The sequence below is a fragment of the Lissotriton vulgaris genome, chromosome 1_1 (assembly GCF_964263255.1).
Source record: "Lissotriton vulgaris chromosome 1_1, aLisVul1.2, whole genome shotgun sequence".
NCBI classification, from domain to species: domain Eukaryota; kingdom Metazoa; phylum Chordata; class Amphibia; order Caudata; family Salamandridae; genus Lissotriton; species Lissotriton vulgaris.
The window spans coordinates 616,759,261-616,831,349 of record NC_141685.1 but is presented as its reverse complement, the minus strand read 5'-3'; the positions used below and the strand labels follow the sequence as shown (position 1 = coordinate 616,831,349).

Genomic DNA, 72,089 nt, shown 5'->3' with positions numbered 1-72,089 from the left:
AGATGCTGATGCAACAACTGGTTCTGACAATTGTTTAAAATTTGTTCTCTCATCATCAAATTGTACAATCCTTTGTAATCAGTAACCTTACTGCCCAGCAACCAGCCCTCAAAAGCCTTAGTGGCACAATCGACAAAATCAGACCAATCTTGAGACTGCGTTTTCTGGGTATCCCTGAACAGCACCCTGTACTGCTCAGTGGTTAGGCCGAACCCTTCAACGAGTGTATTCTTCAAGACTTGGTAATTGTTAGCGTCCTCTACCCTTGTGGTGAGGAGCTTGTCTCTTCCTTTACCTTCAAAGGAGAGCCACAAGATAGCTGCCCACTGACTCTGGGGAACACCTTGCACAGTGCAGGCCCTCTCCAAAGCAGTAATCCATTTGTGGATGTCGTCCCCTTGTTTAAAGGGGGGCACTATCTTCCCAAGGTGTTTCGTATCGAAACTCTTTTCCCTATTACTAGGTACATTGCTGCCACCAGTGGGGACTACCCCACTTAACTGTTGCTCTCTAGCAAAGGCAAGCTTCTCTTTGGCCAGGGCAAGTTCTTCCCTTTCGATCCGCAGATTAGCCGCCCTTTCCTTAGCTTCGTACACTCTCCTCTGAGGGGACGTCATCCCTCTTTGAGAAGAGTTGTGAGAGCCATTGGTTCGAAAGGATCTGTTAGAGCCTCTTGATAGAGACCTAACTCGTCCATTCCCAATGTTAAGCGCACCTGACAGTAGCGCCGGGGGTCCCCCAGTACCACTATCGTGTTTGCTTAAGTTGGACCGTGTTAGTCTGACGACTTCTACCTGTCCCTTATCTGCCTCATCCCCTGAGAGATCCTCATCCTCATCCTCCTCACCATCTTCGTTCTCAGTTGCGAGGTGAATGAGGTCAGGATCGTCCCGGGTTCCCTCGAGGGGAGGCATGTCTCCTTCTGGATTAGAAGGGCTAAGAAGCTTCTCAGCCTTTCTGGCATCATAAGTCTCTAGGAGACCAATCAGAAAGGAGGTGGTGGGGTTAGCCCCTTGCTTAATTTTCCTAGAGGTACATACTTGTCGTAACTCATGGAAGTTAAGCGCAGTATATCTTGACGGGATGACCTGTGGAGGGTCAACTGACACAAGGGGAGACTCAGAGTTTCCTCCTTTGTCCGACATACTGTTTCTAGTGTGGTGTAAGTGATGCACCTACCTACACTATGTGTTTACCTACTTTTTCCCTCGCTAAGAGTTGCAGCCAAGGTGTGCTAAGCCTTGAGGAGCTGCAACAGCTGGTTCAGTAGAACTCAGAGTATTCTAAGCTTTAGTTATATGTACTAACAGTACTTGTGCGATCTTTCAACAAGATATTCTTAGGATACGTGTGGTAAAACAACAGCAAGCTCAAATCCCACCGCTGCCACCAATGTGAGAAGTTGGCCCGATATGCAGCGTTCGCTATTCTAGCGACCGCTATGTATCGTTCCAACGACCCTTATGGTGTTTGGTTGTAAGTCAACCTATAGACCAGCTATCCTAGTAGCGTGGATACGAGCAGTCTAAGGCTAAAGACTCGAGAGGGCGTGTTAAGCCAGCTGTTTACCACACATGTACCCCTTGAACACCCAGTGAAAGGACACCACACAAGCGTTATGAAAATAAACAGTATATTTATTAAGAATCACAACAGCCCTGTACTCCTTATGAGGACAGGGTACTAAGCACAAACCAAATCTCTTTAGCAAATACTTCAAGTGCACAGTTTAAGACAAGTGTCCGAGGACACGGAAAGGTTAAGGCAAGTCGGAAGCGAGGGACTCGGGACCCTAGAGTAAGGAGGCTATGCAGGCACCGAAATGCCGAGTTACCTAGCCACGAGGGCTGCGGCTGCACAAGTCTTACAGGCGTCGGGGTCTTCGCTGACGAGCCAGGAGCCGGAAGAAAAGGAGTTGCTGGCCGGCGACCAGTGCTGAATAGTTCGTAGCGATCCAAGCCTGGATCGGAGATGGAAGAAACCTGAAAGCAGAGGGGACCAAGTTCGTACTACTAGCCAGTAGTCAGAGGGTACCAGGAAGGCACCGGTTGGCCGTCACCTCGATCAGGTGAGTGGGCGACGCTAGGCTCTGCAGTCTCACGGACCAGGAGGCTTTGTCGGCGACCACGGTGGAGGTGCGAGCTGTCCCACGAAGGATGATGCTGTCGGCGTCGCTGGGCCCAGGATGGGGCAACAAGCCTTGGCAGGTCTCAGGACCACGTGGTGGGCCTAAGATGGCGTCTTGAGTGGACCAGGAGGGTCCGGGGTGCTTCTCGCAAAGATGGAAGCAAGGGCCAGTCTGGAGCAACCAGACCAGCAGTGAGGATTCTCGGATGTCGTCAAAGAAGGGCACAAGCCAGCGGCTAGTGACCAGACAACGTGCTGAGCAGCGAGCAGAAGGGCCCCACGCAGATCGTGGAGATGCTGGGAGACTGCACTTCGGTGCTGGAGCGGCTCAGGGTCGGGGCTTCTCGGACCCCAGAGCACTCACCAGAGAGTTATCTCGATGGTCGTGCTGGTTAAGAGCGTGCAGGTTCTGATGATGGCCGGTCCCTCGAGGTCTCGTCGCACCCACAGATCACAGCTGAGCTGATGACGTGGGTAGAGGTCAGAGGTGCCAGGGAAGCCGGTTCTCGTCGAGCTGGGCCGTCGGATTCCTTGAGGAAGGACTTACAGCAAACCGCAGAGTTCTTAGATGGTGCCCGCTGATGCAGGGTGACTACTCCTTAGCCACAAGGGAGAAATCTTGAGAAGAGTCTTGAAGTCCTTTCGTAGAAAGTATTCTTGATTCAAAGATGATCTAATTTGGAAGGGTCCCCGCTCCGGCCTTTATTCTAAAGAAAGGGGTGGGAACATGACTAGGTCCTGCCCTAAGGGTGGGACCAGGAAGGGGGGTAGTTACACCCCTCTCCCCTGCCGGACTTTCCCCAGGCCAGGGCTGTCGCCCCTGGAACTGGTTCTAACCGGCAGATGCGTAGTGAGCACCGGGGTGCCACTCCGCAGTCACCTTCTCGCAAAAGCCCTACCTACCCAGAATACACAAACCCTGTCTGGGACGGTGCGAACACCGCCCTCGACAGGAAACCCTTTGTCCAAGCGCTCCTCGCTGGAAGGACTCCCAGCAGCAGGAGGTCAGACTCGTGTCTGTGGTGGCAGCGTCCATTTTGTGGAGCTGAGGCTTTCGTTAACTTTAACCGGGGTTCACAGTTACGTACATGTCGTGTCCCTCTAGAAGGGCGGAATGCTAACCTCGTCGCCAGGGTTGGTGAGAGGGCAGCATCCCGATTCGTATGACACCTTACTCGACATGTCTTGATAACGCGACACCGAAGTTACCGATGTGGCACGCGTTATCATGGAACAGCCATTGGGTCCTTTGTCCGCAAGCTGCAACCGGGCTCGGCTCGGGCCAGAGCACAGTTCACACGAGCCCACGCACTCTGCCTTCAGGATTGTCAAGGCCTGCCATGGGAGTGACTGATAGGAACTCGGGTGTCCATTGTGGTTAGATATAGGACTACTATATCTAAAGCAAAGGGTGATTACACGACTTCGCCCCAGCTGTCATGCAGCCAGTTGTGTCAAATTTAGGAGGCCAGCCAGGGGTGGCATAATACATGCTGCAGCCCCTGGCGGCCCTGGGTACACCCATGCCCCGAGTTACAGGGTCTGATAAGGTGGCCCAGTACCAATTGGTAAATGCACCTAGGGTACATATCGTAATTTAGAAAGAGAACAGCCAGGCTGTGGGTCTGATTGGCAGGCCCACAGCCAGAGAAAGTCGTAAACCAGTGAAACAAAAGCAAAAAATCTGGGTGATCATAGGATTGCAGACCCTACTCTCCTACAGGAGGGTCAAACTTCCCTATTGCTGGTCTCAAGGGTTTTAAGGTCTTATCTGCCCCTTGACACTGTGGGCATTCCCTGACATGCCTCTCTGCCTTTATGTCCATGCCTGGCCACCAGTAATTTTGCTTTGCCCTTGCCTTGAGTTTTCCTATGCCTAGGTGTCCTTCATGTAGCAGGTCCAACAGTTTCGAGGTGAGGTTCCTGGGGGGGATCACCTTGTCTCCTCTGTAGATGAATACCCCCTTGTCCCCTACCGACAGTTCCTCTCTGACTTCAAAGTACGGTTTGAGGCTGGCCCTCACGTTCCTTTTCTCAGGCCATCCTTGAACAATGATCTCTTTTACTTCTTGCAGGTCCGCATCTTCCTCATAGGACTCAGACCATTCTTGTAAGCTTATCAACCTTTCTTGGTCCTCTATAAGGGCTACCAGCTCTCCATTGCTTGTATGGTCTTCCTCTCCTGGTTCCATGGCAGCAGCCCTACTCAGGAAATCCGCCACTCGGTTCCGGTTCCCAGGAAGGTACTCCACGTCATACCTAAACTCGAGTAACTTTAGTGACATCTTGGCTATTCGGGGAGTGGCACTGGCATGTCCACTTGATGTCAACACCTTCACCAATGGCTTGTGATCTGTTTTAAGCAGAAAATGTGTTCCCCACAGAAATTGCCTAAACCTCGCCATGGCCCACACTACCGCCAGCATCTCCTTCTCAATTACACTGTAATTGCTCTCTGTGTCCGTCAGTGCCCTGGACGCAAAACAGATTGTCTCCATTTCTCCTCTTCCTCTGTCTTGCATGAGCACGGCGCCCAGGCCCTTGTCGCTGGCATCCGTCGTTAATACAGTGGTGCCTCGTGGGTCATAGCCCTGGAGGGGAACAGCTCCTATTACATCCCTTTTGATCGTTTCAAACTCCGCTTGTGCTTCCGGTGTCCATTGGAACACAGTGCTTTCCCTGGTCAGTAACCTCATGTTGTGGGTCTTTGAGGCGAAGTGGACCACAAACTTGCTGTAATACTCCGCCATCCCTAGGGATGACCTGACTTCTTCCTTGCTTTTGGGTGGTGGAGCATCAGCGATGGCCTTTACATTTTCCAGCTTGGGTGTGACGCCCTGTTGACCGATCTCATGTCCTAGGTACGTTACCGACTGTAGTCCCAACCGACACTTCGCCCACTCCGCTGTAAGGCCTTTTGTTTCTAGCGTCTGTAGCACGTGTTCCAGCTTCCGGTCATGGTCCTGCTTGTCTCGGCCCATCACCAGGATGTCGTCCTGAAAATACTGGACATCTTTGCAGTCTCTGAATAGTTGGTGCATCATCTTCTGGAAAACCGCAGCCGCCGAGGCCAGCCCGAACGGCATGCGACAAAACTGGTAACAACCAAACGGGGTGATGAAAGAGGTGAGACTTTTGCTGTCCGGGTTGAGTGCTATTTGGTGATAGGCTGATGTCAAATCAATAGTGGAGTACCACCTCACTCCTCTTGTCTTGGCCAACATTTCTTCGATTCTGGGGAGAGGGAACTTTTCCACCACTATATTTTTATTCAGTTCTCTCAGGTCCACGCAGAGCCGGACCTTTCCATTGGGCTTCATCACGACCACCAGGGGCGCCAACCATTCCGCACATGTTATCGGTTCTATTATCCCCTTCTTTTCCAGCTCCTGAAGTTCCTTCTGGACCGCCTCTCGTACCGCAATCGGCACGTTTCTCACCTTGTGAGCTACTGGTATGGCCCCTTCCTTGAGCACGATCTTGTGTTGGAACTTTTCCATCTGTCCCACTGTGCCTCCAAACACTTTTGGGAAGCTCTCCTTCCACTTGTTAAAGTTCGGCCATTCCTCTTGTTCTGCGAGCAATATTTGTTCTTTCCCACCCGGATCCAGCTTGATCCCCAAGTCACCCTGGTCCAGCCATCCTAGGACGGAGGGTCCTTTCTCCGCTATATATAGCTTGCACCACGCTGATCGGCCTCTGAATTCAAACAACAAGCGCCGGAACCCCATCATTGGGATGCGGTCGCCATTGTACGTGACCGGCCGAATGTCTAGTCTCTCCAGCTCTGGGCCCAACTTGGGTTTGAACATTTCTTCCCACACTGCTCGCTGGATAATGGTGAAAGGGGATCCGGTGTCTGCCACTACCGTGATGGTGATTCCTCCCATCGACATGTCCAGAATGGGTTTCGTGGATTTCTTCCCTTCTACGCTCAGTACTTGGTCGTATATACATAAGACTGTGATCACCTCTTCCTCTGCGATCTCCTCTAGGTCTTCTTCGCCTTGGTCTATGCTTTTCACCGTTCCCTTGGGATTTTTCTTCCTGCACGCCTTCTCATAGTGGCCCAAGATGCCGCAGTGTAGGCACTTAGCTCTGAACGCGGGACATCTTCGATCGCGTGCGTCATGGGACCAACTGCCGCACCTGTAGCACGATTTCTTGCCTTCATTGTCTGCTTGTTTCCCTTGCCATCTGTTGGTTCCTCTGGCCATCGGTTCTTTGCCCCTCTGGTCCTTCCGGTGGTCTCCTTCTTGGATCCTGTTCACCATCGTTGGGGGCGCTATGTCTTTCTTTGTCGCATCGGCACATCTCCGTGCGAGTTCTGCCCTTTTTACAATGACCATAACGTCTTTGAGCGTGGTGTCGCTGTTTGCCCATAACTTGTCCTGGACATTTGTGCTGGTAGTATGCATCACGATCTGGTCCTTTATGAATTCGTCTTCCCACAGTGCGTATTTGCATGGGGCAGCTAGCTTCCTCAAGGCCGCTACATATTCCTCAATGTTCTCTCTCGGCTGTTGTCGTCTCTGCTGGAAGTTAAACCTGTCCACTGATACGCATACGGTGGGGCGATAACGTTCGTCTAAGTCTTCCAATGCGTGTGCATATACATCCTTGTCTTCTTCGTCCCTCTTTTTGGGCACCAGGCTCTTGTAAATCCTGAGACCCTCCGGGCCCAGGTTCAGTAATAGGATCCTTTTCTTCCTTTGGGGGGTGAACAACTCTTCATTTTCATCCTCCAAGACCCCTATGAAATTGTCAATGTATTCTTTCCAGTCTTCCCACTTCATCAGGGGGTCCCCTGGTTTCGGTAGGAATTGCACCGGCGCAATCGCATAGCCTGCTGGTGTGCTCATCCTCACCTCCCTGATCGCTGTTGCTTTGACGTCCTTACTGGTGGGGCTCCCTGGGTGCTGTCTTTTACCTCTGTGGTGATGTCTTCCAGGGGACTCTCCGTGCCAGTCCCCACCTCTTCCTCCTTGGTAGCCAGCGCTGTGCCTCCCGGGCCCGGTGTGGTGGTGAGGGTTTCACCGTGGGCTGTTTCCTGTGGGGCGTGCTGCGGTCTCTCCAGCCACTTCGCCGCCTCTCAGTTGTCTGTGGCGCTGCCACGCTCCTCCACTCGTGTAGTGTCTCAGCTGTGCCTTCCCGTGGGCCCTCAGCGATATGGGCTGTGCGGGGCAGCTCAGCTACCTGCTACAGTAGTGTGGGGTTGCCTTCCCTGCTGCTGTCCACGTGGGGTTCCGTGTTTTTCTTCCTTCCACGTGGGTGGTCAGTTGGAGCATCCCACCCTCGTCGCCACTGTAATGTCGCCGTTTAAATGACAGGCGGACCACTCGTGTGTGTACCAGTGAGTATATTTATTAATATCTTAACTTGCGAGTAAATCGGAGGAGCGCCGGCCGGCGCTGCCGTTCTCTGTGCTTCCCCGGCGCACAATGCCGGTGCGCGCGCAGCGCGCCAACATGGCCGCCGCACGTCACGTCAGACGTGACGTGCATAAGCTAGAATGCAAACTCTACAATGGGGTGTGTATTCTGAGGCACAAAACAAGTGGCAGCAATAAAGCTTTCTCACACCCCTCTGCTTCACTCAAAACACCTGAATCTGGGGCCTGACTTCAGCGACACACAGCCTCCAAGCAGCACGCCCATGCATGTAGCCTTCTCACACCACCTCCTTCCCGCACAACCCCTGAACTTGGGGTCTGGCTACAGCAAAACACAGCCTACAGGCAGCCCCCCAAATAAGGACACTAGTTAAGTGCCCTTCAATTTCTGGTGCTTTGCGCATTTTGAAGGTTTGTTTAGAGTTTCTTCTTGCACAAATGAGTGTCATTTCTGCTATTTATATGTTTCCACCGCCTTCAATGTTTGATTTTACTTGCCAGAAAGTGTCACTCATAGTGGTTGAATGTCACTCATAATTGCACTGAAATTATGAAAATGTCACACATGGGCAATCGGAAACCTTGGCAACTATGAAAGTAAACAATTACAGAAAAGCTATTGTTGTATCCTACTGTTGTATCCTACCCTTGCCACCCCCTGCACCCATGCGCATGGTACCTTCCTGTCCCCTGCGCGTGACCCTCTCCAGCTGCTCCCCTTCCCATTGGTTCCCCCGCATTCCATGGCTTGCGCCAGCTGACTCCGTTGACACCAACTGTCACTATTGATGTTCCGTCACCCACGCATGACCACTGTGTGGGGCTGTATTAATAAACCCATCTTCACCTGACTACTGCCTGCTGACTACTTCTTAACAGTGGCGACGAGGTTAGCGGAGGAACTACAGCCTCGCACGGTGGCACAGCTGATTGATTCTTCTTCTGCTGCATCCGGTATTTCTACGAATCTTTCAGGCAAACCTTCTTACCTGAAGATTCCTGTGCCTTCTCTCCGTGGTTCATGAAGACTCAACTGCACGGCTGCCCTGGGTGAAGTGGCCGCGTGTCTTCTTCCGAGATTTGAGTGTCTCGCAACGACCGGTTGCTGCGCCACACGGAGGTAGGATCGCTGCTGTGCTGTGGGGATTCCTCTTCGTGTGTGCCTTCTTCGCGCGTCGACGCTCTTCCTGGGTTGAGCTGTCTACGACGTGTCCTCATTCCTGTCAACGGCGCTGTCCTTTCCTGGCGTTTTCATTGCGCACATTTCAGTCAGCTGTTTTCGCGCCTCTGACTCTTCGCATCTGCGCATGCCTGGTGACGCGTGACGTCACTGAAACGCAGCGCAGGGTGCCATTTTGAAAAAAAAAAAACTCTCGTTTTCTTCAAGCTGGTGTTCGAGCCTAGCCCAACCTTTGTGTTATCGTGTCTGTTGCACCAAAGTCTCAAGAGTGTGGCAAACAACGGGTCATGCTCGCATCCATGCATTTAAATGAATAAGTGTCACACATTGCAAGCAGCACGTCATTTAACCCTATCTGTTGACTGAAAACTCACCTGTCTCAAGGACTGTGTTCAAAACATTGAAATTCCTGCTGGGTACATCTTTGGCCTTACTCAATCAACCGTCATGTGTGCTCTCAGTTCCTTGAATCTTTCACAACCTCAAGCATTTCTACCTCTTAAAGGTGCACCGTGCATGCCTTGGAAAGAGTGGAAAGAGTATTTTGTCAATTACATAGAGACGGTTGAGGATGAGGATTTCACTGCGGAAAAGAAGAAAAAGGTGCTTTTATACTGTTTGGGTCCTGGGGGCCTTAAGACTTACAATAACATTGAGAAGAAAGTGAGAGCAGGTGATGACGTTTACCAACATGCCCTTGATGACCTCAACGATCACTTCACGCCCATTGTGTGTGTCGCTGTTGATCGATACAAGTTCTCTAGAAGGAAGCAGGGAAAAGATGAGAGTGTGGAGGATTATGTGGCTGCTCTGAATAACCTGGCCCTGACCTGCAGATTCGGGGCGCTGCAAGAGGAGTTTGTGAGAGATCAAATTATAATGCACGCAAGCAACCCTAACATCCAAGATAAACTCTGGGTCAATGGCGAGGCTTCCCTGAAGGAGGTTGTTGCTCTTGTCAAGAAGGCTGAACTGACTGGCAGGTGTGCCAAAGCGGTGATTGATGAACCAGCTGAAATAAAAGCTATCAGATCCTCCAAACACAAACAGAGAGCAAGCAAAAAAGAAACGGTTCATGATCATCACAAGAGGTCTGAGTCTACCAGACCCAGATATAGCAGTGACAGACGCATGAATACTAGAGACAATGATTTTCCTGATCTCAAATGCTATCGCTGTGGGTCTCCAACTCATCTTGCTGACTCAAAAAAATGCCCAGCTCTACATCAGAAGTGCTTGTCTTGCGGCATGACTGGACACATTGCTAAGGTCTGCAACAAGAAAATGTACAGACAACACCGACAAGTACGGCAAATACAGGAAGAGAGCGATTCCACCGAAGAGGACTCGGAGTACTCTGACTCCGACAGTGTCAGCTATGTGTTCTCAATTGAATACGACGTGTTAGATGTCACGCCCACAAAGAGGAAAAAACCCATGTGTGATGTTAGTTTAGGAGGGGTGACAGTCAACTTGATGGCAGACTCTGGATCGCCCTTCACGATCATCAACGAAGACGTTTGGAAGCAATTCACGGATAAAATAGGGTCAAATCTGGAAAAACCTAGAGTTGTTGCTAGAAGCTACACAGGAGACAACATCGAATTCCTAGGAACACGTGACCTAGAATTTGAATTTAAAAATCGAAGAGCACTATGCCGACTGTATGTTGCAAAAAGAGGCCCCTCTGTCCTTGGCTGGAGTGACCAAGCTGATCTGGGCATCATGCTCGACCCCAATAGCGAAGATCCTGTCTTGTCCATTAATGACTCCTGTAAACTGGCCATCCAAAAAGAATTTCCCGAAGTGTTCTCAGGAAAAGTTGGTCTGCTTAACAGTTTCGAACACAAAATTGAATTAAAGGACTCAGCTATTCCTTGCATTCACAAGGTAAGACATCTACCAGTATCGGTGAGAGGTGATGTACAAGCAGAACTCGACAAGCTTGTTAAGAGTGGCATCATAGAAGCAGTGGAATCTGCGGAGTGGGTTTCCCCCTTGGTTGTTGTCAAACGCCCCAACGGGAAAATCAGACTCTGCATTGACCTCAGGGACCTCAATAAGAACATTATTGTTGACCAATATCCCCTGCCACGCATTTGTGAAATGTTCAGTGCTACCAATGATATGAGTGTATTTTCCATAATTGACTTAAAATCTGCATATCACCAAATTCCACTGCATGCAGATAGTAAAAAATTCACCACCTTTATCTCACCCTTTGGTTGCTTTCGTTTTACCAGGGTACCTTTCGGATTAGCCTCTGCCGCTGCACTCTTCCAGAGGGTCATGACATCCATTCTGGAGGGTGTGGATGGCATCAGGTTTTTCCAGGATGATATCCTGGTCATGGGCAGCAACCAATCGGAACACGACACACGCCTTAGGCTAGTGTTTAGCAAACTCAAAATGCATGGTTTGACAGTGGAATTGGACAAATGTAAAATTTCACAGGACAAAGTGGTTTACCTCGGGCACACCATCAGCCGTGATGGGATCAAACCCAAACAGGGTCTAGTGGATGCCATCCTCAATGCTCCATGTCCCTCAAGCAAAGAGGATGTTCGAGCTTTTCTCGGCTTGACGGAGTATTACTCAAAATTTATAAGGAACTTCTCTGAAAAAACCTACAGCATAAGGCAACTATTGAAAAACAAAACCAAATTTGTCTGGTCATCGGACTGTCAGAACACCTTTGTCACCATCAAAAAAGAAATCAGTGAAGCACCTTTTCTTAAAGGTTTTGACCCTAAAGCAGACATCTACCTCACCACAGACGCAAGCAACAAAGGCATTGGAGCTGTGTTAGCACAGAGGGACTCATCTAATCAAGAGTGGGTGGTAGCATTTGCCTCCAGGTCGCTCACCTCTGCGGAGGAAAAGTATTCTGTCATAGAACGCGAAATGTTGGCTTGTTCGTGGGCGCTCAACTACTTCAGAGCTTATGTGTGGGGGTACAAAATCCATCTCCGCACAGACCACAAACCGTTGGTTAAGATTCTGACAGCCTCAGGTCTACAAAATGCTTCACCAAGACTCAGCAAAATGTCGATCAAGCTGCTGGATTACAACTACACTGCAGAATATTGGCCAGGAGTGAAAAACAAAATCGCGGACTTCCTCAGCAGGTTACCCCTGCCTCACACGGAAAGCACAGTCGCTCAAGAAGAGGAGGAGAAGGTTGCTCTACTTTTCAACACGGACCTGGATGGAATATCAGCAGAAGAATGGGATCAACACATGTCGCGCGACTCCACTCTGCAAATGGTATGCCAATTCATCAACTCCGCATGGCCCGACAAGCGCAACCTACAAGACGTTGTCAAAGTGTTTTGGGAAACCAGAAATGAACTCAGTTTGGAAAACGGTGTGTTGTACAGAATGGGGAAAGCCATAGCCCCTGCCACGCTCAGAGACAAAATCCTAAGTTTGTGTCATGTTGGCCACTTAGGCATCACCAAAACTAAGCAGCGTGTCAGAGCAAGTTATTGGTGGCCGGGTATAGACAAGCAAATAGAAGTCCTGGTCAGGAACTGCTTGGAATGCTGTGACTCAGACAAAACACTCAAGACGTCAAAAGTCAGTCTCTCTCCGATTCAACCCCCGCAAATGGCCTGGGAGAAGTTGGGTCTGGACATTGTGGGGCCTGTTGAAGGTCAGGGGGGAGAAATCAGGTACATCTTAGTGGCAATAGATCACTTCTCCAAGTGGCCAGAGATCAAGATAGTAGAAGAAATTGACAGTTCTAAATGCATTGAGTTCTTGGACAAGCTCTTCCTCAGTGAAGGCTTACCAAAATCCGTCCTCACCGACAACGGCCGGCAATTCTGTTCCGAGGCATTCAAATCGTTCCTGGCTAGGAACTGCATCACCCATCACACCACTTCAGTTTATCACCCTGAAGGTAATGGCCTCACTGAACGCTTTAACCGTGTCTTGAAAGGACACATTCAACTATCCAGAAATGCAAACTTGAATTGGGAGGAGGAAATATACAAACTCATCTGGGCATTCAGAATTGCTCCCTGTGCAAGCACTCGCACTGCTCCATTCATTCTCATGAGAAGCAGGCAGCCCATGAGCGTTGATCTAGGATGGATGTCTGAATCTAAGCAAATCGAATGGTCTCCCGAAAACATAAGGAAAAACATCATCAAAGCACAGAAGTACTACAAAGATTGGTATGATTCTAGACACAGTGCAAAAGATCATTCATTCAAAGTTGGCGATCTTGTTAAAGTTCGTTTGGAAAAAAAAGTAAAGAAGGGAGAAAGCAGATATACCGCCCCACTTCACATTGAGGAACTGTTCAACAATGCGGCAAGACTCAGTGATGGGAAAGTCTGGCACATGAGCAGACTGGCGAACTATCATCCCAGTGACAAGGCCCAGTGTCACCAGCAGCATGTTACTGTCAACAATGACTTGTGGGTAGATGTTGATAAATCCAATACTGAAGTGTATAATAGGTCTAGAAACAACAGCACACGTGACCTCCAACCCGACTCGGACTCTGATGACGGCCATTTTACAGATCGGTCTGCAGGTGCCCATCCCAGCACTTCGACTCGTAATCGGAGTTGTCAGGATGACCCTCATTCGGATTCTGAAGTGGTGTCTGATGGTCACAGTCTCAGTGGTAGGTTCGGCAGATCTGACTTTGACTCTCATTCAGACACCGAATGTGCACCACACGCACCTGCGACCTCTGGTAGGTTTGGTAGGACCATTCGCAGACCCAAGCGTCTGGATGATTATGAATGTGACTAATTACCCCACAGTTATGCACCCCCTGTTTACCTGCCACTACTCCTCTAGGCGCTGTTGCCAATTCTCTATAGAGAGGAAGATGTGTTGTATCCTACTGTTGTATCCTACCCTTGCCACCCCCTGCACCCATGCGCATGGTACCTTCCTGTCCCCTGCGCGTGACCCTCTCCAGCTGCTCCCCTTCCCATTGGTTCCCCCGCATTCCATGGCTTGCGCCAGCTGACTCCGTTGACACCAACTGTCACTATTGATGTTCCGTCACCCACGCATGACCACTGTGTGGGGCTGTATTAATAAACCCATCTTCACCTGACTACTGCCTGCTGACTACTTCTTAACAGCTATGTTCAAAATTAATGAAGACGATTTTACGTAAAGATGTATAATCTTAAAAAGTTGATAAGTGGACGGTATTTGACGTTGGGAAAACTGGCAAACATAGCTTGGTGTCACTAAATGAGAGCATTAGTAAACTAGATTACGTTAGTCTTCCAGACCGCAGCAGTTGCTTTATCTGTAGCTAAAAACTAACGTATTTGTGGCTTGGCCATGAAGCGCTGGTGCTAAAATTGCGGATTAAACTATGGCGTATTTCCCTCCAACCAGGAGCGTTCAGAAGTGCGCCACCATTTTAGCTCTTCTCTAGGGATCTAGCTAACTAAGATTTCTATTTTAGTGGAACTGACCTACCGTCCTCTTTCTATTTCAACGTAAGACTTACTTTTCTACCTACTCTTTTACGTCAAAGGCTAATACGGATAGCGATTGGGCAGTACACATCTCGTCCGTTTCTGTGCCGCCTCGCGAGATTGGGTCACGTCGTCTCGTCGGAATGTGTAGGGCGGCTAGCATCCGCCATTTTATTCCTTTCTTCGCAACGCAGTGAGAGAGGAAGGAGCTTAGCTGCTATGTCTGACTATTCCACCGTTCCACCACCCAACGCCAACTCCGCCGGACCTCCAGGCGGAGTTAATGACGCCTTCAAGGACGCGCTGCAGCGGGCTCGCCAGGTGTGTTGGTTAGTCGGGGTGTTAACGCACGGAAATGTGTTCGCGGCCCTGCGAAAGGGCTGTAAATGGGGAGCAGAGGGAATACGCATGTGCGCTGAAACGACTGGTGTAGATCGCGGAGGCTACCGGGCGGCCTGTATCGCAGTGTGGTGAGACGGGGCCCTTCTGCGTGTATCGTTAAGGGAATAAGTCGCAGTACGGCGTCATGCCTCTAATTGGTTTGAAGAAGTGCGTTAGTTCGTCCATGATGTGTACGATGTCCTTATTTTTAGTAGGCCCTTGCTTAATACGCATAGACCTTTTTCCTGGACCCAGCGTTGTCGTTTTGGGCGGGGTCTGGTTTTTGCTTGCTCCGCGTGTCTTCCTCTTTACCTAGTAATTTTGCTTCAAATCCGGACTTTTTTTGGGCGTAGATGGACACATACAAATACTTATCGGCTGATTTTAGGGGTAGATATTCGTTTTGAAATAAGCTGGAGGTGGGTTAACAAGGACTTACTTAAGTGGCCCTTCTCCTGCTCTGCACATATTGCAGCAAGTTGACATCTTTCTAGTAATCTCTGAATGATAAACGACTCGTTGATTTGAGCCTGTACGTGTCTTATTGACCGCAAACATTCGAGTACTGATCGGTGTTACTTTTTGTTTCCTTCATTGATGGTGGAAACCGTTCCCTTGGGATGGCCAACTTAGTAATCGATAGCAAAACGAACGCCTTATGATCCGCGCCCACCCGGTCCATTTATTTTTCCCTCAACTAATTTTTACTTTGGTTGGATGGCGTGAATTCAGTGATAACACGCTTTTCGAAGAGGCAGTGTCGGAACGTTTCCCTCTACACATGTAACTTAATCTAGGTCAGATCTGTACAGGGACCGTTTGCTTATGATCTTACCCATAGTTACTTTACGCTTTTTAATGTCTTTCATTTGGATGCCCTCGCCTCCCCCAATGAGCTATCTGGGCTATATAGTTTTCCTTCCTCCAACTTTGTTCTTGTATCTTACATCTGTACTAAGGGGCATATGGTCAAGACAGGCGATAACATTATCGCCGCTTTAGCGGCAGTAACTGCCGCTAAAGCGTCGATAATGGGCTTGATAATATGCTCTTTGGAATTCCAATTGAAGCCCATGCTAGATGTGAATGACATCTAGCATGGGCTTACATTGGAATTCCATGGAGCATATCAAGCCTATTATCGCCTGTCTTTATAATATGCCTGTAAGTACGGTGTAGTTTAGGAAAAAAAACAGCAAAACGTTCCCTTAGGGAGAGAATATCCTGTCTCCCGTTCAGTCAGCTCAACTTTGTACTCTTTCACTTTCTATTAGATTGCAGCAAAAATTGGTGGTGATACCGGAAGTACTCCCACTGTGAATTCCAACGATTATGGCTACGGAGGACAGAAGCGCCCTCTTGATGATGGAGGTACACGTTACATTAAACACATTTAAGAGGGGGTGGGGTGTAAACTTAACGATCATAATTTCGTTATACATTAAGATAAGGATATGGTCCTTAAAAAGACACTTAACGGTACCTTTTCTTAAACATTGTTGGGTATAATGTTCCCACTTATTGACTTTGTCCCTTTCGTTGCCAACGTAAACTGCATTTATGATGTTTCGAATTGTCAATATATTTTTTAACCCGTCCTTTATAGAATGGTTACTGTACTTCAGGTCATTGGAGTAGTTGGCTCTCAGTGTAAACTTCCTTTTCGTTTCGCAGATCAACCCGAACCCAAGAAAGTTGCACCTCAAAATGATTGTAAGTACTTTTTTGTTGGTATTTAATTACAAAAGTTGTTTACATTGAAATTGGTCGATAGATAATTAGTTTACTGGTAATTACAGTAGTGTGGTATGGCTGTATTGTAACAGCTGTGTATCTCTTTTCGGAATCATTGAGTGGCAGATCAGTTTCTAATCCTGCTCAGTTACTTTTTGGCAAATCTCGTTACCCGTAGTCCAGATTACCCTAAACAAAGTTTAAGAGGTGGATCGAATATAAGCCGTAAGAGAACAATGGGAAGTGGATAAGTAACCACACCCGACCCTCTTTGCTGTTATGAGCACTAGATTTCACCCCCTTCCTGAAAATAACGATGGGGTTCGTTGTACTGACAGCCGTAAGGACTAATGAGGTTTACTGGTCAGCAACCAGCATTCCTACGTTCGGGGTTACCTGTGAGCATTACTATAGCTGGCCGAGTGCTACACAATAGTGAAATTAGTCATGGTTACTCTTCTCTAAACAGTGCACCAACTCCAATTACCCTAAAATGTCAATTTGTTTGACCTATTCTTGTGCTGGGAAGTGGATTATTGATAGTGGCATGGCAAATATGCATTTAAGCCCACTTGGACAAACCCCCTACAAGTCTACTGGTAGTATTCCAGGCTGGGGGTTCTTTGTGATGATCATGTGTTCTGTTAACCTGTGGTTTGTAGAGAGTCCACCCTTTAGTAATTTTGAAGCTGGTTTGTTCTACAGGGCTGTAGTTTCACATGGTGCAAAAGGCATGACAATCGGTGCCGGTCTGCTAAATGCTTATCAAACAAACTTTTTCGGTTATATTGCAAACAATAAAAATACATACAATATAAAATCTTATGTCACAAATGTTATTACATATCCTATAAAGTGCCAAAAGTGAAAATAAAAATTCCTTTCTTCCACAAAGTTTAATCAAGACAGCAAAATGTCAGTCATTACTGGTCCAAACAGTTTCTCAGTCCAACACAATTTTAAAAATTCCTTGACTTGAAGTATACTGTCACTGTACAAAAGTTGCAGATACATTAGCGCCAGTCTGATTTGTCTAAACTTCAGTTTTTTTAAAAGTGATACTAGATAATGCTTCCGTGGGAATTCCTAAAACTTGCATAAAATATAAAATGCAGCATATCCTGTGGCGACTTTCTGTCGCAGCCACAGGGTGCTGCCCATTTGTTAAAAATGTCTGTTTTTGGTCTAAGTTGAGCCTGAACCTTGTAAGGAGATTTTTCGTGGGAGGTTAATGAGCCAGCCAGATGCGGTTCTATAGTTTCACAAGTTTTCAGCATGGCAAATTTCCTCACTGTTTTTTGGAGTAAAGAGAATAGGTGGCTTAACACACCCATAGGATGTCCAATCTCCGTAGTCTCTCCCCTTGCATTTTAAGCCTAGGATCTGCCTATAGTTCAAAGAGGGGAGTTGTAAATGACTGTCTTTAGCTTGCCTTCCCCTGCCCTTGAAAACTATTTAGTGGCCAGTCTTAGAACTACTTGTCTGTTCATTTTAGAATGCATTAATCTTTACCATATTGATAGATTTATAGAATTCAGTCTTTTAATTTTGAGACTTCTTTCTCCCGTTAAATAACATTTTCCAAAGTTAACCTTAGGGCTGGGAATCTGCAGTGGAAAAATAAACAGGACGATTCATCCAATTCCAGTGCCTATAAAACTGGTTTCAAAAGGTCTGCTTATACCTGCAAGACCCCCTCACCCCAGGAACACTATGGAAGACTTTGTTTCACAGTGGCCCTAGCGCAAAAGTTGCTTTTGGGAGGCACTTTACCCCAATGTGGGGCGTGACGTGCAATTTCACTAACCCCAGGGCATATAAAAACCTTTTTTATAAGGATTCTCCTTACAAGTACCTGACCGGTCCACCCCTTCCTTCCCCATGAACACCTAGGGGAGACCCTGGGGGTACCTACAATGCCCAAACATTGTAGTTTATACATTTTTTGTGCTTCAAACACAAGTCTAGTTTAAGCTCAATTTACATTTTTAAGAACAGTCCTGCAGGGCTGTTTTTAAACTAACCTTAGGCTCCAGCAGTGCACACATCCAAGTGCCGAGAAGGATGCTGGCTTCCTAACTGACCTGTCTTATACCATACTAGGGGCACCTTGTAGGGGAATAACAGGGATACCTTAACCCATGGTGTACCCAGGCGTTTTCTCTGTATTTGTGTTCCCTCGGCATAGCCCTGGGCCTGGTTAGGCAGAGCACAGGGTCAGTTAGTTACCACCAGTACCAGTCAGCACAGGTTAGGGGTGCCCAAGATGGCTTTGCAACATGTTTTTAGTTTTATAGATTTTTTCTGAGGGTCACATCTAGATGTTTAGGAACATGCTCTTTTAAACCAGTCTCAGGTTTGGTTAACAATTTGAGTTTAAATCGCACTGGGAGCACAGACCACCGTTTTCTTCTACCTTTCCAAAGGTAGCTTGGGGGTAGGGGGCACATGTGGGTGGGGTTATTTATCCACTTCTGTATTTCTCTCATTGATGTGAGGCCACCTGAATATGAATGACTATAGCACCCTATTAAGTAGATACCTGAATGGGAGATTTAACGCCAGGGGACAGCAGAAAATAGTGGGGTAAAATGTAGGCAGCGATAAGGCTCCTGGGTCACCCACCCTCCCATCACCACAGGTCATACATATTTTTTTTAGCCCAGGCATGATCCCAAACGATATTGGAGCTTTTTATTGACCCATTTTATGTTGTAGTTACAACATAAACGGGTCAATAAAAAGTAAAGCAATGAGTGGTATAAGGCGTCGTGCTCATACTTCAACACCTTGGCTGCTAATGGTTTTCCCCTCCTGTGCTGATCCTAACCGAACCCCATTGTTCATGATGAGCTCAGCTCGTCATAAGCACAGCTCCACTGTGCCTCATGACGAGCTGAGCTCGTCATGAGCATGGAAGGGGTTAAAAGGGAGATGGAATGTGTACTTTGGATCTGCAGAATACCTAGTTTAATGGACCGATCTGCAGCATACAATGGAGTTTCTTGATTTCATACCATTGTCATTTACTTTTTTGTTCTTTCTTCATAGCTTTTGGTGGTGGGCAGATGCAGTCAGCACACCAACAACAGAGGTACAGATTGTTTATTAGAAGTAAATTAAAATTGTGTGACCTTCAGACAACAATGATGTCATACCCAATTTATAATTGATATATAACCCCATACTTTCTTTACACTCAGGACTGTTGTGACTGAAGAGTACAAAGTTCCAGATGGAATGGTTGGATTCAGTAAGTGTATGCCAAAAATACAGCTAACCCTGTGGTTTTATGTGTAACCGCCTGCTTTCATGGTACAGCTGTTCTTACCAGTTTCATTTTCTCATTAGTTATTGGCAGGGGAGGTGAACAAATATCAAGGATACAGCAAGAGTCGGGTTGCAAAATTCAGATTGCGCCAGGTGAGATTGCTATCTTCTATTGAACTGTTGCCCTTGTAAAAAGTTTCATCAGATTGTGCAGCTTTGTGTTAACACAATTTAAGTTAAACACGTTTATAAGACAGTTGACCATAAACAGTGTAAGGTTAGCAAATTGCTTCCATGTACTGGTAAAAATGAAGACCCCATATATCTATTGTTGGGCTTGGGTGATAACTTTTTGGAACAAAAAACAAATTGTATTGTCTTGAGGCTGTGACTCCTTCTTGATACTGCTCATGGACATCACCGTACTCGGATTGTGTTTTTGTCTCCCGCCCATGGGTTTGTTTGTAATCTTTTGCGCTCAGTTGGAGACTCCTTCGACCTCCTGGTTATCTTGTATATCTCCACAACTATATTGTCGCTGATCCGCTTCTGGCCGACGCGTTACTCTTAGTATCTGTAGGAAGTTGGCTCTGTCTATACCACAGTTCTTCAAACTGTGGGGCGCGCCCCCCCTTGGGGGGCGGGGGGGGGTATGAGTTCCGGGGGGGGGGGGGGTATGAGTTCCAGGGGGGGGGGGGCGCAAAGGCCTCTCCAAGCACATGTAAATGAAGACGCCTGGAAGAGCAGCAATGTTTATTTGCTGAATTTCCAGGCTGTCTTCATTTACTCTGAAGGCATCAGAGTGCCCCGGGGCCAGAAATCAGTGGGTGTGCTGCTGGGGGCTTGGCTGGGCAGTGTCTGGAGTCTTAAGACTCCAGCACAGCCGAGTTTTTCACAGGTCTTTTAAAGACCATTTCCATACATTTGGAAACTGGTTACCTAAGCTTAGATTTTTTTTTCTTTTTCCAGTACCCCCTGGGCCCGACTCTGCCTATTCCTTACATTTGCATTTTAAACTTACTGCTGTAGTGTGAAAATGCATTTCATAAAAAGTAATACCAAAAAGGGTTGCCAATAGAAAAAATGCCAGCCATTTATGTCTAAAGAGCTTGCAAAGATTGTGCTTTGACACTAAATAGGGTCTTAAATAAATGTGTTCATTTGTAATGTGACTTTCTGTCCCTTTTATTTTCAGTCATGAATCATTCAGGCAGCCCTAGAACACATTTAAAAGTACTTTATATTTGCTTTTCGAAGAACGCACAGATAAGTGCTGAAAATAGGGCTTTGGGTGACTGTTTATTTGACTGTTTATTTTTGTGCCGTCTGCAACATCAAAATAATGAGCTGGTAACCCTAATCATAAGACTGGAAGTTTGTTGCAGGATCAGCACATTATTTATTTCCTTCACCCTTGATTCCCTGATTAGTGCCATTATAACAATAGTTTAACTTGTATCTGAAACCCTGCGGCCCGCCCATAACATGCTGATTAACTTCAAGTGTCTGGGAATTCACCCTGCATTCAAACAACTCAGTCCTCATTCTCACCCTTCACTTTCACGCTCACCCTGAACTTACAGCGCATAGTTATGGTTTTTCCGCATTTGCCACATAATCCATTGTCTGCTGCATAATTTGCAGATTAAAAAAATGCAGCAAAACATGTTACCTGACAGTGGAAGCCCTTTCTTAAGGTTGACTGGTTACCTTTCTGTTTATTGCTATATGCGGGTGTTAATGTGGTACTTATGAGGGGTAATAAAGGCGAGCACAATGTAAACAAGTGTAAAAATAGCATTACTGCACTATCAGAAAATATGCAGCATAATTCGCCTTTGCTTGCTGCAGAATTTAGTCAGCCATGCTTTAACCAGATTAGTAACGGAACTGTCAGACTTCTTGATGACAAACAAGTTGTCATTAAACATTTCAAAAACTAAAACCATGTTGATTACTAATCGCCGTGGATTGCATCATGATATATGGTTAAAAGGAAAACCTCGAGTCTCGGTTTACAAATATCTGGGATTCTATATAGATGACAAACTTAACCTAAAAGAACAGAAGAACTATCTGACACAAAGAGCAGGTGCTCTGATATTTGGACTAAGTACTTTGGCAAAAAAATTGGAAGGGCCATCACTCAAACCCCTTCTAACCGTAATGGCAAACAAAATCCTCCCAACCCTGACCTATGCAAGTGTGGCAATGCACGGAAAGGATGCCGACCTACTAAACATCCTGACAACTAAAATATACAAAAGTATTACGTCTCCCACGCACGACATCACCAGCGCAATTGCGACTTGAATTTGGACTAAAAAACGAAATACCGGGGAGACAATACTCGTATATTAAGGTCTGGTACCAGATCAAGCAAAAAGCAAGTAATAATCTGAATACCTACCTATGGCAAGAGTTTAAATCCCAAAAGAATTCCAAAGCAAATCAATTTCTCATGCAAGCTTTGGAGACAACTTCCTCAAAAACCCTATGGGATAATAATCTGTCATTTGTTGTCCTAAAACAGACCCTAAATAAAGTGGCCAAACTTCATTCGTTAATCTTGGACAAAAATGTTCTCCCATCGTTCGCATTCATGGGCTGTGATAAATGGCTATAAGACATTGACAGCTGCAAAATACCTGGAAACAACTTATTCTATTTTTATTAAGAAAAAGCTGATGGCGTTGAGACTTGGGGACTTTCCCACACGAGCAAATGAACCTGCCTGGAAACTGCTTGACGACGTTTCTTGTCGACTGTGTGGTAGCCCTAAAGAGGATCTAATACACATAATTTGTTACTGTAAGATGCTATCCAAGGAACGGTCACTCCTAAAGGAGTTATCGGTCCATGAAACTACGAACATGTAGATCAGCCATTATTGGAAGCCTGGATACTACTGCTCCAAGAATACACTGCAAGCTGGTGAAGTTCTTGCAGGCATTTGAGAAACTTATAAAAACAATATGAACAATTAATGCTTTGAAATTTTTTTAACATTGGTACATATTTTTTTTTTAGCGACAAATTTATAAATTTTATAACTGTGACATTCATCAAATTGTTATGGTTTTAATTAACTAAACAAAGTTTTTTTTTTTTTTTTTTATTTATAATTTTTTTATTTTCCTTCATTACAACATATTGTTATGAGCATTATATGTATCACAATTTTATACATTACTGTAATGTTAATTTATAATATAGTAATTTAAACACCAGCATTAATTAATAACATACCACTTATATACTACCTCTACCTAAAGAAAGCTTACGCATACTAATATTCAGCTATAATCATCGATCAAACTCAAAGTAACACAAAAAATAAAGAAGATGAGAGCCACAGACAATGATGGTAACGATATCTTCAACATTCTCCTTCCCCCTCCCCTAGTTACTCCTTCTTTGCCTCTCTTTCCAGTTACATATTGGCTCCCAAATTCTACTCCCCAATCGTCTTCCATTTCTCCCCTTTCGAGCATACATTTTTTCCTCTATATTATATGCTTACAGAGTATTTGCTAGCCAGCATTGCAAGCTCGGAGGGCTTTTATCTAGCCAGACCCTAGCTATTGTGAGCCTATAAACCGCCATTATTAGAAACATAAATTCAGCATATTGAACCTGCTCTTCATTATTCACACCTAACATAATCCACGTCGGTGTAAGGGATATCTCCATACCCAGTGAAGTTGCCAGAAACCCCTCGATCCCACTAATCAATGATCGCAACTTGGGGCATGTTGCAAAAATATGTACACTATCTGCTTCCAGCTCATTACATCTAGGGCAGTTGATACCTTGATTCCCCCCCCATTTTGCAATCTTTGCAGGCGTAAAGTACAAAAAATACAGTGTTTTATAATGCTGAGATTGCAACGGGGCAGCGCAGATTATCGTACAGCCCAGGTTTAGAGAATCATAAAACAAACTACCATCAATTCCCAATTTATCCTCCCATTTCTTACTAAATTTATCTAAATCATCTTGCTTCTTTTCCACTAATGCTGCATAAAAAGTTTTAATAGAGCAATCCCCCATCAGTTTTATTTTCTCCATAATCCCTATTTTATTAAAGCCTGCTGGACCTCCGGCTTTGTTGTTAAGAAAGCTTCTGACCTGTAGATATTTAAAAAATCCCCTATTATCTAGGCCGTATGTGTCTCTCAGCTCTGAGAATTGCTTAAAACCATCCTGTGAGAGTAAATCACCAATTTGCGTGACCCCCCTTGTAGCCCAGTCTGCCATAACATGATCAGCAAAAATTTCCTTAGGCAGTGAACTGTTATTAAATAATTGGACATACCTATTATACCTTCCCATCTTTACTTTCTTTAAGAATGCATTCCAAACCGTCACTGCCGCTCTTACGGTTTTAAACTTAGTCCGTTTAAAATAACTATAGTCAATACATTTTAAAAAGCAATTCTCAGCGTTTACCCCTAGCGCGACAGCATAAACCTCTGTCGACATCTGCTGCAAACTTACATCATCAGAATTTCCGCCAATAAGGCCTTGAATATATTGGAGCACCGTAGCCATGTAATATAAACGAAAATCTGGTGCCCCACCCTCCTTTTTCTCTAGGAAGCGTCATGTACCTATAGGCCCTCCTGGTCTTACCTTGGGCCCATATAAATCTATTACATATTGCCTCTATACTGTTAAACCATCTGGCTTCGATCAACAAGGGTACAGCCCTGAACACATACAAAAATTTAGGTAAAATCATCATTTTGATTATATTTGTACATCCAACCAGCGAAAGGTGTAAGTTATTCATTCTTTCCAGATCTTTTTTCGTTTGAGCAATCAAAGGATCCATATTTTTTTCCACAATTCTACTTACTTCCGCTGTCATTTGCACCCCTAAGTAGGTTGCTATGTTCGTTACTCTATCATCGTTGCAAATAGCCCATTGATTTTTAAGTATCTGTGTTTTTGTAGTGTTCAAGCTGTAGCCTGAGAACTGACCAAACCTCTCAGCTTCTTCTTCAATTACCCTAATGGCAGCTGAGGGTTCTGGAGTTAAGATAGCGACGTCATCCGCATAGGCTAACGATTTAATCCTACGACCATTTAGTACTAATGGTGATATCTCTTGATAAAATTCCAATTTCCTTACATAGGGGTCAAGATATAAAGCAAAGAGCAGAGGAGAAGAGGGGCAGCCCTGCCTTGTACCTCTTTGAATGCTAACTGCAGCCGAATAACCTCTGTTGACTCTTATCCTGGCTGTCGGATCAATGTATAGTGTCTGTAAAGCCTTTATAAATCCTGGACCTATACCGTGCCACCTCAAAACCTCCCATAGATATCTCCATGAGACCCTGTCAAAGGCTTTTTCAGCATCGAGAAATACCGCTGCCATTGGATCTTCTAAAGTATCTGCAACATCAAATGCCGTAATTGCTAACCTCGTATGGTGGGTTGTTCCCTTACCTGGGATAAACCCATGCTGAGAGGGAATGACTAGCGATTCAATTTTTCTGGACAATCTTTTTGCTAGCATCTTGGAGAACACCTTGACGTCGGCGTTCATTAACGTAATAGGTCTGTAAGAGCCCGGAGCATCCGCCGGCTTACCTTTCTTCGGGATAACAATGATGTCTGCGCCTCCCCAAGAGTGCGGGACAGACTCACCTACTTGTGCTAACAGCATCATGTTAAACATATCTGGTAACGGAGAGGATTGAAAGATTTTATAAAATTCAACTGGGATCTGGTCCGGACCAGCGGCCTTCCCAGATGGCAGCTCTCTCAGGGCCTCAGTCAGTTCCTCCACTTTGAATTTCTCTTCCAACTCTTTCCTATCTGCCTCATCCAGTTTTGTCGACTCTATCTCCCTCAAGTAAGCCCTTATGTCCTCTTCTCCTCCATCTCCTTCTAATTGGTATAATGCCATATAAAACTGCCTAAAAACCTCTCTAATCTGTTCTGGACCCTTAACTTTAACTCCTTCATTTTTAATCTCTTTAATGTCTGCAACCCCACCTCTTTGTCTAGCTCTTACCGCAAGTATATGACCAACTCTCTCACTGAGTTCATACGCCTTCTCTTTATTAGCCATGTACTTCTCCACTGTTTTTTTTGCCATCCCGTCCATAACTTCCGCTCTAAGAGCAACTAGTCTCAGTAAAATCTGTTCAAGTGGTAAATGCATATTTATAGCCATCATAAGCTCCTCTTCTACCTTTCTAATTAGTTCGTTGTCTCTCACCACTTTTTCCCTCTCCCTTTTCTGTGCAGAAATACCATAACTCAAGGTCATTCCTCTTATTCCGGCTTTGCAAGCATCCCACTCCATCCCTGGTGTTGAGGTACCTCTGTTAATTTCCCAATATTCCTTAATCCATTCAGACATTTTTTCCCTATATGTTTGGTCCTGAAGCAGCATTCTGTCAAATGTCCATTGTGACGGCTCCTTATTTCTCTTTTGCCCCAGATTTACACTTAGCACTAGTGGGCTGTGGTCAGAAATGATCCTAGGTTCTCTTTCTATCTTTACCCCATCTATTACGTCTCGTGTAATCAAAAAATAATCCAGCCTAACTAAGGTCTGATGGGGAGCTGAAAAAAAAGTACTCCCATCCAGATTCGGATGACACTTTATCCATGGATCCTCTAAGGAATTATTTCTTACCATATCAGCTAGAGCCCTGTAAGTTCTCTTTTTCCTCCCTGTGTATTTCCTATTGGAATCTAGAAAACTACTATCTGCATCATGCAGATTCAAATCTCCACATAGAATAATAGGCTCTGGCCACTGTGCAAGTTCTGCATCCAGAAATTGAAAGATATCCGGATCATCACCAGTGGACCCATACACTGAGACAAGGGTAAAAGTTTCTCCCATAAATGTTAATTCTGCTATCACCCATCTTCCCCATTGATCCTCCAATTTTCTCTTGACTAGTGTATCCTGCCTTTTGCCCAGGATTACCACCCCTCGTGTCTTAGTATTCAGATTGGTTTTTGCTAAAACATTAAAACCCAATTGATCTAGTAAGTAAGCCTTAGTGCCCTCGATGTGTGTTTCCTGAAGACACACTAGGTCTGGTTTTAATGACTTTAACAAAGCAGCGGCTTTTAATCTCTTATTCAACTCGTTAAGACCACATATATTTAATGAAACTATTCTACAGGTCATTATGTTTCAAAGATTTTCCTAATCCAAATTTCCATTTGCACCAACAAGCTTTGAAGAATATCCTTAACATTTCCCCCACATTTTCCTCCTTGGGTTTGTTTATATATTTTAGCCCATGCATCTTTTGGTGTATTTTGCGTACCTTCCTACTACTTACTCCCTCACCGTGTTTGTGCTCAAAACCAACCTGTTTGTCTCCCCCCCTTACCACCCACCCCTTAGGAGCCCCCCCCCCCTTGCTACAGGCAAATAGGCCAATCCTGGCCTATGTGTAGCCTCCTGTAGTCTGTAGTCGCTACTCTCTCCCATCCTGATTCCTTATTGTTAAATCTTACCTACTGCTGCTTACGGGGACTTTGCTGGAGTTCTCGTGGGAGACCTTGGTGGGGTTCTTGATCTGGTTCTACTCTCCATACCACTACCAGCTTCCGAAATTTCTGTTAGGTATTCTGCTGCTTTTACTTCTGAAGTAAACATTCTGGTGTAGCCTTTCCTAATCACTTTCAGCCTAGACGGGAACAATAGATATGCTTCTGCCCCTTGCTTTTGGAAAGGCCCTATCAGCTGCCTTAGCCTCCACCTCCTTTCCACAGTGACGTGGCAGAAATCCGGCCTGGAGAAAAAAGTGTTCCCGTCGGCTATCTTCCTTGAATCAGGCCTAGCTTTATCTATTATTTCCTGCCTCGCTAGAAAGTTGCCTAAAAAAACCAACATTGCTCTTGGGAACCCCTTCTCATCCCCTCCCCTATTCTTCTTGAAGAGTGGATACCTATGTGCTCTCTGCACTTCCACATCCCAATGCCATTTTGACTCGGGGAAGGCCTCTTCCAAAATCTTGATCACATACCCCCTGGGGTCTTGCCCCTCCTTTCCCTCCTCAAGGCCCAACAGTCTCACATTGTTTCTCCTTTGGCGGTTCTCAAAGCTTTCTAGCTTCCATTGGAGATCTTCAACCACCTTCACTTGCTCTTTTTGGAAAGATTGCCAGTCTGTCACTTCATCTTCAACCCTGCTTGTCCTTTCCTCGACTTGCGAGACTCTTCCTTCAACCTCCTCCTGTTTTCTGCTTACTTTCCTTAACGACGCTTGAAGCTTTTTGGTGTCTCTTTTTGCCCTTCTGCTCTCAGTCCTTGCCTCTTTCTGCATCTGTTTTAATGTCCCAAACAGCATTTCAAGTGTTACATTCTGCGTATTCTGCCTCCCCTCTTCTTTCGCTCCTTCCTGCTCGCCTTCATTGTAAGTCTCTGAAGTAGCGGCATAATCCCGCGACAGTTTCTTCGTCATACTGCTCCTTGATCCTCTACCGCTTCTTCTTTTGCCACTGCCAAGTCCTTTCTTCTTTTTCGTTGCAAGATCATTAGGACCCTTACTAGTATCTGAGTCAAAGGTGTGTTCAGTGCTTTCCTCATTCTCAGATTCCACTGACTCCTGCTCACTGGCACTAGCACTAGCACTTGCACTTGATGTATCTGTCTCCTCATAAACCGAAAAAAAACTCAGGCGAGCCTCCTCTTGAACTTCTGTCTATATTTTTCGTATTCCTGCCAGTGACTTGATTCATTAACAGCCCTTTCTGCTCCGTTAAGCTCTGGGTGCTGCCCCAGCTTGGTCCTGCATCCTGTATAGAGCTACTGCGTGATTCTAGCTCTACAGCCAACAGAGCATCAAGCATCAGTTTATTATTATGAGCCTCTATCGGGTTTGACACAGTATCGGCAGGGCTGCTGTTCTTACCAGACTCCTTGCTCGCCTTTTTGCATACTGCCGCTTCTGTGGCTTCTGTGTTCACCTCCGCGTTCATCCCTGCTCGCAATCTGCCGACTTCTGCAGCACTCGTTGGTTGCCCAGCAACCAAGCCGACTCTGACGCTTGCGTCCTCGCGGTCTGCCGAACCTGCTCCTACTGCTACTTCCGCATTCTCCTCCAATGCATCTCCATGGACGCCGTCAAATGATACCGGCAGCACCACCTCGACCAGCGGTTTCTCCTGACAAGGATCAGCTTCTTGGATCTCAATCCGTGGTACCGCTAAAGAAATTCTCGGCGTAAAGGACTCAGGTAGAGTTGCTTGCCGCTTCTGGTCTTTCATGAATGCTGATTGTACTGTTTGCGCACGCTGCGCTTTCCCTTCCAGTGTAATCTCCCTCGCCGATTTTGTTATTCCCGAGCGGGTCTCCGGGCCAGCCTCGGATTTCTTTTCTAGTTTTTCATTTTTCTTTGCTGCTGTGTTTTTTGAGGAACGGCTAGGGATTTCCGCTGCTTTCTTCAATGAGGTAACCTTCGGGACCGCTCCCTCTCTCGCTGCTGCTGCGGCGGCTGAGGCTTTAATCGGTCCTGTATTTGGCTTCTCTCTATCTGCCTTAACTCTATGAGACATGTTGGCAGCGATCTTCACAGAGCTTAGCGTCCCTCTCCACCAAGTCAGCCACTTCAATACCTTCTTTGACACTTTTTTTGGTGCGAAGCTCCACCACCACTCTGAGTTGAGTGCGTCTAGCGGAGTATGTTGAAACTGGTTAACCAGACCCCACATCCCTGGTTCAGCAGTACTACAGCATCTTTCGGATGGGAGAGAGTGAGAGTGCGACTACTCTCTACAGAGCTGCAGCGGCCATCTTGCCTCGTCCAACTAAACAAAAAAATTTAAACTAAACAAAGTTTAAATTTCAAATTTAAAAATTTCAAATTTAGTCAGCAATGCTGCATAATTTGGCCTTCTCCTGCCGCATAATTCCAAGGGCCCTGTTTAGTGCTTAGAAGTCCCAGCCTGTGGCAGAAAGCAGTGTGAATATGTAAGTCATTATTTTTTTATTTTTTTTATTTTTTTTTTATTGATTTTCTGGCAGAGGTAGTACATACAAAGGTATAACGAAGTGAGGAATTCAACATAATTCTTTACAAAAAAAAACAACCATTGTACAATTAAATCCAATTATCAATTGGTGCCCATAGCTTCCGACCAAAGGTCTTCTTTTTGAGTCCTTTCAATTTGTAAACTGCTTTATCCAATCTATAAACATTTAACAACTTTCCCAACCATAACTCAAAAGTTGGTGGATCCACATCCAACCATCTAGAAGTAATGCAGGCTCGATAAATAGACATTCCCATAAACATAAAATGTTCTTGATCTATAGTTAGATTCCAAGAGGGAAAATAAACACCAAAAATAATAATAGTAGGATGAAGCATAATCCGCACATGTAACACATTAGTCAAAAACTTTTCAATCTTTTCTATATAAACGGCCAGTTTAGAGCAACTATAGAACATGTGAATTGAGTCGGCTGCTAAGGTTCCACAACGGCTACAATTAGTACCTTTTAGAGCTTTCCATTTTGCCAGTTTTGCAGGTGTGTAGTACAGATCTAAGGTGGACATAAAATGTTGGCTTTTAAGAGAACTATTAATAAGTGTCTTATTACTCATCTCGAACACTTTTACCAAATCAATTCCTTCGATACAAAGCTTTTTCTGCCATTTCAAAGTATGATGATCAAGATCGTTCTGCACCCTATTGTTCATTAGCTGGTAAATAATACCAATACGGCTATTCTTCCTAGAACTTTCTAAGATATCGATAGTTCCCATAGTATCGGTAAGTAACACATTTTTTTTTTTCCAGGAAGCTACGAATCTGTAGGTATTTAAAAAAATCATTCTTAGATAAACCAAATGTCTCTTGTAATTTAGAAAAGGACAAAAGGGACCCATTTTGATACAATTGACCCAGTAGATAAATCTGTTTTGCATGCCATCGATAGATTACCACATCTTGGAAGATTACGGATAATAACTTATTCTCAGACAAAGGTGTATAATAATTCAATTTTGGGATTATACGTAGGGTTTTGTTCATTTGCCTCCAAGTTAGAAATGCAGCAAGGACCACCTTAAACTTTGTTTTTTTATAGTAACTGGGTTCAATGACTTTCAGCAGGCATTGCCGCGCATGGGTACCTAGAAGCGTTTCAAAAATAGAGGGTGCAGTGGCTGGTTCTGATACATAATCATGAAAAAGCAATACCCGAAAGGTTTTCAAAGCAATAGCCCAATGATACATTCTGAAGTTCGGGAGCCCAAGACCACCACAATCTAATGGAAGAGTACACCATTTTAAAGATCTTCTAGCGCGGTGGTACCCCCACAGGAACCTAGACACCATTCTGTCTATTCTATTAAAAAGAGACATGGGAAAAAATAAAGGAATGGTGCGAAAAAAATACAAAAATTTTGGAAAAATCATCATCTTAATAACGTTAGTTCGTCCAAATAATGACAAATGTAAATTATTAAATCTTTCTAACGTTCTGTTAACAGATATAAGTAAGGGGTCTAAATTTAATGCAACAATATCCTCAACCTTAGGAGATAGAGTAAGGAGATAGAGTAACACCAAGAGTAAGTCATTATTTTAAAACAGTATTTACATACTCTAAGCTAGACTGCTGCAAAATGATGCAGTGATTGAGATAAAACAAATTCTTACAAAATATACTTTTTAGTAGTAAGTAATCAAACTGTATCTAATGCAGACATTTTTTAAGAGTCTCCACTATTCCAGATCCCAGCTGGTAACTGTTACATTACATCTTAAAAATAATAGATCTTTGCCACCATAAAGCTTTAAGCAGATCCACTGGAATTATTCAGCAGAAGAAAACACAATTATGCGGCAGGTTTGACTAAATTATCCAGCAAGAAAAGGTAAATTATGCGGCACAATGCGCCACATTTTGTAGTTAGCATTACTTCAATATTTTGTCATTTTAACTCGCGGTAACGCTGTCAAGGGAAATATTTCACCTCATTAGTACCAATTTAACACCCAAATACAGCAGTAAGCAACTACAAGATTATCAGTCTTTGCAAAGGGCCTTCCACTGCTCCAGAACACTTTGTCACGCTTTAAGTAACTTTTGTTCCGTTTGAGCTAGAATCAAGTTTTTTGTCATTGAAATAGGTAGATTATGTAGAAAATGCTGTAAACTGATAATTATGTGGAAAGCGCTGCTGCTGCAGAAACTCATAATTCCAGTGGCCCTGGCTTTAAGTGACTCAATCAATTAATGGCTGGTAAGTAGACCGGTTTCTTAACTTTCTGCACTACCACCACTCAGACTTCAATTTCAGGCATGTCAAAGTCAGTATTAACCATTCAGGGGAAGTTTTTTGTGTGAAAGCTGAGTCCATGAGGTGGCAGGTAGAAGGCCAGTAGGGTTGCATTCAGATGCAACGGCCTAATCCTCTAGATCCTTGGCGCCTCACAGAAATGGTCTAGGAGACAGAGGAAAGGATTTGGGGAGCCCACTGTATTACAATGACTGTCTACCTTAAAAAAAAAAGGGGGGCATCAGAGTGTGTTGTCCTTTCAAGCATAGGACAGAGGTGGTGATCCATCATGGTGGGGAAGAGGTAAGAGGCAGAGGAGGTAGCCTGCTACTCAGGACTGCAGTTATCATTAGTGCAGCAAGTATAGTTGCATTGGGGTCAGAGTTTGAGGGGCTCCCAACACCCCAAATATGGGGAGCAGTTTGTTTGGGATATCTGTTTTTGTTTGATGCATTTGCTGTTTTAGAAGTCTCATATTTGGCGTGGTTCATAAGCTATAGAATAAGTATTCCTGAAATCATCTCATAGGCCCCGCTCTCTGCGCGCAGCCATGTCAACTAGTTTGCCATCAACCTACAGAAGTCCCATACAACTAGCTACCAGTCACCCATAGGAGCATTGCTCAACACACATTTAGCTTTGGCATACCCAAATGCAGGCAAGATACATAGCCTAGTAACATAATTTCAAGTCCGATCCCAGCCCAAGAATTTTTGTGACCAGTTGGCATCTTGTATTTCAACATTTCACATCCCTGACTACACATGGGACCTCTCCAAGAATGTCTGATCAATGGACAGTTACTGGGTCAACTCCACAAGGTGGAATAGACCAAATTTATCCAAGGGTCAATTGTTTCAAGGCCCAGTACCGCAAATTGTCACAGCAGATGCTTCCCTCACAATTCAGGGGGTATGGATTACAAACACCGGAATCTCCATATCAATTACCTAGAGTTGCAAGCTGTTCACGTAGCAGTGAAACCCTTCCTTCCTCACCTACAACACAAAGCTGTTCTAATTTGAACAGATTTGGACCACTGTATATACAAAAACTGGCGGGGGAGAACATGTCCTAGGGACAAGCAATCAAATTGCTGAATTTCTAAGCCAGATGCAGTAACTAGTCCACAAATGGGACCCATGTTCCTACTATACTTGTGGAGGGTGTCCCCACTGGGTCTGATCGCATCTAAACCAAATGCCTCAAATTGATTACCTACCCTGGAAGCATTTGTGCTTGGCATGTAATTCTGTAGATTCACATGTGCCAACCCAACTCCTCAAAAACCCTGTGTAGGTTGCAGTTCATAAGCTTTGTATACTTGCAACATACTACTGCATGGACATCACATTGCTGATGCATAGTATCCATACATTCTCACCTACCTACTGCAAAACAATCTGAAGATGGAGTTGGCCATGTTCAGTATTACCTGTGGAGTCGCAGCACAGCCTTTTGATTCAAACTTCTTTGCTCAAAAACAACTTGCAATTATGTGAGCCCAACTCCAGATGTGAACTTAATGCAAATCTTGTGATTCTACAGTACATACCAAGATGAGAAACTTACAGGCTAGGTAACAATCCTTCCATACCTGGTTAAATGTCTTTGATATGAGGTTGTTAGTATGCTTTGTGTCCACCCTTCCAAGCCTGCCCATTTACTGTTCAAAAGTCTACTTGGAACTAGTTAATAAGTGCTTTTTTTTCTTCATTTAGATAGTGGCGGCCTTCCTGAAAGGTCATGCATGTTGACTGGATCTTCCGATTCCGTTCAGTAAGTAAAGGCGTTTTAAATCATCAGTCTGTATAAATTTTTTTTCTGTAATGGGTGGCATATCTGTGCCCTGCTTTGTGTGCAAACTAGCTATCTAATTGAAAATTAATTGTATATATTTAGAATACCTGAAATGGCTATACTGAACTGGTGTATACCTAGATACTAAAAATGTATCTTCATAGTTGATGGTCATAAGCAATTTGTATGCGAGCATCAGTGTGATCTTTTTACGTGCAATATTTAACAAATCACACTTCATGCATTTGAAACTGATAGCTGTATTTTTTTGCCTCGCTGATACATTATTCGATACTTCGATGTCTGATTTTGCTGACCTGTTAACCGTGATCTGTAAAGGCAACTTAGAGTATCCAAATTCAGTAATTTGAATGTTAACAATTCAGTAAATCTGAACACGTCGCTTTACAGGGCTGCAAAAAGGCTTCTTGATCAGATAGTTGAGAAGGGAAGACCCACACCTGGATTTCATCATGGCGATGGCCCTGGAAATGCTGTCCATGAAATGTTAATTCCGTCTAGTAAAGCTGGGCTTGTTATCGGCAAAGGCGGGGAGACTATCAAACAACTTCAGGTAGAGTAACGCTTAATATTCCCTATTAAAATTCGAGTCGGCTAGTAGTTTAGCTGCTTATGGTACATATTCTTATGTCCTCAAAAAGGAGAGAGCTGGTGTCAAGATGGTGATGATTCAGGAAGGACCACAGAACACCGGTGCAGACAAGCCTCTACGGATCACAGGAGACCCATATAAAGTTCAAGTAATTAGTTTGCTATGTTTTTAGAGCTAATTTTCTGTACAATTGCAAAGCTTTAATCTAACCGTAAACCTTTATTTTAGCAAGCTAAAGATATGGTGATGGAGTTAATAAGAGACCAACAGGGGTTTCGGGAACCACGCAGTGAATATGGCTCAAGAATTGGCGGAAATGAAGGAATTGATGTGAGTGGACCACTAAATCTGCTAGCCAGTTTGTTTTTCATGGTTCATTTTAGCCCCAACAGTAATATTCCTTTCTAAGCCAGTATCCCGTCTTTGTGATGGAAACAGACACTCTTGTCAATGATCTTCCTCCCTTCTAGTGCAACCCTGTTTTAAGTTCATACTCCACCTGAGACGGTGAGACTAGTTTCTTTTTTTAATAACTTAATTCAGTTACCATAAAGCCTGCTGTGTGTTAGCAATCTGTTACCTCTTAGACGCTAATGAAGTGTCATGTCGTCACGTGGAGAGTTGAATGGGGTTTCCCCGACAAGACTTGACTCTATTGATTAATTTAACTCCAGTTTATTTGCAATCGTACAACTTCATTCGAACTCCCAAGCACTAGTTTGACCTGCAAGTTCCCTATTCTGCAGACCTCGACTTGCGTATTTAGCAGCCAGTGTAGGACTGAAACATAAACTAGCCATGTTGGTGATGTAAAAGTGGATTTCGCTGTCATTCTTTTTGCTTTAGGTCCCAATACCACGTTTTGCTGTCGGGATTGTGATTGGGAGAAGTGGCGAAATGATAAAAAAAATACAGAATGACGCTGGTGTGCGGATTCAGTTTAAACCAGGTAACTGTTTTATACCTTTAGTTGCTGTAGACGTGTTCTCTTGGGTAATTAAAAAGCAGAATGAGTATCGGTTGTGGTCTGTCACCATTACTTATGCTCCAAGTACCGCCTTGATTGGACTTCCGAAAAATACTCCGGTCTGATTTTTTTACGTAGTGACGGGTGAAAGGCTGTTATAATCTTACTATTGTAATCTATAGTTAAACTGCCTTTTCACATATTTCCTTGCCTATAAACTACATGTATTAGTAGCAGCAGTCTTCAAATACTAGGACCCACCCATGTATGGGTAAATGTCTCTCTAACATTTAGGGTAAAATTGACGCCTCTGGACATTTATGCAGTTTTTGGAATGCTATAGGATTTCTGGCCAGTTCTACGTAGTCTTTTTAGGGGTAATTAAGCCAGGAAATGTTTCTGCACCTTTGAGTGTACATCACCAATTTTGTAGAATATCTCCAGCGGAAGGAGCAAGACATAGCGGTTTTGGCACAGCCTTAATTCGTGCTACTCGTTAGTTTCTCGGTCATACTGATGGATAGGTGCACATACAATGTATGCGTGTACTCTGCTCCATTTTTACCTATGTTCTTGGGGAGACAACTGTCCCTAATGTTTCTATGTAGTGTTGCACGTTTCACTTTGTGTTTCCACTTTATAACAATCCATCTCTGTTCAGATGATGGGACCACTCCAGAAAGAATAGCACAAATAACAGGACCCCAAGATCGATGCCAGCATGCTGCAGAGATCATCAGCGACCTCCTTCGAAGTGTTCAGGTATGGTCCCTGTTGGACTGCTCTAAATACTTTGCTTTTGTAAGATAGTGACTAAGTCATAGTTCAGTTAAGTGATTTGTTAAACACCAAGTGGTGCTGTCTGTTGCAATTTGAAGTTTGTTAACATTCTACCAAGATTTTGCTGCTCCAGTTGGTTTGGCCTTCGTACTCTTAATAAATACCCCATAAATGTCGGGGGAAAATCGGTATTTAATTTGCTGTTTTGCAAGTGTGACTTGCAGCTCTTATTATAGAGCATGAAGGAGAGCTAATTAACATTGAAATGCTTTCTCCTTGGGCGTATTTTAGAAGTGGAGATCTTTGCTTATTGATTTCGCTTATTGGCGCTGAAAAAACAAGGTTTATCTGGTTACGTTTTTATTTAACGCACAATCCTGCCCGATATGGTGGAGCACACGATTAAAAATTTTAACTTTTCTTCTTTCTTATAGCAAGGTAACTCTGGATCTGGGCCTGGTGGTCGAGGAAGAGGTCGAGGTCAGGGTAACTGGAACATGGGACCTCCTGGTGGACTACAAGAGTTTAATTTTATTGTTCCTACTATAAAAACTGGACTTATTATTGGGAAAGGTAATGTAGTTTATTTAAGAAATCTCCCAATGAATCCAACTTGTTTCTTGTGAGTGTTCTCCTGTTCCACCCAAGTGTAGAGTTAATCCTATTGCATTGTACTTAATTGCCTTTCACACTTGCGGATCATAGTTGCATGTTTTCAGTTTAACAGCACCGTACAGTCGTACAGCACTTTAAACCAAAGTTGGTTATAAGCACGAAAACATGCACTTTAAAAGGATATGCAAAACTGGATAGTTGCTTCCTGCCTAGCTCTCCCTGATGTACATGCATCTTAGACCCGTTGAAGAGCGCAATGCTCGTGTGTAGTTTTAAAACAATGTACGGTGACTATTTTCTGTTTTACTTATTGAATTATAAATAAGACATGTTTTTTTAAATGTAATGTGTGCAAAGGTTTTAGTTAATCGTGCATGATCAAGAAAAATTCTAATTTACCATCCTGTTACGAAATTGAGATTCAGATGTAAACTACAGTTTTTAATTTGAATGTCAATGGACCATCTTAGTAGTGTACTCTTGTACAGCTGTTCTCACAAGAAATGTAGCACCATAGGTAAAAATAGGAATTTTTTTTTTTTTTAAGCTTTGTTTTTTAGTCTTCATGCTTTACTCTATGATTTCTGAATTGGGCTTGGTACTTCAGCGTCTAGTGCCTTTGTAAATCAGTTTTAACCGATTTTGGGCAGGCACCCTAGCTTCCATCATCCCAACAGTCTTATTTTTGCAGAATAACCTTGTGTCTAACAAGTAATTCAGTTGCTCTTTTTGCTTCTGAAAGCAGGAGTGCCTAGAGAAATGTTACCCACTTGTGTGCCTTGAGATCTGAGCATCACAGCCACTATTGCATTAAATAGGCATAGCAGCGTCTTACTCTGTAGCCACCACCCAACCATGCTCTTTTGAGTGGATATTTGAGGAGCGTGATAGGGGGGACGTGCCAGTGCAGGTATGTGCTGCTGATGCTTGAGTGTCTGTGGCCTCTGGAGTAGATGACTAAAGCCCAGGCTGTATGCACTTTTTTGTAGTATATAGTTCTTGAAATGAATTTTAATTCTTATATTAATGTACTGCTTTTATGGATTTGCTGAAATCCGAATAAAGACTTTGAATCGAATCGAAAGCCCAGGCACTGCTGTGCCTGTTACTTCCTGACCTGAATGAATCGCAGAAAGAAAAGACCAGGGGGTGAAGACTTAGTTCATTTGGGGTGCAAAATGTGATGTGCAGAATTATTTCCAAACTACTCTTAAGGGTCCTTGAACAGAAATGTTGTATTGGAAATTTGGTTAGCAAAGGAATTTTATTTCAAGGTGTTTAATATTTTAGGTGGTGAAACGATAAAAAGCATTAGTCAGCAATCTGGTGCCAGAATTGAATTGCAAAGAAATCCTCCACCGAATGCAGATCCCAACATGAAGCTGTTTACCATTCGAGGGTCTCCACAGCAGATAGACTATGCCAGACAGATGATCGAGGAGAAAATTGGAGTCAGTACGGTAAGCTAAAGCATAACAGACTAATCTGATAAATTAATCAGAGATCATGTTAGTTTTGTATCATTTTGGGGTGTCTTCAAGAGAAAATTAGCAATTCTGTTTTATTTAGACTTCATGTATTCTATTTGCCTTGCTGGGTATATTACTACTGTGTATATTACACCTCTGTAACGTTATGCACTGATGCTCTCAAAAACAAGTTGAGCTTAAATGTTTTTAGATTTTCTCATTCTTGCCTTATATGGTTTGCCTCCTTCTTTCCACCCCCCTCTCAGGGTCCAGTAAATCCTTTAGGTCCGCCTGTTCCACATGGCCCCCATGGTGTTCCGGGCCCACATGGACCTCCTGGACCCCCTGGCCCTGGTAACCCAATGGGACCCTACAACCAATCGCCTTACAATCCTGGTCCTCCTGGCCCATCCCCACAGTAAGTACTTCGTTTAACTTCGGTGTTGTGGTCGTATGCTTTGACTGAACATGCGTATTAAATTCACTTATCTCAACCATATTTTTCAGCGGTCCACCGGCCCCGTATGCGCCCCAGGGCTGGGGAAATGCGTACCCACAATGGCAACCCCAGAATCACCCAGATCCAGGTACTGCCTTAAGCTCGTTTAAGTAACCGTAACTGCCAGGGGTATCTATGTCAATAGTGATGCAACTAGTTCGCGTTTTTTTTTTGTTTTTTGCAGTCTTGTAAAATGTGCCTGTGGAATGAACGCTCAAACTCCTCAGTCCCATTATGCGGTGTTTAAATCTTACATCATTTGGCGTATTAAGCGAACCGTCCATAAACCCAATGACGACCATGTGGCACTACTTTGAAATCCGAGACTAGCGTGGTCTTGGGCTAAAATAAGTCTGAGTGTCCTCTAAATGCTGCGTAAGCCTAAAGAAGTAACAGTAATACTTAAAGTGGAAATATCTACTTAGCCAAAGGATAGAAATGTGTATTTCAGTTAATCGCAAGGGATATGATGGGTGATGTGCTGAATCATTGAATTCATGCAAATAAGTTTAATATACCGAAATATTTAAAGTGATATGCCAAGCAGGCAAACAAACGCTTCAAATATTTAAGATTCCTAAACTTGTAGCACATCTGCCATTGAGGAAGGAGTTGTGTACAGATTGCATCTAGTGAATGTCATCAGCATGTAAAACATGTATTCCAAGGTTTATAACTTGGTAACACCAAATTAAGCTGACTGTGGCTGCTTTAGGCACACTATAGAGGTAATAAGAAATGCTCAACCAGATGTTGTATAACTACTCGATGTCATTATGAAGATGCTTCATTTTGCCATTGTTTTACTTCAAATGGCTGGTAGACTTGTGTATCCTCCCCAAATGTCAATACAATAAAGCGTGTACATTTTTTTAAAAAAGGCTTCCCCCATCTGTTGGATGGAGAAAATTACTATCTTTTTCGTTGTTGGATTAAATGTGAAGACTTCTTTGATGTCCCCAAACTCCCTTGATGAAAACTTGCGAAGTCTCAGTGCTGCTGCACGATGTCATTTCAAGTCATCTGTAAGGAGTCCAAGAAGACAATAGTGGGGAAACGAAAATTCCCAAGAACCTGCCGAGCAACCTATGGGTGATTCAGTTGTATGTCAAATTTGGCTATTTGCTTGTCTGCAGATATTGTGACAACACAGAACTGGTTATTTTATAATACATTTTGTATTCAAAAAACCGTAAGCATTGGACCATATTGATGGCAAACTATTGGAGCCTCTTTGCAGCCTTAAATTTTAGGTTAGCATTTGAGTTGTCCTTTTAAGGTCCATACTTATGTAATTATTGCCTTTCTCCTAACGGCAGTACTTGATACCCTTTTCAAAGTGGCTTGTGTTGGTCCTGCCCTTATACTTGGCCATTCGATGTGATGAATGTTTCACTCGTTCAAGGTAAACCGAGAGTACCTACTCTTAATTGTCCAATCTAGATTTCGTTACCTTGTGGAGAAATATCTAGTGGGGTCAGGAGGGGAAGGGGCTGGCTACAGGGGCTAGACCACTTAACCATCACTGTTCTGAGCCCATAGGAGTTGTTTAATCCACAAAGGGTCAATATCCAGCTCTTATGAGCCTGGCCATATTACGTCGGTGCCATAAAAAGGCAGCCACCAGATCTACTGTGTTAAGTCACTTCACCGTTCTCGGAGTGCATATTTGTTGTGAATGCACATCTGACTTCGATGGATTTCCCAACAGTTGCTTTAATTACCATGCTCTTTGTGGAACAGGTATTTGCTTCTGTTGGTCAAATGGGCTCTGAATGTACATGCATTTTCATGTGGGAACCATGTTTCAGTTCATAGATGGGGACTGGCCTATTTCGGCACGTAAAGACTTTCCATTTGTGTTTCCCCCATAACACTTTACAAGCTTGCCGTCTTACAGAAGGCCTCTTCATTTGTAGGGAAGGTGTAGTTGTTAGTGCATGTATATCTAGTCTGTAGGTCCGTTTTTATGCCACCTAGTTCTTTATAGGACGAAACCGACTTTTTAAAACTCAGTCAATCGGAATAAAGTCCTTATTCAAATCCGGTTGTAAATTAACAGCAATTTTAGAAGTGGAACATATGCTTTTATTTGAGGGGTGGAATGTGACTGCATAATGCGCTAAAAAATATATAAATGCATTCCTTACAAACCTCTTGAATGGCGGAATGTGACTGCATAATGCGCTAAAAAATATATATTCATTCCTTACAAACCTCTTAAATGGCGGACATCAAACTGCGTTCGAAAGTGATTATTCTCTGAGGTTTTTTTCCCAATACCCATGCCCCAATTTCTTTGGAGCAGCTACCAGGGCGGCACAATTTGACTAAAAATATGTACTTGGATCAAGTTTGTGTCGTCTGTAGGATTAACCTGTCAAACGGGTATGTAAACCATGGGCTGTCTATGCTCTTAGCTCAAGAATTAAACTTCTTTTTAAAAAATGGGGTGTTTAGTGTTATAATTCAAACTTGTCAGGGCAGCAGAAGGGGTACGATTTTAAGAGATTAGTAGTGTTCTTTAACGCATCCTTGATAAAAAGGTGTGCGTGGGAAGTAGTACTCCGACTGAGTCTTATTGTCGTCTTTGCAATTGGGTAACTGTTGTATGTAACCGCAGACGCTTTCTTTATAGTCAAGGTGATTTATTCTGAAAGTAATGACGGACAACCCAAACGCCTGCTGGCCAAGCTCTAACTGACTCTCGTAGAATTCCAAGTAGAGTCAGAGCCATCAGTATTCTGGAATGAGTGTAAAGGGCATAGAGTAGAAAAGGTCCTAGTTATACAATGCAAATAGTTTACAACAGTAACCTTTACTGTGAGGTGCCACACGTCAATCAAGCAAGAGGAGCATTTTCTAAAATGCTTTATTTGGATTACTGAATGTACTGTAGTCAATAGCTTGATAGGGTTGGAGAAGTATTGTGGTGGAGTGAGTGGGTTGTCGGATTTGTTTCCCCTCCTTTCATCTTAGTTGGATACATTTGCCATTGTTAGCATTACTTTGTTTAATGTTATAAACTATCACTAAACCTATTGTCAGTGTTTATAGACACATGTACAGAATTTTGCTTTTTAGGAAAATGTTCTGAACAATACCTTACACTATAAGAGTGTGATGTTTAATTTCTTAGGTAAACCAGCAACAGACCCTAATTCGGCAGCATGGGCCGCTTATTATGCTCAGTATTATCAGCAGCAAGCGCAGCAGCCACCTGCAGCTTCATCTGGTGGACCAAGTACAGCCCAAACTAATGGACAAGGTAGCAAAATCCTTTTATTAAAAGGAAAACCTCGTTCCCTTCACTGGATGAGAGTAGTGGGCTATGTCATACCTTTAACCCTTTGATGCCATGTGTGCAGAACATTTGGGTGTGTTGATACTTTTACCATTTAATATGGACACACTTCCATTTATGGCGCCAAACTGTTAATAGTTTTAACGTAAACTGAACATTGTTTCAGACTAAAGGTTCCATTGACTCTAGTAAGAGGCTTGCTTTTCCGTTGGTGGGTGATTCCAACAGATGGGGGAAACGCCTTAAACAGAAACATTGTCTTGTAGAGAAGTTAAATTGCTCCAAGAATGGGTTTGTGCATGTTTGTCGTGATGTAATGTGAAAATCTAGTAAGAAGTATAATCACATGTGGGTGGTGCTTACCTAATTCATACAATTATTCATTTCCTCATCTGATGTATTTCTTCAGGAGATCAACAAAATATGCACCAACCTGGTCCGGTTGATTACACAAAAGCGTGGGAAGAATACTACAAAAAAATGGGTATGTTAAACAATTTAGCAGGTTTTTTTTTTAATGAAATTCTTTTCTACCCTTCTATTTGGGTCTTGCCATGAGCTTGTTTTCACTGGTGCTGCACCACCATTTTAATCTGATTCTTCACTAAATCCCTATGTGGCTGCATCCTCCTTAAAATTTATTAAGCTGAAAGCATAATCGCTTTTTGGCGAAATTCGGCTTGTAGTCCATCCAGTATCTGCTTCTCTTGAGTTAACGGGCGGCACAACATTGTGCTATTGTAAACAAATGCACTAATTTGACTAGTATGTGGACCAATGTGTATACGTATGTTAAAATATTTTGCTGCATATGCTAGAATACTGGCATACCTATTGTAAGCCTGTAGACTAGTACAGTTGTCATTGCTCTCGAGTCATTGATCACTTACTGCTACATCTTCCATCGCTGACATGGTTCACGGTCAGGTTGAAGTCGAAGTTTTCAGTTCTGCCAACGATTTACAAATCTAGTTTATTCTAGCCACATCGTTATACGATGGAGCAGACTGGTCATATAGTTCCAAGAGGAACGGTCCTTGGATCAACATCCTAGTTGAGATCAGTGTTACATTGCTCAATAGAAAACCAGATTTGCTTGATGCGTATGTATTGTTTACCTGCACATGTATATATTTTAATACGCTGCTATAGGATCATATTGATATTAACGTATTGAAAATTGGAAGGGTTTGATAATGCATCTTCATAGACTTTGGAAACTTTAGGCAGGTTTCTAAATTTGGTGGTCTCAATTGTTCTGAACAGAAGGTGCTCCGGAAGATTGTTTGTTTGGCGGCCTCTTAACCTGCATTGCAGATTATCCAGTAATAAAGAATAAATTACCTTGAAGTGTTTTACGGACAGTTAACTTTGTAGATTGTCATCCAAATTAACCTTCCTTCATAAACCTGCAAGAATACGGATGTGGTCACTCTGCTCCAAATTAAGGTTCAAGGTCTAATGCACACAGAAAACTAGAATCGGAGGGCTTGGGCAAAGTGAAGTTTCATTCAAATCTTTTTCTTCACAATTGTCTGGTTATTTGCAACCACTGTAATGTGAACAAGGTGAATGCACTCTATAAGCGGCTATACCTGCTTAAATGTAGGAGTAGCTCCAGTATGAGTTAACACGTCGCATTAGATACTTTAGAAACCCAATTTGTCAGCAGGCATTGTGACCACAGATGTCCGAGGCTCACAGGGGAAATCATAACATAAATTTGAAGTAGCTTAGTTTTTTTGTGTGTTTTATGACCCAAACATAACCGGTATTAAAGCACTTCACATGAACACCTGTTCCGTTACAGACGGACACATTCATTTCTGCTTGGCACAGGGAGAGAATTTGCCCAGATCTCAGGATTTTAAGCGTCCATCCCGAGATTTGAACCCAGTTCCCCCAGACTAAGTCAACCGCTCTAGCCGTAAGAAGAAAGTACAGAGCAGTGTCTCTTCCAAATGAGTTATTTGATCGGCATGAATTGTTGAAGCTATGTTATAGGCCTGAACCATACTTCCCAAATCTCTTCTCTGAAAAGTAGAATGCACTACAATGTGACCATTTAAAGGACTTTGTCTACTAAAGTGGAACTGTGCCTGTCCCCCTACAGGCTCCTTGCCTAAATCGCATAGTTTTGGCTGGAAAATGTAATTTGTTACTACTCTAGAAAACATGCATGCTTTGGTTTATTTGGCACACATCTGAGACAGATATTTAAGTAACTATAAAACAGTTTGTATAGTTACAGTGCATAGTATACCACCACTTGACTTAGAAATACTGCAGCATTTTACAGTGAGCCTACCAGACAGTGCATGCAAGACTCGTTTTCCACTTACCAAGATCTGGCAGAAGATTTGAAGCCTGCCCACTGCTTGCCATTGGTTAGCGTTATTGTAACTCGTTTGCTACTTGCTTATCTTTGTGCTTAAATCTTTTATAACGTTTATAAACTAACAGAAAATATTAACAAATACTATGCATCTTTTTGTGGCTGCCCTGGAGCAAACCCTCTTTACTACATCCACTACTTATTATTAGACCACTTTTTTTCTCATTTGCTGAAGTATTCTACGAGGGAGCATGTGATTCCAGCTGTCTCCCTCATGTGATTCTCCCACTCTGTTCTTGGCTGTTGCATTCTTCTGAATGGAGAGCTCACATCGGACGATCATCTTGATTGGGATAACGTTACCTATCCTGCTGCCCCCACGTTCAAGTTCTGGCATTTATAGAGCACACCACTCACCCAGAGGGTCTCAAGGCGCTAGGGGAAGGGTTCATTATTTGTCAAAGCCAGGTTTTAAGTTCTTTTCTGAAAAAGATGTAATTCTGAGTAAGGCGGAGGTGGGTGGGTAGCGAGTTCCAGGACTTGGCAGCCAGGAAGGAGAAGGATCTGCCACCCATGGTGGATTTTCGGTTGGCGGGACTGCGGCGAGGGCAAGATTGGACGATCTAAGTTGGCTAGTGGGTTTGTAGAAGGACAGTTGAGTGTTGAGGCATTCGGGTCCTAGATTGTAGAGGGCTTTGTGTGCGTGGGTGAGAAGGCGGGAAGTAATTCTTTTGTTAACGGGAAGCCAGTGGAGGTCTCTTAGATGTCCGGTGATGTGATCTTGCCGCGGTATGTCTAATATGAGTCTTGCTGACGCGTTTTGGATGCGCTCGAGTTTTTTCAGTAATTTTGCTGTGATTTCAGCATAAAGTGTTACTATAATCCAGTCGACTCGTGACCAGTGCGTGGGTGACAGTCTTTCTTGTCTCGAGGGGGATCCAGCGGAAGATCTTTTTGAGAATGCGAAGTACGTTGAAGCAGGAGGATGAGACGGCGTTGACTTGTCTGGACATCGAGAGGGAGGAGTCTAGGATGAAGCCAAGGTTACGTGCATGGTCTGTGGGTGTGGGTGCTGCGCCCAGCGCTGAAGGCCACCAGGAGTCTTCCCAAGCTGAGGGGAAGATCCTAGGATGAGTACTTCAGTTTTGTCTGAGTTGAGTTTTAGGCGGCTATGTTTCATCCAATCAGCTACTTCTTTCATGCCTTCATGAAGATTGGTTTTGGCAGTGTTGGGGTCTTTGGTGAGGGAGAGGATCAGCTGGGTGTCGTCGGCGTAAGAGATGATGTTGAGGTTGTGATGGCGCGCGATGGAGGCGAGGGGACTCCTGTAGACGTTGAAGAGGATGGGACTGAGTGAGGATCCTTGAGGTACGCCGCAGATGACTTCGGTGGCCTCTGAGTAGAATGGGGGAAGTCGGACTCTTTGAGTTCTTCCAGCGAGGAATGAGATGATCCAGTCCAAGGCTTTTCCTTGTATGCCGAAGTTGCTGAGGCGATGTATAAGGGTCCTGTGGCAGACTGTCAAAAGCGGCGGAAAGGTCGCGTAGGATGAGGGCCACTGTTTCTCCGTTGTCCAGGAGTGATCGGATGTCGTCGGTCGCTGCGATGAGGGCGGTTTTGGTGCTGTGTTTAGCTCGAAACCCAGATTGAGGTGGATCAAGGGAGTTGTTGGGTTCGAGGAAGGTGGCGAGCTGGCTGTTGACTGCTTTCTCGATGACTTTAGCCGGGAATGGGAGGAGGGATATGGGATGGTAGTTTTTAAGTTCAGAGGGGTCTGCTGTGGGTTTCTTCAGAAAAGCGCTGAGTTCAGCGTGTTTCCAGCTTTCAGGAAAGGTGGCAGAGTTGAACGAGCAGTTGATGACATCCCGGAGGTGGGGTGCGATAATGGAGTCAGCTTTGTTGAAGATGTGGTGTGGGCAAGGGTCGGTGGGCGAGCCAGAGTGGATTGAGTTCATGAGGCGAATGGTGTCTTCAGTGGTAATTGGGTTCCAGGCGTTGAGAATGTTAGTTGTCGGAGTAGGAACTGAGGGGGGTGGGGAGGGTTGATCGCTGGGGGAATTTTCGAAGCTGTTGTGGATGTCGGCAATTTTGTTGTAGAAGGAGGATAGCGCGTCGCAAAGGTCTTGGGAGGGAGTGATGTCGTTGGATGCTGCGGTGGGGTTGGTGAATTCTTTGATAAAGAGTTCCTTGCTGTTATGATGATTGTTGTTGTCGAGACGGTCCTTGAATGCTGATTTCTTAGCGGATCGGATCAGTTGGTGGTGTTTGCGGGTGGCTGACTTGAGGGAGGCCATGTTGTCTGGGTTGGGGATTTTCTCCATATCTCCTCCAGATTGCGGCATAGCTTCTTGGATTTTTTAAGGTCGTATTGAACCAGGGGGCCTTTTTGCTGGTTGAATTGATCTGGTGCTTTTTCAGGGGTGCTAATTCGTCAGCGCTGTGGGTGATCCATAGCTTGTTTGGTGGCCGCCTGGTTTGGGTCCAGTGAGGGGGTGGGGGGGGTTTAGGTTGAGTGAAGTGAAGAGTTGGTCGGAGGTGATTTTGTTCCAGTTTCTCCTAGGAATTGGTTGAGGGCGATTGTGGGTTAGGGAGGTTTTGTAGCTGAAGTGAACACAGCTGTGGTCCGCCCAGTGGAGAGCTATGGTGCGATCGAAGGAGATGTGCTTGCTGGATGTGAAGATAGGGTCGAGCGTGTGTCCGGCTACATGGGTGGGGGTGTCCACAAGTTGTTTGAGTCCGAGATTGTCCAGAAGGGTGGTGGTGTTGCTGTCGTGTTTTGTTTTCAAGGTGGTAGTTGAGGTCTCCTAGAAGAATGTAGTTCTCGGAGGCTAGGGCGTGTGGGCTGACTAAGTCTGTGATGTCATTGCTGAATTGGGTGCGGGTACCTGGAGGTCTGTAGATGAGGGTGCCTCTCAGTGTGGCCCTGGGGTCAGTGTGGATCTGGAAGTGGAGGTGTTCGGCGGTTGCATGGTTATCGTCGGAGCTGGTTGTGATTTTGATGTTCTTGTGGATGATGGCGATGCCTCCTCCTGTTTGATTGGTGCGGTCTTTGCGGATACGGATAATCTTGTAAGTGTCCGGTATGGCAATGGCGATGTCGGGAGCTGATGTGTTCATCCAAGTTTCAGTAAGGAAGGCGACGTCAGGTGACGTAGAGTCTATTAGGTCCTAGAGTTCTGTTGCGTGTCTGTGGATCGAGTGGGTGTTGAGCAGGAAGCAATTTAGGCGGTTTGAGTCGGAGTTGTGTTTGGAGGACGTGGAGTTGGTGAAGGTCCTGAAGCAGTTGAACTTGCAGGCGAATGGGCCGGGAGTACGTCCTGGGGTAGCTTTGCAGCATTGTGGAGAGCGTCTGGGGTTGAGGGCGAGGAGAGTAGCGGCGTCATGTGATTTTTGTGGGTTGGGAGCGGCGGGGGACAGGGGGTTTGGCGCTGGGCGCGGTCCAGTCGCGGACGGGCGTAGACGGGCTTACCTTTTTGCGCGACCGTCATTCTGACATAAGTGGAGGGGGGCGGAGCGTGGGAGGGGGAGCTGGGAGGCGGTAGCGTAGGGGGAGGGACGGGCTGCAGGCACAACAAAATGGTGGAAGCAACAACAAGGACAACAGGACGCCATGGGCGCAAACCATCGGGCAGCAATTGTGCTTAGGGGCCAATGCGACTAGTGTGATCTAGCGGTGGAGCACACACTGATAATCACTGAGCAAAGTAATACTTCAGACCGCTGTCCCCTGAGCATACCTGTAGTTGTCCCTGTGTCTTACATAGCAGCTCTTCTAGCTCTGTGCTTAAATATTTAAAAGGGCAAAGAAGACTTATCTGGATAGAATGGTTGTGCAGCTAGAGGAAGGTTTGTTAATTTTAACTAGTCTTAACTTTCCTACAGCCACTAGGAACATAATTTGTATTTGTTTCATGTAGTAAGTTTAACTGTAGCTTAAGTAAGCTTGTTTGTGGTAGTGCTGTGGTCCCTGTCCTAATTTGGCGCTTAGCAGCCCCCTAGTTATGATTGAAAAACCTTTTAAATGTAAACTGACTAACCCCATTTACACGATACTAGTGCTTGTTTTAAATTTTTATATATAATTTTTTTAATCATTTGCCCTGCATCGGCCTCAGCACTTAATATACTGTTGTGGCAGATTGAATATGTAAAGCTCACTTCCACCCACTTTTTTAATATATATTTTTTCATTATTTAACCTCATGCGCGCTAGCGGAATTCCGCTCGCACGCTGAGATTTTGTAAATTGCATGTTACGTGATGAGCTGGGCTCGTCGTCAGCGTGCGAGGAGGCTACGCCATGACGAGCCCAGCTCGTCATAATCGTGGAAGGGGTTAATCCTGTATGTGCTGCCTAATGTAATTGTTTCTATTCTGGCCAAATTTGTGGAAATGTTAAAACATATGCAGCCTGTTGTAAAGTCATCCTGTGCCCTGGGCACCCCCCAACTTTTTGCTGACGAGCTGGTGGTAACTGACTCGGACTGTTTAACCAGGCCCAGTGGCAAGCTAAAAGGAACACATTAGAATGCAGTTAAGACACCCAACATACACTAGAGTACACTATGGTATGGTGGGGTACCCCTGTAATTGGCATGACCTGCCCCTAGTATGTATTAGGACAGGGGATTGAAACTTCCTAGAAGTCTCCAGTATTCTGGGGCATGGCAGTTTAGAGGCCAGCAGATTTTCTGCACCAGCATGTATGCAGTGTTGAAGCCTGAGGTCATTTTAAAAGCAGCACTGGTTGCCAGGACCGTTTTTAAATCTTAAATTGTATCCACTCTACTTTGGGGGTAGAGGCCCTTAAATAAAAACCCTTCCATGTTTTTGCATATTTGGGATCCCCAGGGTCACCCCATGGTATCCCAGGGGGGGGGGTCAGTTATCTATAAGGTACGCCTTTATAAAATGAGTTTTTATATGCCTGGGTAAATTTTACATTTCACTCCCCACATTGTATTAAAGAGCTGCTCAAATTTGACTTTGATAGACTAACTGGGTATAGAAGATCTGCAATATTTCTGCCGGTTCAGAACCCAATCTCCACTGAGGACACCATCCGCCTGATGTACTCCATCCACTCAGGATCCCCCACAGACCCATGTCCTCACCACATCTTCAACAAAGCAGACTCCGTCATAGCACCGCACCTCCGAGATGTCATCAACTGCTCCTTCAACTCCGCCACCTTCCCGGAAAGCTGGAAACACGCTGAACTCACCGCCCTTCTGAAAAAACCCACAGCGGACCCCACCGAACTCAAAAATTACCGCCCCATCTCGCTCCTTCCATTCCCGGCCAAAGTAATCGAGAGCCGTCAACAACCAGCTCGCTGCTTTCCTCGAAGCCAACAAATCCCTCGACTCCTCACAATCTGGCTTCCGAGCTAAACACAGCACTGAGACCGCCCTCATCGCAGCAACAGACGACATTCGAACTCTACTGGACAATGGAGACAGTCGCCCTCATCCTCCTCGACCTCTCTGCAGCCTTCGACACAGTCTGCCACAACACCCTTTTACGCCTCAAACATCGGAATACAAGGAAAAGCACTGGAATGGATCACCTCGTTCCTCTCCGGAAGAACCCAGAAAGTCCGCCTCCCACCATTCAAGTCAGAGGCCACTGAAGTCATCTGCGGCGTACCACAAGGATCTTCACTCAGCCCCACCCTTTTCAACGTATACATGAGCCCCCTCGCGGCCATCGCCCGCCATCACAACCTCACATCATCTTACGCGGATGACACTCAACTGATCCTTTCTCTCACCAATGACCCCAGCACCGCCAAAACTAACCTACACGAAGGAATGAAAGAAGTTGCTGAATGGATGAAACACAGCCGTCTGAAACTAAACTCAGATAAAACAGAAGTCCTCATCCTAGGTACATGCCCCTCTGCATGGGACGACTCTTGGTGGCCGGAAGCCCTTGGAAAAGCACCCATCCCGACAGACCACGCACGGAACCTAGGCGTTATCCTGGACTCTTCACTCTCAATTAACAGACAAGTCAGCGCCGTATCCTCATCCTGCTTCAACATTCTCCGCATGCTCAAAAAAACATTTCGCTGGATCCCCACCGAAACCAGAAAAACAGTCACCCATGCTCTGGTCACGAGCCGACTGGACTACGGAAACACCCTCTACGCAGGTACTACCGCTAAACTCCAGAAGAAACTTCAACGAATCCAAAACGCCTCAGCCAGGATCATATTAGACATCCCGCGCAACAAACACATCTCTGGACACCTGAAAGACCTCCACTGGCTACCTGTCAGTAAGAGGATCACTTTCCGACTGCTAACCCACGCACACATCTCTCTACGACATCGGACCAGAATGCCTCAACTCACGACTGTCCTTCTACACCCCCTCCCGCCAACTACGCTCTTCCAGCCAGGCCCTCGCCACTGTACCTCGCATCATCAAGACCACCATGGGAGGCAGATCCTTCTCATACCTGGCTGCTAAAACATGGAACTCACTCCCCACTTACCTTCGCCTTACCCAGAACCACCTAGCATTCAGAAAGCAACTTAAAACGTGGATATTTGACAAGTAATCCTCCTCCCCAAGCGCCTTGAGACCCTCTGGGTATGTAGTGCGCTATATAAATTCTCTGACTTGACTTGACAGGGGGTTGGGGTCCTGTACCTGTAGAAATAGGGGAAATACTTAAATGTTTTTTGAAGGCCTGGTGCTAAAAAAGTGGCCCAAGTCATTTTCCCCATTGCAAACCCCATGGCCCATAGGTTAACCTGGTAGGAAGTTATTGATTAATAAATATTTATAGGAGGACTAGCCTTACCATTCAAACACTTCCCAGAATATTAGTAGTAGTAAATCCAACAATATTATGGTTTAATTTCTCCTAAAGTTTTCATGCAAACCAGAAAGTCTCCTAACTTCTTGCACGTCCAAATTCGGCCTTTCAGTGGTCTGCCCCGATTGGTCAGAGTTAAGTGGATTAGCCAGGCTGCTGGGAGGGCAGTGTGCTGTCTGTAGGTATGCCAGGTGGTGGCTTCGTAAACTATGCTCTTCAAAGGCAGAGGGGAGGCCTGGGTTTCAGCTTCACTCTTGACCCAGTCAGGGGAGGCCTGGGTTTCAGCTTCACTCTTGACCCAGAGTCCGGGCTAGGCTAAAGGAAGGTATGTGCAGATGGTAGGGGAGAGTCCATGGAAATACACCATCCAAGGGGGTGTGTTTAGCCAGCTCTTACCTCCTTGCTGGAAAATCAGCAATTATGGATTTATTTGGAAGAATGATAAACTCTGGGCAAACTAATGCCACACTCTACAGGATGTGGTCATTACTATGAGGAGTTGCCCTGCTCTCATTGGTCAGCAGTGACCTGGTGCTTGACTCAGAGAATTTTGATTAAGTATCTGAGAGGGGCAAAGGCCTCCAGATCTGCTGCTTGAAACTGAATGAAGCAAGAAGTGCCCTGCTGAAAAGATTTTGTTGTGCAAGGAACTCTAAAGCCTGACCTCTGAAAGCTGCACCAAGGAAACAGGTTAACAGAGCTCACATGGACAGCCCCACAGAATTCAAAGCCTGGAGTACCAGTGGATTTGTAAGGTTTTTGTTCAAGTGGATTGTGGAATTTAAGTTTCACAATTTCAAGGGCCCTCTTAGAGATTCCGGAACCTTGGATTGTGTGTTGGACACTTTGGGACCCGCAAGCGGACCCCGCTTGCTGAAGAAGGCGCCCCACCACAGTGGTGAGAAAATTATTCAGAACAATTTATAAAGTTGTTCCTGACAGAAAACGAAATGACTAAAAGGGGCACTGTTGGTTTCGAAGCACTAGAAAGTGACTAATCTTTAAAATTCATATCTCTGGTTCCCTACAGTGATTTTTTTTTTTATTTTTTTTTTTTTTTGGTGTCACAAGATAAATATATTACCTATTTTTATGAATTGGTGTTTGGTTTTTATTTTGTGTTGTCTTAATTATTTACTGAAATGGTGTTTTTAAATGCTTTACATACCTGTCTTTGAAGTGAAGCCTGTCTGCTCGCAGCCATGTTACCATGGGTTGAGCATAGGAATACATTTGTACGACCTATGCTGAGTCCGATTATGTGTTAGTGGCCTTATTGCCAGTGGCAGACCTACAATAACCCACTTTCCAACACGGACCATTAATTCACAACAATTTTGACTGTTAATATTCACTTGTGCTTTATTTTAGTATCCGTATTGAGGGTCCTTTACATATGTTTTTAGATTAAAAAAAATACTATGACACTTGCACTTTATACTGGGTTATCTATTTAGCATATATTAATCAAGCAATGTGTCTGCTTTGCACACCCTTTTAAAATATTTGGCTTGCAGTTTAATGGATGTGATTAAAAGTTTTTCGAACTGTTGCTCTTTTTGGTTTAGCAGTCATGTTTCCTTCTGCTTGCATATTTCTCAGCCCTGATCTGAAATTGGTGTACTTTTTCTCTCCTACCACCAACACAGCTTTCTCGCTGCTTTTCTCTGCCACCCTGCACTCCTGTTGCTTTCGCCTGTTTTTCCGTGGGGTCATCTACCGCATGTGCTCTCGCCCTACCTGCTCCCCCGTTACACTTCTAATTTTTTAGTTGGTCCATTTTTTGGACTAAAATATTTTGCTTGCCAAAATGAATCCATAAATAGAAAATTAAAGCAACTCGCACCTGTCCTTTTGCAGGTATGCATATTTAATCAGGCGTGTGCAGTCAGTTGACAGGCATCGCACTTTTATTATTTGCCTATGCTGACAAGCAATTGTCAAAGCAAATGGGTCTCAAAGGCAAGACCCGTTGACTTTGCCAGTGCTTGTTCTTCGCCTGTGAAATCTTAGTAGATTCCTTGCGAAGGATAGTTGATTTGAACGCGGAGCAAAGATCTGTCTCCTGCTGTTGCAAACGTCTTGCTTCTGATCGAATAACGAGTGCTGATGGTGTCAGATGTGATTTTCTTTATGATCCCTGATCAGAATGCTGATGTAATCAATGTGAAGCACTGCTAAAATGTTTAGAAAAACTCAGTACACATAAAATGTGCAGGGTCCTGAATAAAACCAACTCTTGCCACGGCAGTACTCTACCCTCTTTTTCTGTCTCCCTCAGCTCTTCACCCCACGTTGTTCCACCTCGTTTTAAACATTTTCCCCACTTGCACAGATTAGCGCGAACATAATAGTTTGATAATACCCTTGTCACGTTAATACGTTTTGTATCTCTGGCAGCTGCTTTAAAGACGGAATACCACCATATTGGTCCTTCACGTGCTCGTTCGTGCTACATAAAGAGTTAACATTGGCCACGTGAAAGGATCCCTCGGGAATGTGGGGAGGTTTGAAAGTTAGTTACTATGTATTTCCGGAGTCCAAATTGAAACTAAGCTCATTTAAGTTAGTCTCGAAATAAAAGATTTTTGAAACGGACAGTGTGCTGTAGCGCAGCTAACAACTAAAATCAGACTTCACCCCTGGCCCTAGAGCTAGAATATGTGCCACACTTGCACAAAAACGCTCCTGAAGTGGTATAAAAATCTTGTTTTGGGGCTAAAACTGGTTGCTTCTTTGACTGGTACTGCCACATGTGAAATTATTCCAAGCGTTTTTGTCGCACGGGTGGTATTTTCTGCCCCGGAGTCAGATTGGAGGGGCTGAAGTTTGTGCCAACAAAAGTTACAATTCTGTGACTTTGAAGCGCTTTTTTTAAGCATATGACCTATTTTTCTTGCTAGGACAACAAGGTCAGCAGCCACAACAAGATTATTCAAAAGCGTGGGAAGAATATTACAAAAAACAAGGTAATTCCCTTTTTTCAATTTGGTGTTTTGACTTTTCTTCAATCCGTACTTAAGCAGTTCTTGGGTATGGTATTTATACTAGTGGTAATTTGGCAAGCATTTTGCCAGTATATACTTTTTTTTTTGCAGTGCTAGTAATAGTTCAAAACTGCAAAAATTGTTTCATGCAAAAATCCGGTCTGGATGGTTAAAAGTAGACCTGCCATCCCCTGGTTAAATAAGGCATAGACCGTTCATACTTCCTGCCTGATTACCGGCTGTATTGGTCTTGGATGGGAAAAAAGGAGTTCCCAAAGGCCATTTTTACAGTAACCTCAACTGTAGAAATCCACTTGCTTTTTAAATCAATTTTGGTGATGGTTCTTAGTCCTGAATGATTTTATTGGGTACATTCTCTCGTAGCATTAGGGAGAATTTCACTGAAGTCTTGTGTTTTATAAAAAATAAGTTTTATCCTCGGTAAGGACTCCAAAGAAATGCGTTACTGCCGCATAGGCAGTTGCTCAAGCTCCGTGTGCTTGTTAAAGCTATTAAATATAGTTCGTTCAGGATGGCTAATCATGCAAATAAAATATTTTTTTCCCCTGCTGGTTTTTGAGTGCATAGTTTTCAGTTTGCTATCCCAGATCATTGCTATCGCTAATCTTCAAGCTCCTCATAACCTATAGATACACATTTAGCTTGTGTTACTGTTCTTTACTCTAGAAACGTATGCATATATTTGAATCTGGGCACCAATGAGTCAAGATTGTGAAAAGGCCTGGCCTGCCCAAATTTGGACTGCGTTGCTGCATCTGCTGGTGCCTTGGTTCATTCGATAACCAAACTTAATTGATAATGATAAAAGGTTGGCCTGGATGAATGCAATTCAAAATTCTGATCCTTTGTTTGTCAAAACAAAAACAATCATATGAGCGGAGTCAAATCCCGTTTTTGTTAGACCAAAAATGAATCCTTTATATGATGTGCAAGTGTTTGAATTGGGCCGTAATACAATTTTATTTTGGGGCATCGCCACAGGAGCAGCTAAAGAATCATTGTACGAAGTAGTAAGTTGGATGATCCAGATTTGTGCAGTAGTACTACTTTACATACACAATGCAATTTTAAATGACCTGTGATTGGTGTCCAAGCAGGTTTGGTTTTAGTTTGACCACGTTACTGCTTGGTAGATTTTCATAAAATGTTCTCACGCAAAATTTTGTATTGGAAACCGGCAATCCCTATGGCAAAGTCTGTTAGTAAGAAACATTAGTTAGGCTCACTGATGCTCAACTGACATAAATTACTGTATTAAAGCTTCTTATAGAACTTTTAGCCTAAAATTACTTTTTTTTCTTAGTAACGAGTTGAAAGTGCACTAATCTACTTCAATTTATGCTTTAGGCCAAGTTGTTCCTGTCCCTGTTCCTGCTCCAGCGCCTGCTCCAGCTCCCGCCCCTGCCCCTCCAGGTGCCCAACCAGACTACAGTGCTGCGTGGGCGGAGTACTACAGGCAACAAGCAGCATATTATGCACAGACGAGTCCACAAGGCATGCCACAGCACCCTCCGGCCCAGCAGGTATAAATATTTGTAAGTTGAGCAACTTTTTTACCTACTTTATTATTTTATTTTAAAACTAACTTGCTATTAGTAATTTTTTTAATTGGAGGTGCAGTTAAATAATTTCCCTTCCTACACGAAGTTTGAAGCTCTTCACATTACATAAATTACATTCCATACTCTTATATCCCACACTCCCTCCTCCGCTATCTTCCTCATAGGGCTTACGGTTTAACAGGCTTTGCTGCATTTCTGTTAACCTCAAGTATTTTTCTTTTAGGATTCTCTCCTGAGTTAGCTTGCGTGTGGAGGTTGTTAATGTTTAACTTTTTGTGTATCTCTTATGTATTTCTTCTGCACAGGGCCAAATGTAAGAAGTGGACAATACAGTATTTGCTACATTGTGTGGGGAAATACCTTTGTTAATGTATGGATGCAGACGCCTTGATGAAGATCTTAATTTTGTTTTGGTTTCAAAGTGTTTTGAAAATGTACAAATATCTATCACTACTGATAGGAGGTGATATTTCTGTGTAGAAATGCAAAAATGGTTTGTTTTTAGTATTAGTGTAGATGTACACATTCCAGCAAATGTATTTGCAACTATTATGTGGTCAATGCTTTGTGATACAATGTACTTTTTCAATGTATACTTTATCACTTTTAAAAAAAATGCCTGTTTGTGCTTTACAATAAATAATATGAAACCTCCTGTGTCGGTAAGTTGGATATGTGAGTATTTAAAGAAGTTGGTGGCTTCCAGTCAACTTCATTGGAAAAGTTCGAAATTTTCCCGCCAGCGTTGCTTATATTTAAATTTGTTCTGCGGAATACATTGTAGATAGACAGTACACTTTATTTTTATATATTTAGCATCTAGTGCCGGTAACTGTAATCTTTACGTTAACTTGTTTGTTCTCATGAATGACATTTTTGCATAATCTACCAGACCTCATTGTATAACAGTAAAACCATTTTATACACCCCTGTATCAGTCAAGTAAAACTGTTTTTTCTAAATCTTGTGTTTTTTTAATTTATTACTGTAAAATACTTTTTTTTTTATTGCGCTGCTTTTTTAAAATGTTTTTGCTTTTCCTTAAGCTACTATTCCTCCATTATATATTCAATGTAGAATAGTTTATTTACCTTAATTTAGCCCATTGTCGTTATTTTGGCTGGATGAAATGGGATTTTTTAGTTGGAAATTTTAGATTAAACGGATTTAAGATTTTTATATATGCTTATTAGTTTGCATTAGGCTTTTGCCACCGTACATATTTGAATTCCCATGACCAATATGTTTATGCTTTTTGCATATTTACTGGCACTTTGCATACGTTAGCTCACATGCAACTTCAGTCTGTCTTGCCATTGTCTGTTGAAGTGCAGGTTTGATCCAGCCAGTATAGGACTAGCTCAGTAGGTGAGGAGGCCTGTGCTGTGTTACAACCTTGGTTGTGTTCCTTCAAGGAGCATTGCACTGTAAGTACATCAGATTGACAAACTGTACTTTTTGTCGGTGTTCAATTGCCGTGCTTTGTGTGAATTATGTTGGAATACAGTGCTTCTTAGGCAACTTACTATGCAATAAACTAGCTTTCATATCGATCTGTAGGTAAGTATTTGAATGCTTAGAAATAAGTGTAGCAAACAAGTGAAAGTTAGGATTCAAGTGAGTTTAGGAGTTCCTGTAAATGCATATTTTCTGAAATTCCAGATTAGGTAGATTCTGAAGTGGATTTTGTTTCTCTTGTAGAGAAATTAATTTTGCATCACTTAATCCTTTAGACATGCCCGTATGTATTGGTAGTGCTTTTGTTTTGAAATTCTTTTAAACAGAAACAGTGGATATTTGGGCTTGAATAATTGCATTAGTTCAATGCAGATTTGGGCTAGTTACACGTGGTCCCTCTTTAAGAACATTTTCATATTTGTTAAATCTATTGCAGACACATTACAAAACTAGCATGGGGGCTTTTACCATTTCTCTAACGCACTGCTAATAAAGTGTATTTGGATATTTTGCATGTCACTGTTTTAGTAGAGTAGTGTATAAACTATTCAACCGACAGCACAATTTCGGGTTATTGGAGGCTGAAAACGTAAACCAGTAACTTAATTACGGACCTTGCAAATATTTATGCTTCAAGGTGCATTTCCAGACATTCCACTTTTTTTTGGTTCTGATACAAAAAGCAACAGGTAAGCACAACCCAGGGAAGCATATAAGTACATATTTCAGTACATTAATGTTGTACCTTTGAGATTTGTGGTTGTGTTCACCAAGAAATCTGTTGCTTAACCATATGTATTGTCATTTTCGGTCTTATCAACAAAAGTGCCAGTTGCCAAACCTACATAAAACTCTTGCAACTATGACAAGTTTTTTTGTACTTGATTTGCATTTTTTTTCTAAAACTTGTGCAGTATTTATCTGAACTGACACTGTTCTTATGCTTCTAGTTTACTGTGCAGCAAAATTGTGTCCATAATATAGCAAGTTACTGATAATGTACTAAGCTACATAAAATAAATGGTGGTAAAGTTTAACTTTAAAACCATATTGCATGCTTGTTTCTCACTGAGACGGCTGAATTATGATTGATATATAAAACGTTTTCAGTCTGGAAAAATTGCAGGAATAACAGACTGTATTTTGCGTTTGAAATGTTAAAGCAGTTGATTGGTAATTTTTTTTGTTTGAGCACTGCAAGTTAAAAGTTTCAAATGTGATTTGTAGCCTAAAATCCATAAATTTGCTTTTCAATTAAAGAACCAAGTGGCGCTGGTTCTGTTAATGCCTAATTTCTAACTTGCATATTTTTGAGATTCCTGTTTATATTCTTGTTAATTTAAAGAAATCAAAACTCCTGCCTTAATTTTCACACACAGTGCTGAAGATGCTGCAAGCACCAAATCATAGCTCATAGAATTCAGGTCCTGAGATAGTTACTGCCCATAAGGAGGAATCCTTTCAGTGTATGCCATTGGTGAGCCGATGCGCATGGACCATAGAAGGGCTCCATGTAGAAGGTAAAATTGGCAAAAGCATAACTGACTTATGAATTGTCTTTGATATACTTACTGTAGGGTGTCATTTTCTTGTCTTGCTCACGAAGTGCTGTTCTTTTGACCATAATTTCATGACCTGTTATTTGAAGTCAAAATTGATGACTTTGTTTTTCCTTGTCTACTGAAGTAGTTTTGATATTTTTTTGGTGGAACAATGTTCCGAATGCTTTAATTTGTAGCTTAGTTGTAGGCAATGTTTGAGTGTAGCACTTTATTTTTGTGCAGTTTTTTAGGTTTGTTAATTGTAAATCATTTCTTAACTCTTCCATTACTGAATTTATTGTAATTGCAACAGAGGGCATACATGAAGACTGTTGCTAAGCTACAATAGTAGTCTTAAAGTAATATTAAAAGCTTGCACTGAGAACCTTTCACTGACGTTACATGAAATTCAATGCAGTATGGAGATGACCTGGCACTACCAGGCCAGCATTAAGTGATTTACTTTTTACAATTCTTTACAGACCGTCAATTTTCAACATTTTTGAAAGAGTGCGATTTTGTATGCCTTATGATCACTTGAAAAAACATTTAAAAAGTCACACTTGATCATAGCTTTCAAAAATTGAAGTAGTATTTTCAGTTATATTGCAAGCACCCAAGCACATAATGATTATCCATAAATGGTGTAAAATGTTTATTGTAGTGTAAGTCTTCAGGACTTGTAAGTTTATTTAGATGTACATAAATTAACCTTTGGCATGTTATGCTTAATTGGTGATGCAAAGATTTGACATTTGTAATCCATAGTCGTATTGAAAAAAGCTGAATTCAATTTCAGACAGTTGCAGGTACTTCTTTCTAGAGTATGTACTCTTTTGAAAATGTTGAAGGACGTCTTGCTGTCTGATTTTTGACTGTTGAAGTTAAGTACAAATTGCATTTAAACGTGTGCCTCTGTGAAGGAAAAATTGAGTGAAGCAAAACGTGTAGTTTAATATTTATCTTCCATTTTTGATCTCCTTAAGTACCATTGAAGGTGAAGTATAGTGATCGTCAGCTTAATCATACCATGTTAATCCTTATCGCTAACTAAAGTTTTTATTTTTAATGCTCCATTTTACCTTTACTGTGTTGTCTCTAAAATGGGGTTCAGCCTATTTGGCAAAGCTAGCAATGTAAGAAAAATTTGTTTGTATTGGTAATTTTGATATGCACAACTCGGAACATGGTTACATTTTCTTTTCTTGTGCTATATTCTACATTTTAAGTGTAGTTGTGCATTTGTCTTATTTGCACACAACCTTTTTTCTTATGCTCTTTAAACACATGTCCGTATTGGGATGTTTTCTACTTCCTTATTACACCTTAGTGCGGCCGCAGAAAGATTACTGGCACACTGATTATCTGCAATGACCTCTTGAATTATTTTCTGCTTCTTTTCGAACAGTTGCTCCTGTTTGCTTGCCCAAGTTAGTTTTGATTTTAGTTGTCAATATAGGTTTTGTTCCCTGACCTTAGTTATTGCTCTGCCATTACTCCTGTTGTATTAATCATTGCGTCCTTTAAAGTTCTTAGGTTTCTCATTCGAAATCTGCTAAAACCTGATCAATAGAAATTATTTTGTGTATCAGCGGTGAGGAAAGTAATTTTTCTTAACCATATTTCATCAAATCAAGCTGAAAGAATTGAATGATCTCGCTTCCAACATGAGCATGGTAATTGCGCAGAGCCTGCGGTGGTTAGTTGCCTAGGTAGAAGTTTGAGATGGCAGTTTCCATGCTGATTATAACTCAGTGATGTGAACTTGTCTCTAACCATTCAATTCTTTCAGCTTTTTCAAAAGTATTCTTGTTTCCTGTTTTGTTTTAATAACAATGAGCACCATTATGATTCCTTATTAATTTAGTTTATTGTACACAATGCATATTTAACCGTACTGTTGGCTGAACCAGTATACAACAAACACCCCAAAAATATCTTCTGTACATGTCATAAAATCTCACCTGCTTCGCTTAATTTGGATAGTCTGCTGTTTAGCTCCTTGGGTATGTTGGAAGTTTTTGGTGTGGTGCACTACATGTAAATATTTTCAAGTCAGTCTCGCGTTATCTTTTCTCAGCCCTGTGTAAGTGCTAAAATATTCATTCTTTATTGCACTTACAAGTGTCAAACTATCTTTTTTTTTTTTTTATTAATCCGAGACCTTCTCTTTGTTAGGTTTGTTGTATTGGTGCCCCAAAGTTATACAAATAAAACGTGACCGGGGTTTATATAGGTAATAGTTGGATTTTAGATTAAACCAACGTTAAGCAAATTTTATGTAGTAGTTTTGCTATTTGGTGTAAGAGTACCATAATATTTAACAAAGTTTGAAATGTTTTTTAATTTGTGATCGAAGTTTGGGGTATCAAGGAAGGTTCATTGGCACAGACCCCTTTTTAATTTTTTTTTATTTTGTTAATTCAGGTTTGTGTGACATGACGTGCCCTTTTCAACAATCCTTTCTACAGTCATCCTTTAAAGCCTGCCAGACTTGCCTAATCTGTATTTTACATGACTAAGTGATAACACATTCTTAAATCTGCCTTTTCATAGCCCTCAACAACTTCCTATCGCCAAATCCCAGTAGTGGGATTATCTGAGTGATTTTGGGATTTTTTTTTTAATAGGGCATTCTGGTAGGGGCGGTTAAAAAATGACTTTGACCATGTTTTAAACCATGTTCCTGACTGCCATCATATCTCGGTTTTTACCTTTCTTTCACTTTATTTTTTTTCATATTTCAAGCCCACATTGCTTGCGGTTGGTTAATTGTCCATACTAACCTTCACCATATGTAATTCTCATTACTCCGGCTTAATGGCTCATAATATTGTATTAAAAGCTTTGCATCAAAGCTAGGCATCTGTTTTAAGTAGTAAATTGTGCCCCTTCATTGTGTACACTTTATAAAGGAGTATACTAAAAAGCAACATTTGTAAGCAGTAGGACAGATTTATCGAATGTCCAGATATTGGTAATGAAAATTTAGACAGCATAGTGCCATTTTCCTGTATAGACATGAGATGCATTTTTGGATGCAAAGTGTTCTTTGCAGAAATTACCCGTGTAACAAAAGAAGATTGGCTTTAAGAGGCTACTGTGATGGGACAGCACAGTGACATAGAGATGGAGCTTGGATTTGAGGTAACCATTAAATCCTTTCAAGTGTGGATTTGAAAGTGCAGTAGCTTGAAAAATTGTACGTAATATGGGAGTTAATCTGTGTTTTGTATCTTGATGCTATATATATATCTATCTCAATAAATGTAAACCAATAAATGGCATAATAGCTTCTGGTTGTGTTTTTTGTCCAAATTTGTGAAATTATTTGCCATTGATTGGTACATAGGCTGAGTTGCATAACCATATGAACATGCATGTAATGCAGCAATTCAGTTAAGTAAATTTCACACTAGCCATAATAAAAATGTTTCACTTGATTTGCCTTTTTGCAAGATAACACATTATGTAATGCTGCCTCCATTTCTTGCAACGTTTGACATAGGCTGTTAATATCTGAAACATGTTTGTGTAATTCATTTATAAACAATTTTAGAGCTGAAAAAGATTAGAGAAGACTTCAGTTAGCGTATTTATTTGATAGACTGGTATTAAAAAAAACATTATTTTGTATAATTAGTTAACATTAAATTGAAAATTTCCTGCCCTGCTTACTATTTAAGCAAGATTGCTGCAGTTGAAATACATGCAGGTGAAATCTGACTTGGGTGATTGCATGCGCATTTGTGTAAATACATCTCTAGTTTACACAACATTGCTTTGTGTGCATCAGTACTTGCATTTAAATTGCACAGTGTCAGTTCAGTCTGGCCTAAACTGTGGTAACAAGTTTATTTTTAAGTAGGGTATGTTTGGTAAAGTCATCTTTCTGTTTGCTAAGCTACATAATATGGTAATGCAGAGCAAGGAATCCGCTTCATGAATGTAGACATCGTTTGTTTAATCTGGTAATACTTGAGCCAAAAAATGGTTTGCAAATAGGAGGTTTTAAAAGTGCAAATAAGTACTTGTTATGTCATCCCCTTCTTCCTGAACTAATTGGGAATTCTGCACTTGAAAACTTAGAAACTATTTAAAACTAATGTCATTAGCCCTCAGTTTCCCCTGGACAGTGAGGTGGCAACTGCATTGTTCTACATATTTAATTGTCTATTTGTTGGATTGACATTTTACGATGGTCCTATGTTTTATGTCTGTGGACACCGCATATCCCGAAATGTTTTTTATGTGCTGTTTACTCGTCACTCTGTTTAGGTTGATGTCACTATTTATATACCTATTCAAACATTATACCCATGATGATGCTTTCTACTTTACCTTTAGATTCACCTTCTTGTATGCCTTTATCATGTGGTACTGCACCCTTTTGTAAATCCTAGTGTTTAAATGTACAGCCCTGAGGAAGCCCCAGGCCGGATGGCCTCCTAATGGGGCAAAACTTGTGTTGGCTCTCTGTCACTACTTGGCACACCCACTCGGATGTCCTTTTAGGAATGACCACTCGGATGTCCTTTTAGGAATGACCACTCGGATGTCCTTTTAGGAATGACCACTCGGATGTCCTTTTAGGAATGACCACTTGGATGTCATTTTAGGAATGACCACTCGGATGTCATTTTAGGAATGACCACTCGGATGTCCTTTTAGGAATGACCACTCGGATGTCCTTTTAGGAATGACCACTCGGATGTCCTTTTAGGAATGACCACTCGGATGTCCTTTTAGGAATGACCACTTGGATGTCCTTTTAGGAATGACCACTTGGATGTCATTTTAGGAATGACCACTCGGATGTCATTTTAGGAATGACCACTCGGATGTCATTTTAGGAATGACCACTCGGATGTCATTTTAGGAATGACCACTCGGATGTCCTTTTAGGAATGACCACTCGGATGTCCTTTAGGAATGACCACTCGGATGTCCTTTTAGGAATGACAATACCTAGATAAAATAAGTATCACAATAAATCTGGCTTATTGGAATATTTATTGCAATAATACTACTACCTGGACTTGCCTTGACACCTACCTTGGAAATCCAGAGATTGGACCGAATTAATGCTTTGTCTTTAAGATAAACATGTGTCGTCCTTTACCAGATGACTTGTTAATTTAGCAGCGGAACCACAGTCCTTTGCTTCTGATTGTATTTACAAGCTTTTTTTGTACAGTATAATTGGAGCTGGTTATTTGATCAATAGCAGCATGGAGATAACTTGTGAATAGCAAATGATTGTAATGCAAAACTTGCCCCTTCCATACCCTGCTACGTGTAAGTAATTAAAATGTAGTTCTTTAGATGCTAGAACTCTCCGTCAATGTTTAGTTGTACCTAGCAAAGATGCTAAGTTTTCCTTATTAGTTTGCAACATTATCTCCTTTTGCTTGCAGCTGATAAGTGAATCTAAAAAAACAGTGCTTTTAGCCTTCTAATATCTGTTACTGCATCAAATTAGGTTATTCATGCTTTGTACAAGGTTTAGTTTCTGGATGCGTCATAAAATAGGCTGATTGTGTGGTTTCTGGTAGAAAGCTATTTCATTCTACAACCTTTAGTCCGAACATCATTGGTTTCTCCAACCAGTTGGAGAGAAAGCGAGTTGGACCAGAGTATAGAAAATTTTAAAGCAGTCCTATTGTAACTCCGTTATGGTAGACACCTAATCGTGACTGTAAGGAGAACCTGTTCTGCTGCAAATCTTTAAATACTTACCTCCAATCCCCTTATTCGAAGGTGGCAGTTAAGTAGGAACTGGATGTTTTAGTTGACTGACTGATTAAACCTCGTGGATGGACAAGTGCTCATGCAAGGTAGTCCCCGTTCTTAAGTAATGTTTTTGTGTGAAGCATTTTCAGTCCTGCTTCCATTGGTAGAATTTCAATAATTTTTAGTAGAGGTTAACGGTATAGGTCAATAGTTGGTATTGCCATTTAATCTGCAAATGCTACTGTGCTCAATTACAGCCTCTTGAGATCCATAACGACTGCCGTCATAACAAATCCATTTATTTCAAAGGGTATGAAAGTCTCAGTGAAAATTGTGCCATATGTATACCTGTGAATGTACCCACGAGCAAGTTCTGAAATTTCACTACAAAAATTAATTGACTACATTCAGTGCTCAATATAGGTAGCACGTCAATAAATCAGAGCCATAGTATCCACACCCCCAATATGTTGGTGTAATCAGTCAGCATGCAACACCATTTATAAATATAGCCTGGAATTGTAATTCAGACGACCGCCATCCTTCTAGTGGCTGGCAACCCTACTTTTGAAGAATTGTGCTAATGCAGCTATTAAACAGTTGGAGGAAAAACCTCATTCGAATTTGTATGTAGATTTAACAGACAATTCCTTATACCTGGATCGCATGCCCTCTGAAGTCCCTTAACTAGGTTTTTGCCAATTCTGGAGTCCCCCCCCCCCCCCCCCCCACACAACCCCCCCCCCCCCCCCCCCCCTGCAACTACTGTGGGTATCTATCTGCTGACCCCTAAACACCCCCCCATGTTTAGTGTAACATTAGTCCCTTCCTGAGAGTCTTAGTGTCATTGACAGTCCAAGTAGTCTTGCAACGCAATCAGCAAGCATTTCCCAACCACTAAAGCCGGGTGTTGCAAGGAGTTGTCATGTAAATTATTAGAAATGTGTGAGCAAATTCCTGTAGAGTATTGTCTTGTAAAATAATGGTTTGGGGAGTGCCTTTTTTTTTTGCCATTGTGGATTTGGTTTGTGGAAATGTAATTTGTTATGCTGCAGTATGGAAGTCTAGGTAGTTCTCAATTGAATCTGCTGCATGTACTAAGAAGCATCTGGATGTTTTAGTCCATATTTCAAGCAATAAATTATACAAGTGATGCATCAAAATCGATATTTAAGTCTATTATCAGACCAGTATTTGCTTCTTTTCAATCGGCATGGGGAAGCCTATTTGGTGTTATATGTAAATCTACCCAGCATTAGCAATGTCATTGTAAAATATTTTTGTACTGTGATCGAAACCTGATTAGAATCTTTAACCCCCCCCCCCCCCCCCCCCCATACAAGTCCCAATAATTCCCTTCCTCCATGTCTAGACAGCTCTTTTAAAAAAAAAATCTAGTGTGTGAATACTGGGGCCACAGGGCAGTTTCCTGAGACTGCCTGGTCCAAAGATGAGCACACAGATGGGATCTATCCTTTCTCAAATACATGAGGGACCCACCACCACACAGTTTGACACAAAAGGTGTATAGAAGTAAAGGCAGGGCACTAGTACTGAGAGGACTGGTATTGCCAACCCCTCCCCCTTTGAGATATCAAAGTCTGTCAATTAGCCTGTTTTGGTGCAGGTTTTAAGCAATAAAGTATACAAGTGATGCAAAAAATTCGATACTTTTAAGTCTCTATTATATAATCGGACCAAGAATTGCTTCTTTTCAATCTGCATTGGGAAGCCTAATTGGTGTTCTATGTAAGTCTACCCAGCATTAGCAACGTCATTGTAAGATATTGTACTGTGATAGAAACCTGTTTAGAATCTTAAAACTACTGTTAGGCTTCGCCCCCTCCCCAATGATTCCCTCCATGTCTAGACAGCTTTTAAAAACAAAAAAATCCCGTGTGTGAATACTGGGGCCACACTGGTGTGCATTAATAATTGTAGCCTATGTGGCTGCATACAACCTTGTGTTTAAAAGTGGACATTTGAGACTTTAGAGGGGTGGGAGGGGCCCACCCCTCTAAAGTCTCAAGCCCAAAGCCCACACTGGACTAGGTCTGTTGAGTGAGATTATGTGATCTATTTAATTATTGCTGTACATAGAGAACGTTAGGGTGTGTAATTTGAGCTTTTCACCTAGAACATGGCAGCTGCAACATAACTTTTGATGCAAAAAAACACAACCTTTAATATCTAAGGGAGAGGCTCTGGCCACGCTACAAAATATAGCACCTAGAGGTTCCTCACGTCTTTAGGTCGGAAGATGTTTTTATGGTGTGGGATAATCGGGCCAATCTGGTCTCGGACCCTCTATTCTGAGGCTCTGGCGCAGTAGTTTCCTGAGACCGCCTGGTCCAAAGATGAGCACACAGATGGGATCTATCCTGTCTCAAATACATGAGGGACCCACCACCACACAGTTTGACAAAAAAGTGTATAGAACTATAGGCAGGGCACTAGTACTGAGAGGACTTGAGTATTGACAACCCCACCCCCTCCCCCTGTGAGGGGCACTTATTAAAGTCTGTCAATTAAAAGCTTCCCTCCATTCCAAGTAAACCACCTGCAAAGGAGTATCAGCTTTTTATTTACATTCTTAAGTCTGTTGTGTAAAACTATATCCCTTCTATAGGTACAAGCCTTGAAACCGCTTTCTGTATGAAGAAGTTTGCAGATTCGGTTTCTTTAAATTTTAGTTTTTTTTTTTTTTTTACCTGACATGGAGATGCCTACCAGGCTGCAGAGAAAATCGAGCTGCAAGGTATGAAGAAAACCTACCAAAACCTCAGACTTGGGTAGTAAGAATGAACAATGTGTGGGTTGGTAACTGAGTAGTTTATCTGTGGATCTAATGCCGTTTTGCAAATACTTTTAGTGTTGTAAGTACACTCTTAGGTTATTTGAAACGTTTGGGCACGGAGCAGAATGCTTCAACCAAGAATTCTAGTTAGAAAGGAAGCGGTATGATCTACACATTCTAAAATACCGGTTTATGCATGGGAGCCTACTTGTAAATAACTTTTCAGTTTGGAAAGCTGTGTGAAATTTATTAAATGCATTTGTAACATCCTTGTCTAAGATGCAAAGTTGTGATGTACTCATATATTTTAAATTGATTTGGAATGCAGTAAAAAGCTTTAAAATACATTTGTCAAAATAAAGTGTATTGTGTAGCTTGTTCCTTGGCAGTGTTTACCTATGCGCTTGTTCTTAGACATTAAAATTCTTTGTACTGAAGTCTTAGTTCAAAAATGCCATCTCTGCTCAAAATACATTGGTGATACGGTTGTAATGTAGTTTGATTAAAAAGAAATGGAGTTTTGAGGAACACCTAATCACTAGACAATTTAGCAAAGAATGTGGCCCCAGGATACTTAAATATGCACCAGCTAGGGATTGAGCTCTGTGAACCTTCTGGCATGGAATTTTGAAGGTCATAAAATGCTTTAAATTTCCAACATGCATGTGGCTTAATATCTGAGAAGCTTTGTAACCCTGCCTTCATGTCATCACAGGCCTCACCCACATCTGCACCAAGCAGTTATCTACACGAAGAATTTCCATGCAAGTGTCATATACGTTTGTGGTATGTTAGTATTTAACAAAAAAACTATGGTAGGAGGGGACCTAGGGAAAGTTTAAAGACCAAGCTCTGGATACTCTCCCCAACGAAACATATAAACAACAATGGTACCAGAGGGTCTCAAGAAATGTGCCCAAAGAAAAGCCAACCTATCCCTGACCTCTAGAGAGATGCGTCACAGAAGGCTCTCGACAGGATGAGAAAAGTACCCATCAGTCACCAAACGGATCCGCCCTTCATCATTTGGGATTTTATCCGTACCCACCCGTCAGAGAAGATCGGTGCCACATTCAGAGGTCAACCTGGTGGTAAGGGGGTTCCTCAACAGATGTAGGCAATGACGGTGTGGTGTGCCTCTCGATGTTGTGAGTGGCCAACAATGGGACTGGGGTGTGCAGTGTTAGAAAGTGTGTGGAAGTGAAGAAACTAAGACAGGGGTGTATTAAAATTGGTTCAGAAAGAGCACTAAACAAACTTTATTCTCTGTGTGCCTAACATACCAATATTAAAATTAAGTGTAACCCGGGGCTGTCTGATTATGTAGACCGCCTGAGGTAGACGTGGTCAACTAATTTCTGCAATTAAGGGACTATTGCGTCCTTTCATTCATCAGGACCAAAATATAAATAAAACTACTGCACCATGTGAATAAAGTGAAGGATGACACCAGGAAGACAAATGACAAGTGCATATGGTCACCTGAATGTTCCGGGTGCCCTTACAGTCTGTGTTGATCACTAGATCTGTAAGGTAGGCTGGCCTCACCCCACCTGGCAGCGGCTCAGGGGAAAATGAAGCACTGCTCTGTCCGTCGGTACTCCAGGGCCGGCGTCCTGGCCGGCTGGGGAGGCCCTGGAGTACCGACGGACAGAGCGGTGCTTCATTTTCCCCTGAGCCGCTGCCAGGTGGGGTGAGGCCAGCCTACCTTACAGATCTAGTGATCAACACAGACTGTAAGGGCACCCGGAACATTCAGGTGACCATATGCACTTGTCATTTGTCTTCCTGGTGTCATCCTTCACTTTATTCACATGGTGCAGTAGTTTTATTTATATTTTGGTCCTGATGAATGCAAGGACGCAATAGTCCCTTAATTGCAGAAACTAGTTGACCACTTCTACCTCAGGCGGTCTACATAATCAGACAGCCCCGGGTTACACTTATTTTTAATATTGGTATGTTAGGCACACAGAGAATAACGTTTGTTTAGTGCTCTTTCTGAACCAATTTTAATACACCCCTTTCTTGGTTTCTTCACTTCCACACACTTTCTAACACTGCACACCCCATTCCCATTGTTGGCCACTCACAACATCGAGAGGCACACCACACCGTCATTGCCTACATCTGTTGAGGAACCCCCTTACCACCGGGTTGACCTCTGAATGTGGCACCGATCTTCGCAGACGGGTGGTACGGATAAAATCCCAAATGATGAAGGGCGGATCCGTTTGGTGACTGATGGGTACTTTCCTCATCCTGTTAAGAGCCTTCTGTGACGCATCTCTCTAGAGGTCAGGGATAGGTTGGCTTTTCTTTTTTCTTTGGGCACATTTCTTGAGACCCTCTGGTACCATTGTTGTTTGTATGTTAGTATTTACCAGTGGATGTAATATTTGGTGGCTTAAATAGCTAAAACAGGACAGACAAAGTATGAGTGTGTTGATCAGTTAGATAAATGTGGAAATGTAGAGTTTTACAATGTCATTTACATGCAAAACATAAAAATAATTAAGGATGAATACAGATGGAAATGTAACACTAAAACCACAGTTCTTCCTATATCTGGGGAGACAGATATAGGAGGGACCTACCTATAGGGAATTGATGTACATATATTAAGGATTTCTTTAGGCACAGGTGCTCTATCTTCATGTTCACTACAGCTAGCATGGATTTTACAGACTAAGTAGCATAGCGCACATTGAGAAAAAGGCAATTCCCCTCCTGTGCTGGAAATTGCTATTTGGCTTTATTCATGACGAGCTCAGCTCGTCATAAGCACAGCTCCAGTGTGCCTCATTAGCAGGGAAGGGGTTAAGGTTTGAAACTGCTGCCACAACGCCCCCCCCTCCCCCCGATGAGCTGCTGTTAAGACAAACTTTCACCCTGAAACCCATGTCCAGGCCTACTTTGAACACCTAAGTTACAGTCTGCAGAGAGCTCGATATTAGACTTGTGCAAGCTGGAAAAAAGTATTCACTGAGACCCCTCAGGAGGACTGCCCCAAGCTCTAGGCACAATACTCCTATGCAACCACCCACTCCCAAGAGAGCTCGTCAGGAGCATGGAAGGGGTTAATATACCACATCAAAATGTGTTCATGGCATATAGATCAGATTGTGTGCTATGACATTTGAATACACGGTGCTGCAATTTATGAGGCCCCGACTGCCATTGATCAGCAATTGTTGCGGCAATACAGGCCATAAGGTAAAGTGTATATGTGCAATGAGCTGTGATTCATTGGGGCCAGACAACAGAGAAGATCGAAATGTGTTGATACAATACAATACAAGGCAAGAAATTAAAGTGCCTGGGATTGTACAGCTTTTATGAGTGCAGGCATCAAAGAAAAGTTTGGAGGAGCAACTCTAAAGGCTGGACATAGTCCTGGGATACTACAGACGAATAAGTAGCCAAATTATAAAATACTGCAAGAAGTCCAGGCAGGGTGTGTTGTGACAAAGAACACCAGTCCAATGGGTCTGTATTGATATTTTGGGCTTGCATTTTAAATTCACCAAACTTTGCCATTTCTGCCACTGCCTCATTGACTGACCGGATGCCTAATTGCAAAAAGACAGGCATTAAGATTTGATTGGCATGTAACAGAAGTATATGTGCTAAGGATTCCCTTCTATAGGTTCTGATTGAAAGCTGGACTAGTCTTGCTGATAAATTACGGTTAATGCTTATTTTCCCCACTGCCTGGTTGAGGTGAGGTTTGGCTGAGTTCTGTTGCGGCGCCATGCTTGTGGAAATGGCTTTTGTTAAAGCTTTCATAGTGTTGGTGGCCAATACTAATGAGGTGTTTCTTGTGTGAGGGGGGGATGTTAAATGACTTCTTGTAGGCTGTACACTGGATCTTTTCTAGGTTGCATCCCAACATAACTAGTAATGTTTCCTGGGCGTAATTGAGTGCTTGGAGCAATTTGGCATAGACTACATTCTGAATGATGTTGGACTGTCATGTGCATTGTTTCATTTGTACATGGCATGCTCGTAGATAGTGTTGTACACAATTCTGCTGCTGTAGCCACCATCTATTGGACTTCAGATATTTGTGTTCAGGACATTGTGTATGGTCAAACAGTTAGCTGCAAGAGTTGGATTTGTCTGCTGCTGATTCTTGGGGAGACTAGGGCGACTCCAGCTGGGCCCAAATATGTGGTGTAAAGGTTGCTTAACATGAGGGCCAGCACGCAGTTTTGTTTTAATCCTCGATCTGTATTTATCTTGGCAGTGGTGGTCTCCCTCTGAGTTTAACTCTTAACCAAGTCTTGGTGTATTAGGAAATGATTGCTTTGTAGCAGTTTAGGGAACATGTTCCACCTCTAACGTCTGCTATTAGATGTTCTGGGCAATTATCAAAGGCGGCTGAGTAATGCAAACCTTCCTATGTGAAACTGTTTGGTAGAAGGGTAGTAGGTATTCTGCACAACCCTTTTTCGGTAGCTCTTGAAGCAGTAAGCTGCTGTGTGCTTTGCCCTGTCACTGCCAGTGGGATGGGTATAACAAATACGTTTCAGCACGAGCAATGAATTTTGTTTTATTTATTTACATTACTCAGGTCGGCCATGAGCTGAAGTTTACTACCCCGCCCAGGCCCGAGCTGCTACCGTTCATTGGAGTGACTAGTGCCAAGACAGATGGATTGCAAGCTCAGTTTGTACACAATGTCATGGACATGTCTGAGCAAGTGTGCCAAGTTTTCTTGCTGTATCTGCCGTGGCTGAGGCCATTGCCTGGCTCATTTCCATCTGCATTTTTTTTTTTAAGCTTTTGTGATTGATGGCAGCTATGCATGCCTTTACATGGCAGAGAGGCATCAATAGGCATAGGCTGCCCTGCACATAAGAGTGCTCACACGAAGGAAAGGCTGGAGATAGTTATAAAGGGTTGTTTAGTTGTGACTGAGGAGTTTATAAAGACCTGCTTGCTCCCCAGTTTTGGAGGC

The 72,089-nt window shown here is 43.1% G+C and overlaps 1 protein-coding gene across 8 annotated transcripts; it reads left to right on the top strand.

Annotated features, from left to right (window-relative positions):
* The first annotated feature begins 14,298 nt into the window (after window positions 1-14,298).
* Window positions 14,299-56,559, top strand: FUBP1 (far upstream element binding protein 1). Of its 8 annotated transcripts, none has more exons than XM_086954196.1 (21): window positions 14,300-14,479; window positions 15,814-15,910; window positions 16,214-16,252; window positions 19,325-19,367; window positions 19,477-19,526; window positions 19,625-19,696; window positions 33,539-33,596; window positions 34,029-34,191; window positions 34,280-34,378; window positions 34,459-34,560; window positions 35,077-35,179; window positions 35,859-35,959; window positions 36,412-36,550; window positions 37,883-38,052; window positions 38,328-38,479; window positions 38,569-38,648; window positions 41,700-41,828; window positions 42,274-42,348; window positions 53,931-53,996; window positions 55,383-55,558; window positions 55,903-56,559. In XM_086954196.1, exons 1-21 carry the CDS (start codon window positions 14,378-14,380, stop codon window positions 55,912-55,914), a joined length of 2,028 nt encoding a protein of 675 aa, XP_086810322.1. In that variant the 5' UTR covers window positions 14,300-14,377; the 3' UTR covers window positions 55,915-56,559. The 8 variants fall into 8 exon arrangements, with proteins under 8 accessions (XP_086810329.1, XP_086810332.1, XP_086810334.1 ...); XM_086954198.1 differs by having other exon boundaries at window positions 55,383-55,570; XM_086954203.1 differs by lacking the exon at window positions 41,700-41,828 and having other exon boundaries at window positions 14,299-14,479.
* The last annotated feature ends 15,530 nt before the right edge of the window (window positions 56,560-72,089 follow it).

Excerpts from the sequence above, each read along its gene's own strand:
- FUBP1 (XM_086954196.1), top strand. The coding sequence starts at position 14,378 with ATGTCTGACTATTCCACCGTTCCACCACCCAACGCCAACTCCGCCGGA. Across the intron at positions 35,960-36,411 it reads ACCTCCTTCGAAGTGTTCAG|CAAGGTAACTCTGGATCTGG; the intron begins GTATGGTCCCTG and ends TCTTTCTTATAG. Across the intron at positions 53,997-55,382 it reads AGAATATTACAAAAAACAAG|GCCAAGTTGTTCCTGTCCCT; the intron begins GTAATTCCCTTT and ends TTTATGCTTTAG.